Raw genomic sequence first — 72,089 nt, forward strand, 5'->3', positions numbered from 1 at the left:
ATGCCATCAAGATTGCTAATTCAGTTTGCATCAAAAGCCAGGAAAGGTCAGATCCTGGTAACAATAGGATGTTTCAGCCTGTTTCTCTACATTCACTTAAGATAGTCTTGAAATCTCTTTGTATATTTTAATCCTTTTAACTCTGGCTGATTAAGAAGGTGCTCAAAGTTACGTACAGATATAACTGCTCTTGCAGAGAATAGATTTAAGTGTGAGCTTTACAACTTGGCTGAGTTGAGACCTATATTTACTAAAGTTACTTCAGAGGATTCAAGGTGGTGAAAAAATGCAAAATATAAAACTATAAAAGTCTCTATGAATATATGAATATATTTTCATTGTAAATTGTATGTCCTTGAGCAATGGTTTTCAAATGGAAGTTTTTGTTGCTTGCTTACTGTTGTTGGTTTGGGTTAGTTTCGTTTTGGGGGGTTGAGTTGTTGTAAATTTGACTTTGTTCTTCATTTCCAAAATTTCCACAGAAAAAAAGTTGTAAAAATATTCATAGACTTTCTAGTCACCCATATAATTGATAAGCTCACCTCCGTTAAACCGTAAAGATTTTTTGGAAGAAAAAAAAACACCGAAAAATCCCCAGACTTGTTTTATATTTGTATTCAATTTCTTCTTCATTTGCTATTTTTATTGTCAAAATTAAAAAATAGAAATAATCCCCCAACTTCTCTTTATCAACACCCAAAATTTCTATGGATATTTTTTCTCTAAATACCAACATATGGGAATTTAAAAAAAAGAAAAAATCACACAACCAATTGATATTTAAACTTCAGGGAGTGTAACGAATATCTCAACATACATAAACCAATATCGGAGAACTTAGTAACTATTTGCGAATAGAAACCACAACATTTTACTCACTGCCTCATGTAATTAACTGGTAAGGTACAGAATCACTTCTCTTTCTCTCCCCAACCGAACGAGTATTTAATTATTCATACAAAGTGGAACAGTTTCAACAGAACAAATATCGGAAATCCACACTGAATATCTCATAGTCTGGTGCTTAGCACGCAGCCTCACAGGTTCCCGTTTCTCCTCCTCCGCACCACAGAGGCAGAAGACTGTATTTCAGGCCGTCCCCAACGCAGGTGAAGGCCTGGGCTCACAGGGGCTCCCGGGCCCGTCCTGACTCTGGCTTAAAACTGAGCCCTGAAGGTGAGATGGCCGCTCTCTTGCTCCACCAGAAAATCCGACTTTGGTGTAACTCGTGTTCCTAGAAGCTCATGTGTTAAGCAAGGGAGGTTCAATAAATTAAGTACGACTTGATCTTGCATCCCCCGCAGCCTTTAAAGCGCAGCAACTCACGCTGCCGGCCTGTTATGGTGCCACAGGGGCTGGGGGCTCCCTGGGGGCTGCAGGGACTCCCCCAGGGCGGCAGGGCAGGGCCTGGAAGCCAGGGCCTGTCCCACCGCCCCGGCCAGAAGCACGGCAGCCGGGGGCGGCTGGGGCAGCCCCAGGCATCGGGCACCTCCCTGGGGATGGCGACGGGCCGAGGCCAGGCTGGGATGTCGGCCTGCGGGCAGGCCCACCTTGGTGGGGCCCAGGGCTGGGCTGGTTCAGGGCTGTGGGGAGCTGGAGGAAAAAAACATCCTACAGCCTCGGTGGGGCAGGGACTGGCAGCCCCCCATGGGAGGCTGGGCAGGGACGGTGAGGCCTGTGGATGTCTCAGGGCATAAATCTGCAGCGGAAAGCAAGCGTTAGGTATGTTCTAGAAAAGGAAAGTGAAATTAACTCTGTAACTTCAGGCAGGGCTGAGCAGGACACAGAACTCATTCCCCAAATGTTTACGTACATTCACCCTTACTCTTGTAAGCCCTTGTTGCTGTTTTCTCTACAGCTCCCAGGGTTATAAACTGCTCCATAGCCCTGTTTCCCAGGAAGCCCATACTGTCACCCAGTGACATACTCCTGACAGAGGGTCTGACTTGAAACACTCAAAAACCACATGTGCCTTAAGGCCTTAATACATGTGGTGTTTAAAATCATATCTGCTGAAGTGCAGTGCGGTGCAGTATTCTAGATTTTTTTCGTCCTCTCAACAGCTCTTACAAGCATCCATTTGATCACAAATGCATTCCATATGTATCAGCTGAGGCGAGAAAGACTGTAGTAAACTAATTAGAGCAACTAGGTTAATGGGTGTTCTTTCATATACATGCAAGTCTAAACCAGGCATGCCATACTGTCTGGGGACTCAGTGTTTGGTTAAATGAGGCGGTGCTGAACGGGATTTGAGAATCTGGGGATCAGATGTAGAAGCAGGTGGAAATCCAACCTGAAGTGGGATATTGCAACCAGGCTAGGATGCTAGCTGTAAGCTACAGGTACTGGGGAAGTAAGCCAGTGACTGGTGTGGGTGTTCTCCAAGGGCAACAATTACAGAAAGACAGTTAACTAAAACCAGAACTTGTTGGAGTGGTCATGGTAAACATTGTATACTTGTTGTGTGAATAAAATAATTATATAGCAACATTATACCCAATTATTAATTAATCAGGCATAAGAAGTTATTCCTCAAACTGACAAACTAAGAAAGTGCCTGGGTTTCACTTAACCAGTTAGGGCATTCACAATTTTAATTAAGGAACTGGACATGAGAAAGACAAGTAGTGCAGAAATTGCTGAAAGGAATAATTAATGAACTACAAAACATAGGGCATGAAGCTTTTTCGAGTTGGTGCCATTTTATTCCTTTCACTGCCAACCACTCAGATAAAAATTTGCTTAGACGAAGGCATCCTGATTTAGACTCAAGGGACCTCAGTGTCTATTGGAATCAAGACAATCTAAAAACAGCTCTGTTCTGCTTCGAAAAGGTAAATGAACCTTCTGTGGAAAGCAGAAGTGTGAAAGGTTCAGAAGAAACCCATTACAAGCTTCAGCACACACTTGTGACAAGAATTGTGACTCTGTATTTGCAGAACACAGTCTCCCCTAGGGATGCCAACCAACCTGCGAAGTTAAAACATTGCATTCACTTCAACTGTATAACTTCTTCTCTCAGATGGTGGTTTAATTGTTCTGTGTAATTTTATTCTTAAAACAAATTAAGATTTTCTTAAAACCAGAGTTGTTAAAAGTCGCTGGTCAGAATATATTTTATTAAGTTAAATTGTATACCACTGTTACTCTGTTTTGTCAAAACGGAAGTATTATATACAAGTGCATTGGTTGCAATAAAGTTTTCTTCAGGATAAGTTTTATTTTTCATTTAATCTTTTTTTTTTTTTCTTTTTTTCTTTGAAAGGGAAAGATGGATGCCTGAGTTCCTTTGGACATGAATCCAAAAACCAAATTGTTCGTTAGGAACATAGATGTTTCAACACAATGTGGAAAAAGAACAAGTTTCAAAACCCTGAAAGTTGCCTCAAAATGGAAGTGTCATCCTGTCGACAGCTCCAATTCTTTAAATTGTTTTGCCTTACACTTAGTAGAGCTTCCAGTAAATGGACTTCTTTGATCATATCTGAAGAATTATATGTCAAAATCATAAAGCTCCTTGTTCACCTTCACTCTTTCTGTCTTGCTAAATAAATCTTTGTAGCTTAGGTTTTGCATGTTACTTGTATTAGTACAGAGAATCAACATTGCAAAAATCAACATTGCAGATAGTCAAGGTGAAATAACACTTCAATTGCTACCAGAATTTTATGATATATCCATCCACACACATGCGCACACACACATTAACATAAATGCACAATGTTATATGTGCTCATTGCCTGGGTCTATCTACCACCCATCCTCTGCTACTGGGGTTAACCCACAACACCAATTTGTTCAGTTATGGAACATGCTTCTGAAGTGCTGTCTTTGATAAACAGTACCTGCTGCAGATCAAACCCTGGGCTTTTAGTCCTTCAGACTCCACATCTTTCACAGACTTTGGAAACGGTTCCCAGAAAATGAATTCCAGGAGTTGTTTTTAAGAGTTAAGTAAGGGAAGCTGTTTGCAAAAGCCAACTACTTAAGGAAAACTAGGCAGTTACAAGGCTGCAAATTCTTACATAGCGGTAGGAATTATTCCTATTAAGCAGAATCTATACAATTTTATTTCAGAAAGTACTCTCCTCTGACCATCACTAAAGGCCCCGGAGTAGAAGGACAACTAAGGTAAAGCAGTTGGTGAGATCTCAGACTTCTGGAAGAATATCTGGATGAAGCTATTCCTAGTTTTTCCCAGGTGTCAAAGATTTCCCACACTAGGCAGGATAGAAGAGTGTTACTGATTTTTATATACGTAGCATTTCAAGTAAAAAGGGGACACAATTCAGTCTTTTAATGTCAAAAATGCAAACTTGGATTTAAAAACTGTTATGAATGGAAATAACTACAAGCACTGGCATCTCACTGGCTCGTTTTTGTTTCTCCTGTTTTGTTTAGTTCTTCAGTACAAAGTCTGAAATAAGCATTAACAACTGGCTAATTTTGTCATGAAGCTTCATTTTATGCTTTTTCCACATCTCCTAGCCTCTGGATTCCTTATTTAGAGTTTGTCTGGTATAGATTCCTACTCACTTTGCCTGCAGCCTCAGTTAATGAGCAGTGCCTTTATTCCAGAACAAAGTAAAGGAGTCATTATCACACAAATTGTTTTCTGTTAGGGATCCAGGGCCTGGTCAAGGCAGGGGATTTGTTTGTTATGTTTCCAGTGCTTAATTTTCAAGTCCTCTATTAATCATATATGAAGGTAGAAGCAGAGGTAATTTTTGCATTTGACTGCTTCTCATTCACATGTGGACTTACCGTAAGTGAACATGCAAATCCTACAAAACTTTTGTCCCATCCACGTTTTAGATTAATAAGCAGTCATTTGCAGGTATGGAGTAGCATATGTGCTTTAAGTGTTTAGCTTTCATGGCATGTCTGACCTTTCAAAAAATGGAGGTGCATACAGATCCTACTACAAAGCTCAGAATGGAGCTGACAAATGCCATGGGAACCAACCCCCCATTTGTAGTTACTTTTTGTTTTGTTTTTTTTTCCCATGCAATACAAGGTTCAATGTGCGTTTGCAGCCCAGAAAGCCAACCGTATCCTGGGCTGCATCAAATGAAGTGCAACCAGCAGGTCGAGGGAGGTGATTCTCCTCCTCTACACCGCTCTTGTGAGAGCCCACCTGGAGTACTGCATTCAGCTTTGGGTCCCCCAACATAAGAAGGACATGAACTTGTTGGAGCGAGTCCAGAGGAGGGCCACAAAGATGATCAGGGGGCTGGAGCACCTCTCCTATGAAGACAGGCTGAGAGAGTTGGGGCTGTTCAGCCTGAAGAAGAGAAGGCTTCAGGGAGACCTTCTAGCAGCCTTCCAGTACCTACAAGAAAGCTGGAGACGGACTTTTTACAAGGGCGTGTAGTGATAGGACAAGGGGCAATGGCTTTAACCTGAAAGAGGGTAGATTTTGGTTAGATGGAAGGAAAAAGTTCTTTACTGTGAGACACTGGAAGAGGTTGCCCATAGAAGTTGTGGATGTCCCATCCCTGGAAGTGTTCAAGGCCAGGTTGGATGGGGCTTTGAGCAATGTGGTCTAGTGGAAGGTGTTCTTGCCCATGACAGGGAGGTTGGAACTAGATGACCTTTAAGGTCCTTTCCAACCCAAACCTAATGATTCTAAATGAATCCAAACCCAGCACTATGTACTTACAAGGTTCTAGGACCAGAGTTTTGCCTCTCTCCTCTCTACAATATTGTAACCAAGCAACAGAACTCTCAGGCTATTTAACCAGTGATATAAAGTCATCATTTTGTTATATTTGTTATAAACTGATGTCTTTCCCTCCAGCAGAATCTTTTTTCATTATACACTTTCTCTGAGCCAGGATGAGTTTGACTGGTTTCCCTCCAGAAGGTAGCAGGGACTGCAAGATATTCTACATCTTGATGCCAGAAGCATTCAAGCATTATTTATTTTTTACTTTAAAAAAACAAATGGAAACTTGTAAAGTTTCTCACCAGTTCCCATATAGACATAAACAGCCCATCCTTCTCTCAATGTTCTTATCTTAAATCTATGCAGTTGCAGAATTTTAAAAGAACAGTCAAGTTGAAGAGTGTAGCAGCACAGCCAAGGGAGTGATAAAGGAGAAAAAGAGAAAGAGATGTAATAAGACTGGGTTTGAAAATTAAGAGGAAAAAGGAAATGCTTAGTCTAGCAGGTTAAAAAAAGGCTCAGTGAGGACAACTCCACCCAATTTGGCACAGATAATACAGCTGACTGGCTTGCCACCTCATATGTACCAACTTTCAATCTGCGATTCTCTTTGGAGCCATAATGCTTAGCACTGCAAATCATCCACTGAAAGAACCTTCAAATCTTTGGAACTTATTGATACAATTACCTTTGTGCTGCTGAGCTGAATGCAATGTCCATTGTTTGTCTGTAAACTTTGTCTGCAATTGCAAGAAAAAGAAAAGAAAAAAAAGTATTAATCTGTGCAGCATGTGTCGTGTGGGTACTCTTCCTCTTTGGATCAAGCTAAGCTAAGAAATTCATTTAACCTTTTAGTGTCAAGTTTGATGGACCCAAGGTGACACTGTATTTTTTCATTGTGCAGTACAGTTTATGATTGCAATAAACCTGAAGGAAAAATTGATGTTGACAAAGATTATATATATTTTTTTCTTCTCCTCCTGGTAAGACAGAAAAGTGACAAGTGTCACTTTTAAAAAGCAGTAGCCTCACGTACAATCTAAGGACAAGGTTAGTCATCAATCATGTCTTTTCATAAGTCTTCACTGATGAGTTTGACTTTGGACCTGCAATCTTTGAACCTTGTTTCAGCTTTTGTCCCAGAATCATAGATTCATTCATTCATTCATAGATTCATGGATTTTTAAGGCCAAAAAGGACAATTACAATCATCTTGTGTGACCTCTTACATTACACAGACCACAGAATTCAAGCTTTCATTCTCCCTACCCCAACTTCTTTCCCAAATGTTTTCACATTGTTCTTCTCTTGCACCCAGTTGCTTACTAAACTCATTGTGATGCTTAAACCTTGTTCATTACTGCCTCTGCCTCCACTTCTTGTTTAGGATGTATTCCTGCCATGAATCTCTCACAGAATAGCTCTTGCATGAAGCTTGAAACTAATGACCTACAGGAATTGCTTGTTAAACACAGAGAATGTTACCCCAGTCTCTTAAAAAATGCACATCATCTACTAGTGTTCATCAGTAGAGACTGTCTTCCCTGACCCTAAATGTTCATTAACTAATCTCTTGAAACATATGCATTTAACAAGTGTTTTTCCAGAAAACAACTTTGTCTTAGTAATTTTAGTGGAATTAAAGGTACCATTTCGATTTATATCCATATCTGACACTTCTCCAAGGCTCAGTCTCCCATTTCACTTTTTTGCCCCTCCATCTCTTAAGTCTGTCTGAATGTGTCTCTTTCCTTCTCTATCTGCCTCATAACAGTTTAAATGCAAAGGACTTCTCAGTTCACAGGTAAAATAAATTGTCAATGTGTGTCTAGTAACAGTTCATAGCGTTTTATTCCCCCCACCCCTCATACAAAAATTAATGGGATGCACCAATCTGCCATTGTGTCCTTGACATGTAATTTGTTATAAATAATAATACAAATGATTACAGGGAAAGCTACTACTGCTAGGAGTGCATCAGTTTGCCAGCATGGGGATAAATAAGACAGCTCTCTCTGTGGGTGACTCTGTCATCACGTTTTGTACTGGCGCTACCCAGCAGGCTTAACAACGTGAGTCCTGTCATGGCTAGTCTCAAAGTTTCTTCAGAGAGAAGCTGGAGGGCTAAAGCCCTTTTAAAAAAGAAATAACTAAAAGGAGTTAAAAATAAGTGGCTCTCTGATGGGCTGCTGTGTCGAATGTATTTAATTGCCCACAAGTCGCATATCTTCCCTTCTTCATATTATTGCAAAACCTGCTGCATTTCTGTGGTACAGCAGTTACTCAGGTTTTATCTTCTACAGAGACAAGCTGTAATTTCTTTTATAGGGAAAGGGGAAAAAAGACTCATAACAGAGAAGGCAATTACAGGAGAAACAGTCAATGCCAAGGATGGAAGAAAGGGTTGCGTTGTTATTCAGGTGCAAACCTGAGAATCAAAAGTCCTCGAATGTATAGCAGTTCTGCCCCATACCTGTGTGGGTAATTTACTTAGACATAGTAGTAAACTGGAGAGATTTACAGGGAAACTTTTTTTTTAATCCCTTTCCCAACCTTGAAACTGATTTCACCTTCTTACTGATAGTAGTTTGTTGATGTGTCCACATTGTTTATATTGTGGTACCACTTACAAAGCTTTATTTAAATGCAACTATGCAAGCTGCTATACAAATAAATATCATGAACTAATCAGTTACCAGAACAATTTAAGCATTTCAAAGCCTGTATTTGGTTTGTTGTGTTTTTTTCATTTATGTTTGAACACAAAACACATTTTCTACGAAAACATGTATGAATTTGCCACATCTTTCTGATGAACTGCCGTAACAAATATGTTACAGAATCAGAAGAGTTGAGCAGAAGATTTGACGAATCATGCAGGTCACTGGAACATGGAGTGCCAGGCAGTTGAAGGTTATACTTTACACTTTTCCTGCTGATTTGGGTTATTTTTTCCTAAAAGAAGCTTTCTTTTTGTGCTTCACAGTGTACTGGAAAGTATAATTCTGATTATCCCATACTCTCTTATGGGTGGATGAGCTATGCTGTTCATAATGAGCTGAGGCTTTGAGTGATGTGATTTTTCAGCAATCATATATCATTTGGTGCATTATGGAGACGTAGTCTGTTGAAGGAGTACATGCCATTGGAAAGAATGAGTGCCAGCTACCTGAACGGTTCAGACTCCAGTAAGTGAAGGCAAGCAACATGAAACCCTGTATTTCAGATTTAATACAAACAAAACTCAATTGAAAAGTGATTAAACAAATGTTTCATTCTAAAGAAATATTTTTGGAAAATTACATTCCATACAGATTTTCTTGTATTTCAGTTTTTTCATTGTGATTCATGACAAAAATATTAACATTGAGATACTTATATTTCCCCAGAACATTAAATTTCCTCATCTTATTATTTGTCTTTTGTATTGCTAAAAAGCCTCAGAGCATTCATTATGATAGCATTTATATAACTGGGGATAATAGTCTGCTTTTGCCACCAGCAGTTTGCATTTGAAATAGGTGGTATTATCAGGTTATATTATCCGCCCCAAAAGTTCAAAACCCAAACTATTTTCCCTTATAGAAAGGACATAACTGTAATCAATGGCAGGTACTTTCAAGAACAGTGCATCCTCCACTGCTCAAGCAGGTCTCCCATTTCCCACTCACACTCACAGACACGCATCCTATTATATAGTGAGAACATGATATTCTAGGTCCAGCAAATTGTTCTGCAAAAGCAGGGATGTATGGATTTCAGTGAGGTTTGCAAGGCAGGACCAATGTCATGAATTACCTTTAACCATCTCTTAATGGAACATTCCCATTAGACAAATGAAGGAAATATCTCACAAGGAGTGACAGGGTTGGTAAAGTGAGGGCATCAAATCAATTATATTCATTAGTAGACGTAGCTAGAGGAAAATATTTTTTTTAAAAGTAGGATTGCAATAGAAATGGCAAAATATTTTGGAATACCAAGAGATTGTGTTAGCATCTCTCCCTAATGTTCTAAAAATACAAATTCCACAGTCAGAACCCCAAACCCTTATTAAGCACTAACAGAAGGAGAACAGATTTTCTGAGGAACCACTATGCATTCCCAGTTTGGATCAATACAACCAGGAGGCACAAGTGCGTAGCCCTTCAGAAACTTGGTCTTTATTTTAGTTGGTTATGCCATTTTGGTGGCTGCCGTTAAATCCTTACATCAAAAAATCTTGATCTACATTTATATGCAACTGTTGTTTATGCTTTTACTTCCAGTTTGATTTGCAGCATAGATAAGAGTTCTAAAATAAAGCTAGCATGTACTGACAAGCTTTATGACACTGTTTTAAATATTGCTGTGGAAAACAAGACTTTAAGATATAAGGAAAAAGAAACCAAACCAAACCAACTACAACCCAAATCCTAAACAAACAGACAATAGCTGTCAGTATTAGAAAACTGTTTCACTGAATTGCATTCTACATATGAAATTATCAGCTTTCTCTTCAGTCTCTAGGGATACCCTCTAATCATTTATTCATTTCTACTTCCAAACCTGTTTCCTCTCCATTGGTGGGGAATGGCTGCATAAGGTTTTAAAAAACAGAGGCCTTTCCAAATGGACTTAAAAACTGACAGCTTTGAATTGCAGGCTCCAGATTGTTGTGAAATTTAGTTCTAATAACTGGATAGTCTGGCTGGCACCCTTATAGGAGCTCTGAGCTATTGGAAAATATTATGTATAATGCAACCAGACTATAAAGTACAAATGCTCTAAAGTAGCTAAGACACATCTTTGTGTTGCTATATAAAGGTGGGATGCTTTGTTCAAGCTGCCATCAGGGATGTTATGGGGAATAGTGTTGTGGGAGAGAATACAGCATACACAGTGTCCTTCATCTAAGAAGTAGTTGCTGCAAATACTGAGGTGGAATGAAAAAACACATCCTTGAAGCATGTGTTTGCTTCATAACCTGATATTAGAAATAGTGTAAACTTAACTATATGATTAATCTTCCATATTTCCTATTTCCTTATTTTTATATCCACTGGAATTTATTCCTTTAAGTAAACAGCCCTTCTTTTTTTTCTTGTTTTCACCATACTTTTTCATTTGTGTCATCCTTTGAAGCGAAGTACAACCCCCCCCCTCCAGTTTAGTTTAGAAATAAATCAATATCTTTCAAAAGTGGAAGGCATGTGCACTCAATGAAAATAGCAAAAGAGCTTGACTGCGGACAAGTCGAATGTTAAAACTTAATAAAAATAGGATGAAAAGATTAGTGTGAGAAACAAGCTGCTAAAGTTTCTAAAATAAAAGTAATATTAAAAAGTTCTTCATATCAATCAAAAGCAAGAAACTTGCCAGAGAGTTTATGGGATTTACAAATGACCAAAATGTAAAAGAATCATACAAGGAAGATAATGTCATAACAGAAAAGGAAAATGAATTCTTCATGTTCACTGTGAAGAAGGGAAATTCTGTTGCTTCTCTGTGTTTGAATGTCAGTCTCAAAATGAAGTGTCAGCAGAGGAGATTTTAGACATATCGATAAAAAGTAACAAATCATCAGGACCAGATGGTATTTACCTAAGAGTCTGAAAGGAATTCAAGTATATAATTACTGAATTAACCGTGTTTTAAACCTTACTGCTTCAGGATAAGAGGTGGGGGAACGGGGAATGGGAAAAAGGGAAGGGAAGGGAAGGGAAGGGAAGGGAAGGGAAGGGAAGGGAAGGGAAGGGAAGGGAAGGGAAGGGAAGGGAAGGGAAGGGAAGGGAAGGGAAGGGAAGGGAAGGGAAGGGAAGGGAAGGGAAGGGAAGGGAAGGGAAGGGAAGGGAAGGGAAGGGAAGGGAAGGGAAGGGAAGGGAAGGGAAGGGAAGGGAAGGGAAGGGAAGGGAAGGGAAGGGAAGGGAAGGGAAGGGAAGGGAAGGGAAGGGAAGGGAAGGGAAGGGAAGGGAAGGGAAGGGAGTTTCATTGCTTGTAAAGATGTCTTGTTCAAGAACTGAAATCATAAGCCCAATCAGAATTCCTGCTAGCTTCAGTGTCCCTAACTTAACATTGCATTAAGATTGCATGCAGAGCTTCTACTAGTAGATATTTGTTGGTTTTTATTTGGAAAAAAAGGAATTCCATGATCTGGAAGACCACGTTAGCAATTTCGTTAATGTGGAGTCACTTCTTTTTAAGTATTCTGAACATTTAACACATTTTTGAGCTTAAAAGTTTAGATATTCATATTTTCTTCCATTTACTCCACAATGTTGCAGCTATCACATCAGATTTCTTGCTCTACTCATTAAGAAAAGAAATCACAACAACGTTAACAACAAAAGCTCTCCAAAACTGTGTTTAAATCTTGTTCTTTTAAGGGAATGCAAAATTCATTGCTGACGACATGGCAATTTTCCAGTCAAACATTTCTTTTGGTTGCAAAGACAGAAAGCATGTGAAAACAAAAAGACATTTTGGCAATAACAGATTTAACAAAGCTCACTACACAGTGGCTGCTGTCGCTGTGAAATACTGGTCTTTGAAGGATAATACTAATTCAAGTCGCATAGCACTGCATACAAGTAAGGGGTCCGAAGACCTTGAATGTTGAAAAGAGCCACAGATCTTCAAAGTCTCAGATACAAACAGAAAAATGGTGGTACGTAGTGGAGACCTGAAAAATGTAAAAGGTTTTGTTGTGAGGAAGGCAGGTGAAGGGGAGGGAGAAATAGGGGAAGGAATGAAGGAAAACCAGAGAAAAGTGGAGAAGTGAAATACGAGTTTTAAGCATTGTAATCAGATGTGAGTTGTCATGAGGAAAAGGCCGAGGTACTTAATGCCTTCTTTGCCTCAGTCTTTAATAGTGAGTCCAGTCATCCTCAGGGTACTCCACCTCATGAGCTGGAAGGTAAGGATGAAGAGCATAACATACCCCCCTTAATCCAGGAGGAATTAGTTAGGGACCTGTTACGCCATCTGGACACTCACAAATCTATGGGACCTGATGGGATCCATCCAAGAGTACTGAGGGAACTGGCTGAGGTCCTTGCCAAGCCACTCTCCATCATCTATCAGCGTTCCTGGTCAACAGGGGAGGTCCCAGAGGACTGGAGGCTTGCCAATGTGACTCCCATTTATAAGAAGGGTCAGAGGGAGGATCCGGGGAACTACAGGCCTGTCAGCCTGACCTCGGTACCGGGAAAGATTATGGAACAGTTTGTCTTGAGAGCACTCACACGGCAACTCCAGGATAAGAGGGGGATCAGGCCCAGTCAGCATGGGTTTACGAAAGGCAGGTCCTGCTTGACCAACCTGATCTCCTTCTATGACCGGGTGACCCGCCTAGTGGATGAGGGAAAGGCTGTCGATGTTATTTTCCTAGACTTCAGCAAGGCCTTTGATACTGTCTCTCATGGCATACTCCTGGAGAAGCTGGCATCTTGTGGCCTGGATAAGTGCACTCTTCACTGGGTGAAAAACTGGCTGGATGGCCGAGCCCAGAGGGTCGTGGTGAATGGGGTGAAATCCAGCTGGCGGCGGGTCACGAGTGGTGTTCCCCAGGGCTCGGTGTTGGGCCCTGTTCTGTTTAATATCTTTATTGATGATTTGGATGAGGGGATTGAGTGCACCCTCAGCAAGTTTGCAGACGACACCAACTTGGGAGGCAGGGTCGATCTGCTTGAGGGTAGGGAGGCTCTACAAAGAGATCTGGACAGGCTGGATCGATGGGCTGAGGCCAATTGTATGAAGTTCAACAAGGCCAAGTGCCGGGTCCTGCACTTCGGTCACGGCAACCCCATGCAGCGCTACAGGCTTGGGGAAGAGTGGCTGGAAAGCTGCCCGGCAGAGAAAGACCTGGGGGTGCTGGTTGACAGCCGGCTGAATATGAGCCAGCAGTGTGCCCAGGTGGCCAAGAAGGCCAATCGCATCCTGGCCTGTATCAGGAACAGTGTGGCCAGCAGGAACAGGGAGGTGGTTGTTCCCCTGTACTCGGCACTGGTGAGGCCGCACCTCGAGTCCTGTGTTCAGTTTTGGGCCCCTCACTACAGGAAAGACATTGAGCTGCTTGAGCGTGTCCAGAGAAGGGCAACCAAGTTGGTGAGGGGCCTTGACCACAAGCCTTATGAGGAGCGGCTGAGGGATCTGGGGTTGTTCAGTCTAGAAAAGAGGAGGCTGAGGGGAGACCTTATCGCTCTCTACAACTACCTGAAAGGGGGTTGTAGTGAGGTGGGTGTTGGTCTCTTCTGTCAGGTGTCTGGAGATAGGACAAGAGGAAATGGCCTCAAGTTGAGGCAAGGGAGATTTAGGTTAGATATTAGGAAAAATTTTTTTACTGAGAGGGTTGTCAAACATTGGAATGGGCTGCCCAGGGAAGTGGTTGAGTCACCATCCCTGGAGGTATTCAAAAAGCGAGTGGACCGGGTACTCCAGGGCATGGTTTAGGGGGCATGGTTAATGGTTGGACTTGATGATCTTGAAGGTCTTTTCCAACCGAAATGATTCTATGATTCTGTGATTCTATGTCTTGCCTAGATCCCGCAAACAGCAGTGTCCAGACGTAATGAGCAGCTGAATGTCAGTGCTGGCCTGAGAAAGTCAGTAAGGTAATTACACCAAATCAAAGAGCAGGTGAGGTTTTTTGATAGGAAAAGGGATGGGTGGTTTGGATGTTGGTTTCTAATAAAAAGGTACCAAAAAGGAATTATGTCAGAGGTGGAGGAAAGTTGGTCATGACTGTTGGTAAGAATGCCTGGTCAAAATCTGAAATGAAAAAATCTATTGAATTTATGAGACTAGCTGCAGAGATGTCAAATGGCATTAAAAAAAAAAAAATTGGAAAGGCAATGCAATGAAAGATAGAAGAAAGGCCCAAAGGTAAGAGAAGAAACTGAGATGGCAAATTATGCAAATGCATGTACTTGCTCTTCTTTTTTTGTCTTTACAATGATAATATAATTCGACATTCCTCTTCCATAAAGCCAGTGACATTTTTCAATTTCATTTTAATAATTTCTACCCACCAAATAAATTTTTTTAGCCTAGTCCCAAATTCAATTGATCTTTGTTCAAACTTGTTGTCAGCTAAAAGAAAAAAATCAACAATCCCAAACTGACAACTACTACCTAATATTGATAGGCCTGCTGTCTAGGGCCTACTACTCAGGATATTAATGTTTCAAGTTCAAGGGGAATTTAACCCCCATTTAAAGTCCTTAATAAAGCATCTTAAATGATCAGGGAAATAATGCTTATATCAAAACTGTTTCTTTTTTGTAATTAAATAAAAAATAATTCAAGTAAATACTGAAACCCGGAGGTCCAACTGGACTAGAAATTATTGTTATACCCACCTTATGACTCTATTTACCACTTAATATTACTAAAACTGAAAGGGGCCTTCCTCTATGTACTTTGATAGAGTTTAGGAGTAAATAGGTCACTGCTCTGTAAGGCAGTAAGCAAATGTTTTAGATTAAAGTTTTAATTCAGCAGAGTGGTTATTCAGTGGTTGATTCCTGCCTCTCGCCATATGGATGGCAGAGTTTTCAGAGGGCAATTTTCCTCAATCCTTCTTCTTCTTGAAAGTGGCCAACTTCAGCTCTTTTTACATACAAGGTGAGAGAGAGGAATTTTAAAAATTTGTCTTTCTGTGGGATACCTGAATCTTAGTTACCTGTACAAAAAGGAACAAATAGAACAAAAGAGGTAGAGAGATCTTTGTCCAACAATCCAGGAGATAAAAATGTTGAAACATTCTTTTAACAGGTGAGCTATATTGCTCAAATGTTGTCAAAGAGGGAAGTGCATTGAGGCTGTTCTAGTCACTGAGCTTTTGGGTAAAAGGGAAAAGCAGCTCCAAGGAAATTGCTCTTCATGTTCTGAACTCTTCTTCCAACTAACTTGTACTTCAGAATCAAATGGAATATTTCACTTCAAGAAAAAAAGAAGGAAAAAAAAAAAGAAAGAACCTTCACATTTAGTTTTGTCTAGCCCATTTTACTTGTTTATTTATCTTTTGCTTATTTTTCTTGCAACTAAGAAAGTAATTTTCATAAACCTATTTGTAGTGGTTTTATTTGCTGTGATTCCCTTGATTTAAATTTCTTTATCAAGATATGAAGTTTGAAGAGTATTGAGAAGCCTACTTGTATTGGAGAGGATTTAAGATATAATATTCCTGCTCCATAATTAAAAGCAGGGACTTCTCTTGGATATATTTATTCATTTAAATGATAACTCAGGTTTTATTTTCCTTAAAATGATGCTTATTTTATTTCATTTCCTTTCATTTTATTTATCGATAAAAATAGCTGAGGGTAATCTTTCCTACAGGAATCTGAAGACAAATATATTAACTAGAGCCAAGGCACTTAAAAATTAGTCAAATGGCCCCTACTGTTGTCAGCAAACTTTCACTTGGCCCATTTATATTCTTTTTGCTCTATTTTCTTTGGGTTTTTGTTTGTTTGTTAGTTTGCTTGCTTTTTCAAAAAAAAAAGAAAAGAAAAAAGAGCCAATTTAAATGAAAGACACAACGGAATTCAAAGAGTTGAACAGATGAAATAATCATCTTAGAATCCATAATGACAGGTCCATGTTTCATATCATCAAAATACAGTATTTATATTGAGGAAACTGCATTGAATTACGTTGAATTGCAAGACGAGGCTTTAAGTCTATGTTTGCAGAAATCAGGCCAAGTTGCAAGGTATATTCCTTTCTAAGCCACAGTGCCATTAGTTCAAACCTTTGCAGGAGGGACAAGAGCAAAGAGCAGTGCAAGGACCCAACACACATAGAAGTGACCGTCTGCAGATAAGCAAGACATACCTGTGGGTTTCAGTATATCAGGGACTTGGGCTCTGGGCAAGTGAAATCATATGCACAGCAATACGAGGCCTTGATCTCAGTTAAGACCTCAGGTTCCAGCTCAGTTCAAATGCTGTTACTGGTATTAAATTTCAGTACAGAAGTCATCTTAAAAGGAAATCGCAATTCCTAGAAGGCAATGCTTTCTCTTGATGCAGTCTATATCTGCTTGGGTCGGGTTGTAATTCTGCTGCTAGGATCTGTCATTGGTGGGGGACATGCTTCCAAGCTCAGAATGACAACTGATGAAACTTGTCCCTTTTTTATGCACTGGTAGCTAAGATCTCCTGGCTACCAGGAAATATCCAGACTGAAAGTTATTGAATTTTTAAAGTGTTGATGACAACATCGATATATTTCAGTGAAATTCTGATAAAACAGAGGTAGATAGACAGATAGAAGACACAGTGTACCTATATGTTTTCTGTTTAAACAGCATACATACATAGAATGCCACACCAGATCATAACTCAGATTTACAGATACTCATCTGAACAAAGTTTAGTACTGCTCTCTACAGATCAAGAATTTGGGCACTTAAACTGTAAAAGTTTAAGAGAAGACTGATACCTTAAAATACTTGCAATTCCTCCATGGTGGGTGTCTAAAATTTCAGTCGCCCTGGGAGGCTGATTCTGTTCTCATCTATTTTAATTTTATAACAGTGTACCTCTGTTGGCTTTATCAAAGGTCCTAATTTATAACAGTAGAACTGATGACAGATGTCATTATACATTTCACAGAATATCTATAACCTATCTTTAGAGACTTCCACAGATCCTACCCCCTCCCACCTCCAAATGCATCACACTTTAGAGTACACTTCTTTCAGGTCTGCTGCTATCAACTAGTTAAAACATGTCTTGGCAATTTGTTATTCCTGGTAACTTGGAGATGTCATCTAATACCAGTAATTTAAGCTCAAATTATTTTGACAAACAACTTCCTTTAAAATTGATTGTTTGATTAAGTATGAGAGAAAGCATTAGGCCAACAAAACCCATGAACAATTTAAGACCTTAAGGTGACTTTGTAAAGTTGATAAGGAATCAAAATGTAGATATATTTTAAATCAATAAATCAGAGAAAAATATCTTAATATATTTTGAAACTGCTCATCATAGATCTGCAAATCATTGCAAGAAGATAAACCTTTGATGAGATGGATGTATGAGTCCATAAACACAGAGACATAGTTCTATATTGGTAGGACTTCCAAATTTAACTTCTATTAAACTCTTCTATTCAGGATCCTCCCTGAAGATGACAACAGGCCCTTTTTTTTCAGAGTGGAATCAATAAATAAAGGCAAGTAAGAAATTAATCTAGTAAAGATATTTTAATATCAATATTAAAGATGTCTTCAGCGTGTCATCAGTGGAATGATATTGGGTACATGTAATTAATATAGATTGTTTGCTAATAAATCCTTTACGAGGAACATTCTGGAAGCACAGTAATTCAGTGTTATCACTAATTCTAAGCAAAAGCATAGCGTTAAACAAATGGTGAGATTTATTTTTCCTGTTTACTCCACATCCTATTTAACACAGCTATCAAAGTGACTGGCTAGCACCTTTTTGTCATATATTCAACACTGATGGTGACTATTATGATAACTATAATGATAACAATAGCAATTGTAGTGCTTTTTCTTGCTACTTCCACCAAAACATCTCAGATAAATTAAGAGTCTGCATGTCCCACGCAGAGAAAGTAAGAGTGATTTTCATTCTTTTTTACAACTATGTAAAGAGAGGCAAAAGAAAGTTACACTGAAATATATTTAGGTTCTTCCTTTTTACTTTTCATTTTATTCTTTGTTGCAGGGATGAACATTATTCAAAATAATCGTGTAAATTATCATCCAAAATAAGGCATTCCAGTCATATGGTAGTTTCTCATTAGATTGATCAAGTATGTATGTACAAGATACTGCCTTTCACTGGAGTTTCTTAATCTCTTGGTTACCAAGACATATCAATCTCACTTTTCTTATTTCACTCTCACTCTTTTCCTTTTTTCTTTTTTTTTTTTTCCCTGGCTCTGTTACTGCAACATGCTTGTCCACACTGTGAGCTCATTGTGAATTTAGCACGGGGAGATCTTTTCTCCTTTTCTTGACACCTGTAAGACTCTAGTCCTGTATTCTAAGCCAGCTCCTGAGGAGCACAAGAGGAAGTTTGAAGTCTCATCTGCGGAATAAAAAAGGAGTTGAAGTTTTCCAGTATCTTCTGTCATTTAAAAAAAAAAAAAAAAAGCCAATTCTCAGCTAGATACGTAACATTTATATAACAAATCTGTAAGATGGCTGTGTAGGTTAAAGTACGGTAGCTCAGCTCCTGAGTCCTGCTATAGTAAGAATGGCAAACTTAAGAAAAGCAACTTATCTCAAGGAAGGGAAGAGATTTCAGTGACAACCTTCTCTTTTGTAGCTGGTATTCCCATCTGCCCTAGATGTCACCACTCTTAAAGTTCTGATACTTGTGAACGAAACATCATGGGCAGAAATGTCCCCACTCAATCCAGGGAACATAGGCATCTATCTCAGCATTGACATTTCAGCTGCTGGAGCCAGTTGCCTCACTTATAGACATTTTAGTACTGAGAAACAACATGCCTCGGGTCCTTCTTATACCCTTCACTCTTTGCCTAAAGGTCCTTGAAACAGGTAGGTCTGATCCTGATAATGGGAGTGTGACAGATGTTCTCTGAAAAAGATGCCATTGAAACCAGTGAGATTCACTGCTTTATAATGCTAATTATTGCATGATCTGGCCTTATCTTTGACAGAGTGAAAAGAAAGGCTGGTAGACTGTGAAAAAAATGAGGGTTCCTGTTAACTTTTTTCAGATGCAAAATGAATTGAAATGCTGTCATTGCTGTGACTCCCCACTGTGATTCAATTAGAATAGCATAGCATAGCATAGCATACAATAGAATAGACTGATTCAGTTGGAAGGGACCTACAACGATCATCTAGTCCAACTGCCTGACCAATTTAGGACTGACCAAAAGTTAAAGCATATTATTAAGGGCATTGTCCAAATACCTCTTAAACACTGACAGACTTGGGGGCATCGACCACCCCTCTAGGAAGCCTGTTCCAGTGTTTGACCACCCTCTCCATGAAGAAATGCTTCCTAATGTCCAGTCTGAAACTCCCCTGGCTCAGCTTTGAACCATTCCAATGCCTCCTCTCACTGGATCCCAGGGAGAAGAGCTCAGCACCTCTGTCTCCACGTCCCCTCCTCAGAAAGGTGTAGAGAGCAATGAGGTTGCCCCTCAGCCTCCTTTTCTCCAAACTAGACAAGCCCAAAGTCCTCAGCCGCTCCTCATAGGACATTCCTTCCAGCCCTGTCACCAGCTTTGTTGTCCTCCTCTGGACGTATTCAAGGACCTTCACATCCTTCTTAAATTGTGGGACCCAGAACTGCACACAGTTTTCAAGGTGAGGCCGCACCAACGCTGAATACAGCAGGAAAATTCCCCCTAAGCCTTCAGACTGCAATGTGTTAAGAACCTGTGCAAGGTTAAAAGGTAAGAGTTACTCCTGAAAGACATTCACCTGAGTATCATTCTGATGACATTATTTCACCTTATCCCCATCAGAGGTTTCTCAAGGCAATCTGCTCCTCCTGTGAATGCAGAATTGGGATGTTTGAACCTGTTTGAATCCCTGAGTGACCCCAAGCTGCAATGTTGCAGCCCAGTTCCAGATGTCTCCCGCCTGGACACCTCTTCCACGCAGGGAATCAGCTGCATGGCTGATCGCCTCCAGGATGCGCGTGCTTCTCCCTTGATTTAAATGAGCATCACTCCATTAGGAAGCAGCAATTACGAGGCCTTGGCCACAGCACACTTGTCCCATTAGGCCCATTCCTCTCATCTGCTTTCTCAGTGGAGTGTACTGAAAAAGGTTCGGAGGATAGAGCCTAAGGAGATCAAGCAAGAAAACAACATCCAAAAGGTACAAAATACATTCAAAAAGGAAGGAAAATAGGCTCCCCAGCTAAAAGGGAAGAAAAGCCAGCTTATATTAAACCGCTCTTCAACTAGCAGCTCTCACAAAGCTACTAGTTAGTATTCCATTTCCAGGCTCTGGCAAGCACCCCATCCCATTATGAAGGAATATAATCTTCTTTTTGCTACATCTTTTGTTTTTAATAAATCACATGCAGAGCTTTTATATCATAAGCCTCCAAAATAAAACTAGTGTGCACACATCTCACATAAATAAATAAAATAATAAACACACATGCATACACACACAAGCAGAAGCCAAATAATTACTGAGTTGCCAGGGTCCCAAATGCTGGACTGTAAATTATAGATTGGTTTGGGAATTTTGCCCTGTTTGACTCAGTTGTGATAAATATGCTTTAAAATGTAAACTGTGTGATGCTGATATACTGTGGGTATATTCACAGGGGGTCTGGGTTGTTCTGATATATTATTCTGGCTACTACAGAAAGGTCAGCATTTTACCTGCTCCTGGAGCAAAGACAAACTCTTCCAGGTCTGGACAATGCCATGAGTTTTCTTTGGCAACTTACTCTGTTTCCATATGTTAAAAGTGGGAGCACTAATTTCATACTTAGCCATAATGAGGACTATCATGTAATTTTCTAAATAGGCACAGTTATGAACTCCAGATATGCACAATAAAATACATAAAATTATTCAAAATTATGAATTTTATTATAATAAAAATGTGACTTTTTGTTTTGCCTCTAGTTTTATGTGGGGCGGTACTTTTAGTGCACATTTTTCCAGCCTCTTCTTGTAATGATAATGAGTACAAATTTGTACAAACAAAGAGACAAGGTTTTACTGTGAGAATATCATGCAAATCTGAGAAGTATGGATTTAAGAAATGAAATAAATTTTGTGGGACAGGACAAATTCATAAGACTAAGTAGAGGTTGTCTAATGCAGAAATATAAGAAACTAAACTTGAACTTAAAGCAAAATTAACCTACTTTCATTCAAGCCTACATTTCAATTTATTGCCATCCCAAGCTGCAACTAGGTGACAATTCCATGAAGGGCAGCTCTTCCAATGTACCAGTGTAGATTCATTAGTAGTGAACCATGAAGATTCAACATTGTGTGCTACTCCACACAAATAAGAATGATGTGTTAAAAAGAAATAAAATCTTTAATAGAAAGAAATAAAATAATTAAAAATCAACGCAGAGAGATAATGACTTACAGGTTGATTTTCTTTGTTTTGAGTTAGTTTTTGGTAAAGTGTTTATGGCAGGCTGTTTTGCATTCACAGTGACAGGAATTATCTGGAGCATCCTTGTCCCCATGTACTATAGGATGATAGGTGAAAATTTTCTCTCAGCAAGTTTCTGGCTGACATAAAATTGGAGAGAGGGGTAGCACTGTGACTGAGAGATCTCTACAGGTTGCAGAAATGCTCTTTCATAAACCCCATGAAGTTCAAAGAAGGCAAATACTAAGTCCTGTATCTGGAACAGAATAGCACCATGCAACAGTACAGACTGGGAACCAACTGGCAAGAATAAAGCTTTGCTTTGTACTTTCTAATTCTAACTTCTGTTTTTTACAATGTATTTCTATAGGCTGGGGAGGGCAGCGACATGGATGGAGTTGTGGCAGGTTTTGTGCGTCTGTATGAAAGGTTGTTCTACCAGTGATTTTGCCATGGGCAACTGCCCCGGAAAACAAGAAAAAGAAGAAATAGATAAGTTCACAAGAACAAATGCCAAAATGGATAATCCCTTTATGCTTCTAAATACTTTTTCATCATTTGAAGATCACTCATATTCTAGTTTGTGAGCCCAGACCACTGAGTCTAATAGCCTTTAAGAAAAGTTTTCAATGTCCCTGTATAGTAATTCAAAGGTTGAAATGCAACAGATGCAATCAAAAATACTCTGTGTGGTTCCCAGGGGAGGGGGACGGGGAAGGGGGAAGGGAAGGGGAAAGGGGAAGGGGAGAAAGAAAGGGAGAGGGGAGAGGAGGGAAGAGGGAAGGGAAGGGAACACAAACCTGAGCATAATTGATAGTCTAAAAGAATTACCTTGCAGCTGTGGTATTTCATAAGAAAGGATTTAAAATCTTAAGTGGCATAAATTCTTTGTCTCTGCAAAGGTGTGTAGGCATTTGCTATATATTACAGATGCATTAGACACGTAGATAAGATTGTAAAAGGCATGGAACAATCATTGGACACAGAACTGCTTCAGGCACACCAATCTACAGGTGCTAACGTACTACAATTACAACAACTAGGTTGAATTACAGCTATCCAGCAGAGATGTAATAAAGGTATGAATTATTGACTTGGCATCATCCTGAGACAGCTTTGGTCACAGCCTTGCTATGTTTTGGAGATGGTAGAATGAGATTTGTGTGATGTAAAATTATAATCAAAGACAGTTCAGGATGAAAGATGACCGCCAAGGTTATGAACCTTAGTGGGAGACTGCACACTCTGATAAAAAAGGAACTGCAAGGGAGAAAGTATTGATCATTTGGTTACACAGAGCCAACCCAAAACACCAGGCTCCATTCAGAATTTAAATTCAGGATTTATTCGCTTGTCCAAACAGCACATGTAGCTCAGGGAGTTAATTGTATCAGAGTGGGCAAGGATGGGAACAAACATGCCAAATGACAGCTTCAAACCCAGGGTCATGCAGGTTGCCACTGGAGAGAAAAGAAGGTGGGAGGAAAGCAGCTGTGATTCTTGGTCCAAGATGCAGGGAACACAGGTGTAAGAATTAAGATCTACAAATTCACTTTGTAAAGCAGAAATAAGGCCCTATTTCTATATCTTATGGCTTTTGTTTGTTTTATGTTTTGGGGTTTTTTTTTAAATATTGGCCCTATGTGGCTGCTATTTTGTCTCTGAAATAATTATTAATATCTCATGCCATTCAAAAAGGGGAACTTGAGAGAAGTTAGGATGAAACTGTGCTGCACGTCAGGACAGGAACAGGCAGAAAACCCTCTCTTTTTCTCTGACACAAACACCCATAACGACAAACGTTGTGTGCTTTCTGAAATAGGGTTTGAAACCACCTTGAGTCTCTCATTCTCCAGCATAGCTGCTGAAGCAAGGCTCTGTGGGTCACTCCTGTTGAATACAACAGGTGAATAAAATGTGACATGGGGTAACGAGCATTACTATGGTTGCAAAATCTTGTGCACACTGATAGTAGACTGAGATGGGGTGGTTGGATTTGTGTGTCCTGAGAGAATGGATATGAGGATGTAGTTAGCCAAAGCAACCACATAATGTCAGCAAGAGTAGTAATGTACTGAAAGAAGCTGAGGTTGAGAGCAAAGTCAGTACAACACTACCCACAATTTCTTTCTTCCTCTCCTCTCTCTCAACTCCAGTTTACTTTTTTCACTGGACAACTGTAGACTAAGTTTGCCTTGAATTTTAAGAATCACCAAAACCCAGAAGTCCTGAAAACAAAGCACAAGGAATTGCAGAAATTTAAAAAAAAAAAAAAAAAAGTGGTAAAATGAACATAGAGACTTTGCCAGTTCTGAACAGAAAATCTTTATAAGTAATTTGAAGTATCTCTCCTCCTTTCTTGTCTGTCCTTTCCCCAGCATTTTACCAATTATAATCAACTCCTGCTTTCTGCATCGGTTCCAAAATTTTTGTCTGGAACACGTCTTTTACTCAGATTTCTTACTGATGACTCTTTATTTCAGCCCCTTTCTGATAACTGATCTTTTTTTTTCTTTGTTATTATACATTTTTATTAAACATTTTTTGAAAATGTCAAGCTCCTACTGAAAAATAACTCATACTTTCATGTAATAAAAAACAAATATTAGAACATATTGACATTAATCAGAGAGGGACCATCTAACCTATCACAGTGTGTCGTATGTGCTTTAGCACACCTGTCTTAATGATCATATGAAAGACCTAATATAAAATAAGAGCCAAGACTGAAAATGTTAATTACAAGCTGATGACTACAAGCATTCCATGAGGTAATGAATCAATTAATTAAAAAAAAAATAATTAAAGAAAGGTTTATAGCGAAAGTCTCAAAGTCATTTTGATTTCTCAAGTTTCTCAAAGCACAACATTAGCTGAGTGAAGAATTCCCGTGCAGAATTTGGAGCATAAAATAACAGAGAATAAAAGGGGAGTGAGAGGCTCAGATAATAGATTTAACCTGAGTTTTATTTTTCCAAATTTCTCTTTTCTTTTTCTTCATTTTGCTACTAAAAAGTTATTGCGAGAAAAGAAAGTGAGAATAAAGGGGGGAAAAGAGAAAGTGAATAAACAAATGGGAAATTTTAATATTTGGAGGTCATCAAGAAAGTGGAAAACTTATCAAACTACAAAAACAAAAATAAAAACTGTTAAATGTTTTTTACTTATTTTTAGTTTTATTAAAGTATATATTTTCTATAAAAATATTTTATTTGCAAAATTTCACTTACAATATAGTTGTTGTTATAGTTCATCTATATCTCCATCTGGTACTTTAACAGCTCACCTAGTTATTTCACACATTCTGTATCTTTCCCTTGTTATTTGTCTTCCATATTTGTGCAGAGGGAGATGAAACAAAAGTCAGTTTCTCTCTTGGAAATAACACTTCCTTTTAAGGGGTCATTAAACGTCTGTCTCTCACTTGATTATTCTGTCCTCAGCAAAGTCCTTTATTTTTTACTGCTAAATGACCATTTTTATGGACTACATTTTTTGCCTTTCTTCTTTTCTTTTCTTTTATTCTTTTTTCTTATCTTAAATCCTGCCAATGCTTAGAGAAATAAAGGTCAATAGCTGTAATCCAGTATCTCACATCAGTGAAGTCTGAGATGATCTCATGCAGCATTGTCTACTTAGTCAAGTTTAGTTCATAGTCAAGCTTTTCCAGATGTTTAAGACATTTGCGCCAAAGTCTTCTTTTCAGCCCTATTAAATCATACACATGTTTAATATAAAATGATGAAACTCTAATTCACAGATTTACACTGTGCCATAGGACAGTTTTATATCTTTACGTAGTTTCAAATTACATACGAAAAATACAGTAACTCATATTAATGCATTTCCACAACATGATCAATTACGTTGTATTTCCCAGCCATTGAAGTACAGTTTTATAGCATCAATAACAAATGTAATAAAACTGTATTTCCTTATTAGGTCTGTTTTAAAGGAAAAAAAAAAACAATAACTGAGAATTGTTTTCTTCAAAGTTACTTTCTTTTAAAAAATGGTTTAATTGTTCTTATATTGCATAATAAAAGAACAGACGGTATTGACAAAATTAATTCTGGAAAAAATGTTTGCTGTTTGTTTTTTATCTTCCAATAAAACACAATGCTTGACTGGAATTTGAAAAATGGCCTAATAAAAAGAAATCACTTACTTACAAAAATGTGAGAATTAGTAAAAGAATTGTTTACTTTTTGTCATTCAGTAGCTGATTTGAAGAACTGTAAATTACTGTAAACATTTTGATCTGATTTTGATTTGGAATAACCTTATTTGCAATTATTCTAATTGAAGAATATAAAATGTTCTAGAGTGGGGGGGGGGTATGTATACTTAATACATATTGCTTTTCACTAGACATTTCTCGTCTTTCCTCTCCACTTGCTGCACAAAGGCTTTTATCTTCAAAACTTTTTTCTTCCCTGCTGATACACAGGCTGGGAGAGAAGGGAAACTTACTTACTCAGGAAGGGGGTAAATTAGCCTGTAGAACTTCTTTTACGAGGTCTGAGAGATTTTCACTGACCTTTGACTGACTGAGGAAGTTGATGTTTGTGTGGATCACAGACATCAATAATTCTGTGATTCTTTTGTCCTAGGTCTTTGAAATCACACTCAGGCTAGTCCCAGAACTTGTCTGGGTCAGTACATCACCTAACAAGGAGACTGTGGAAGCAGATCGACATAACCGGCTGCCTGGCAATCCTGTCATGTGTGGAGTTTGGGGAAATGGTTGGGGGGGAGTGCCTCTTACTTTTGAACAATTTAATTTCCTAATCTCAAACAGGCATACAGACCATAGGGAGTCATTAATATTTCTTATGCGTTTCTGGAATTCCTTGTTTAGTTTTATTTTCAAAATTCTTCCTGAGAAGAATTGATTGTGACCAGCCCATATAACCTTGTGTTTTCGCAAGTGCCACTGTTGGTCTCTTTGAGACTGGACACCTCCTGCCTCTTCTGTACCTATCCTTAACATAGGATCAAATCTAGTAGATGTTTATGAATACGTTAAAGAATGCTGCATAGAAAGCAGACAGATGGTACGGTCTATTGCTTCACATTGCCATGTACTACTTTTCTACTATCACTGTGATATATAGTGAGGTTTAGTAAAAATATATCAGACGGTTAAAGTTGGGATATTATCCTCAAAATGTCCAATATCAGAAAGACCTGATTTTAATTGGGGCATTTGATTATCTCTGCAATGCAAGTACTGAAGTGAAGCAATTTACAGTTCCCTGATGTTCTTCCATACCAGAAAATTTCAAAAGTGGACTCCTGTAACTCCTTCAGAATAGGGAAATGACTTTCAAGTTCTTGCCCTGTTCTTGACAAGATTTTCCATTGGAAATTAAGATCTCCCCAAAGAAGTGCAAACTTCTTTTAGTTAGCAACTTTCACAGTGTCCATACAGTTACTTCACAGAATGTTGGGATCTCCACACTGAAGCCTGAAAACCTCTTTTGTAGGGATAATACCTTAGTATTTAGATGGTGCCTACAACTGGGGCTTGTTGTAATACTTGTAGCAAAAGCAATCTTAACAACCTTGGCATTCTTAAAAAAACCAAAGAGTTCAACATGTTCCTATGATGCTCAGGCTGAGTTGTAGCACAAGCATTTGTGAAAACTAGGTCTTCAGAGGTCAAAATGAGTACGTCTCAGAAGTCAGGGATAGGCATTCATACTTCTTTCATATATTTTCACTGATGTTTCAGTGTACAGATCACTGAAACTCCAATACCAGATTTACATTCCTATTTAAAATAAAAATCAAAAAAATTATATGAACAGCATTATTTCTACATAAGTGATTTTTACCTTGAACCATAAGCCTGTCTTAGCTTCACAGCAGTGATTTATTTTGTTCCCTGCTGCTGTTATCCCAAACAATATCCAACAAGACAACAATGTTTTAGAATGATTTTGCTTCATCCAATCTCTTTGTCAGAAAACACAACCAGAGTTATCTTTGTAGATTGCTTTTTTGTTTGTATTTTGAAGCCAGCGGGACATCAGATTAATTAAAAAAAAAAAAAAAGCACAGTTATTCTGCTGAATTCATTGATAATAAAGTTTTTGATTGTGCAGAACACATCATAGTTCATTTCAAGAAATGGATATCTTTGCAATAAACTTACCTCTGTATTATATTTATGTTACAGGTTTTGAAAATCCCATCCTTTGTGGAGGGGCTTGCTACATAACATGTAAGAGTAATTTTATTATTGTCATATACCAATGTATTTCTTATTTTCAAGTATGTTAAAGCACTTCATCCTGGTCTTATAATTTTCTGTGTCCTAGAAAAAGGAGTGTGCCCTCTATTGTGTCATTAAAACTTGTCTATTGATAAGTTCTTTCTTCCCAAGTCTCCAAATAGGGAGAATTTGAGAGAGGAGTTTTGATCTGTGATCTGTGTTTAGATAATGATAGTGATGATTATCTAGACATGTACAGAACATTTTATCAGACTGACAGAAAGTCTCATCAGAGACTGTCTTCAAAGACATTTTTCTGCATGCTCCTATGTGATTTCCTATCCCAGTTCAACATACTGCACCAATTGTTATAATAATGTTCATATGTCAAAATTATGAGCTTTTCTTTTTCCCATTGTAGCTTAGAGTAGATTTATAAAAATGAATTGAACAAATTGGAGTCCTTACTACCAAAATTTTCCCCTGAAAAGTGTATTTGGACACTTGTAAGAAGGTACCCAGATGACTGATCAATAGATGTTATAACCCCATAACAGTTTCATAGAACTGGAGCAGCTTATGTTTTTAATTCTGAAAGACAGCTCTTCAGTCCCTGGTAGTTTGGCCATTGGTATTTGTTATTAAAATCCTGAAGTTTTGTTCTTGCCCTCTCTTGATAGATTTTCAAGTCTGCCTCTGTAAATCAGTCATGTTTTGTATATTAAAAAACTATGCACTTGTGGAAATGTTGTATGATGGTTCTCCTACCCAGTTCCTATAGTTATCTAGTTTTGAAATATGAATGAAAACAAGTCCCTAGAAATGGAAAAGTTCAAATATTGAAAACAGCTAAATACCATGTTTTATGCACAGGTTTATGAGGTGCAGCTCTTGGATATTTTAACTTGCAGTAATTGTTGTTTTTTATTATTTGAGCAGTTTTTCATCATCTGTTTTATTCAATTGTTATTTTATGACACATTATTTATGCAAATTTTAAACATTAAACTGAACTGTTCAGGGCATTTTCTGTGGGAACCTTCACACTGATAACTTTTATCCCTCTAAAATTTAGAGTGTTAAAAACCCACTGTGTTATATTTCAGCTCCTGGTAGACATGCTTCCATAGATACCACCAATTATACTACTCTTTAAGGTATCAAAATGCCTGCAAGGCATCAGAATCTAGTGAAAGAATGACTACTTTAAATGCAACTTGGGCATGGTTGAAGTGAAGCATGTCTGAAGGAGAACATTTCTGGAGAATAGACATATTCCTTCTCCATCTCCATCAAAGAAGTACACAATATCAGAAGTTTATTTAATTTTATTTTATTTTATTTTTGTTTAGTTTGGTTTGGTTTGGTTGACATATGATTGAGACTAATTGGACAGGCAACATTAGCAAATCAGATTGTCTCAGTCCCTGGAGGAAGTAGGATGGGATTCATCTGACTAAATTCTACATCTGAGTTGGCCACTCCAGGACACCTTTGCAATCAACATGAAAATTCAAGTATGTGAAAGAGAAATACACATCTAAAACACAACTGATGACTTGTGCCTTATGTAAGTACTATCATAGTTGTAAACATCTGTGCACTATGGATGTCTAAAATTAGACGTATCCTGCCCAGTGTCTCTTTATGTTCCAGATGAGGTTAGGGGACTGAATGTATGAAAAGATGATCAGCTTCCTAGGACATGCACTGTCAGGAGGCTGACATGAGAAGGACACCAAATGTTTTTCTCAGAACAGTTGTGTGGAGTTTCACATAGTACTAAGACAGTTTTGTGCAGGACAGTTGACTCTTGGGGTTCTCACGACTCCAGGAGCTGGTTGCAAAGGGATTTTTTAATTGAACATTGGAAGCAGCAAAATCTCTTGTGATTAGGGGAGAAAAAGAGTGATCAGATCAAACACGCAGTATTAATGTAACTGGTTTAATAAACGTTGTGGCAAACAAATGTCTCATAGGTATAAGGTCTATGTCTGTTTCTTTTCTAAAAAATAGAGCCTCTGGGGAAAGAAGTGAGTTAGTCAAGTATTTGCCTTCCTTTTTTTCCTGCAAAGCAATGTATTAGTCTAAATCATGCTGGAAGAATTAATCATTTATACTTTTTATTGCCCATAAGAACTAAGTGAGGGAAGGTACAAAGTCAAAAGCCTCTGTGGGCAAAGGTTCCAGAAGCCATCAGAAGGAGTATTAAGAAGAGCTTTTTTCTAGGGAAAAAAAAACCCCAAACCCTTTTAGCTCAAAGCCTGTGTAGAACAGAGCTACTTTAAACAGTGCTCTGTGTGTGCTTACATTCTGTGTATGAAACCCTAACCCTATTAAATCACTTGCTTCAAGCGTGAAATTTTGTTGCCTATTTCTCTATACTTTTCAGATTAGAAAGTTCTTATTAAGGACAATGGGAAAAAAAACCAAAACAACAACAACAACAAAACCAAATTAGTATGATTTCATTTTTATTTTCATTATTCATTTCATTATTAAAGCAGGCACTATTTAGAGATGGGAAGTCTAGATTGAAATTACCAGATTTATAGGTGCATTTTATTTTCCTGAAGGCGTCATCGCTGTGATTTAAGTTAAACTTTGTAAGTATGCTGAATGTCTTGTTTAAGAAGTCTGGTCTACCTTGCAGTTCCTGTGGCTCAAAATACTAACTGTTGTTTGTCCTTCCTTCCTTCCTTCCTTCCTTCCTTCCTTCCTTCTTTCCTTCCTTCTTTTCTTTCTTTCTTTCTTTCTTTCTTCCTTTCTCTCTTTCTCTCTTCCTTTCTTTCTTTCTCTCTTTCTCCCTTCCTTTCTTTTTCTTCCTCTTTTTCTTTCTCTCTTTCTTTCTTTCTTTTTCTTCCTTTCTTTCTCTCTTCCTTTCTTCCTTTTTCTTCCTTTCTTTCTCTCTTCCTTTCTTCCTTTCTTTTCCCTCTTCTAATTTTTTATTTCAGGATCACTGGAGTCTACTATTTTGGGGAAAAAAAAAAGGAACTATAAACCTAAATTATAGCCAATCAGATTGTACTCACAGTTGAACTACTAGACAAATTGCAGCTCATGAAATTTGCCATGGGTCAGGAGACTGAGTAATTTCATTTTAATCAGTCTTATTTGAAGCAGAGATGCCACTGCAGCAAAAGATTCGTAGCAAGTGAAACCTGGCAGAGAGAACGCATCAAGGGATATAAAGTTGTAGTCTTTTTTTTATTATACACTGAGTAGTTTCCATACCTAAGCTAAGAGTCTGAAATATTAGCAGCGATCTTGGAATTATCATCTAGCCTGAAATGTATCATCATTTGAAGCTTGCAATTTACCAATGTCTTTATTACTGGTACAGTTAAACTGTCCCTAATTATATCCCAAGAATGTGTTTACCTGATGTTGACTCTGGCTGAATCAGTACATTTTTACACAGAAGGTCTTCACCCATCCAGTTTTCTCTTTTACTCTCTGCAATTTGCAGTGTTGTTGCAGGCTCTACAAGCAGAATAAAAGTACACCTAAGCTGCACAGCAGAGAAAAATAGGTTGTGGCTGTTTTTTTTTCAAGGACCATCTTAGAATCTTTAGCCAGTAACTAGAATTACTAATGTAAATTACATTAAGATTTCCTACAAATTGCTTGTATTTCATAATCAGAACTCTGCATGCCGATTAGGTTATAGCTGTAGGGAAGAGCCGATCTTAACACGAGGAATTACTGTGCGTAAAAGAAGAAAATTTATTATAAAAGTTCATGTCTAATTTCTTGGGGAAACTGGAAGTAATAATGAGGCTTTGCACGTATTTAATTTTAAAATACAGATCTTTAAGTGTTCGAGGCAAACAATAAAGATGCCAAAATACTATTTCCCCCCAGCTAGAATTTAGAAACAAGGTCAGGTATATATAGTTTCTGAAACAGTACTTAGCAAAGAAAAAAACATTAACAGTAAAGTCATTCCTTCCTTGTCTTATACAGCTGATCAAAGCCTAGAATATGTGCAAATGGGCTGAATGGCTCTTATCTACTTTTTATTAAAAATAAAATAATAATGGTTTTAGAATCATTATTTTAACAAAGCTAATTCAAAGGTCCTTTCAGGGCTTGCCTTTGGTGAGTTATGGGACTTTGTACAATTTGGTTAAAGTCCTGTATGACTCTTTTTATCAATATAGTTGTATCAGTACCAGTCATCATGTAAATATATTTATGTATGTGATGAATGACACCTTCTACTGCCACCACATCTTCCCTTCCCAGTTTAATAGTATCAAGGTTCTCAGATACTATGTAAGAACAGAAAAAAAAAAGGAGGGGGGAACAACAACAACAACAACAACAGCAACAAAAACCCAGACAAGCCCCCAAAACCTCAGACCCTACTAATTTGGGAATCTAAGGGCAAAGAGGAACTTAAGGTGAGAAGTGTAGGATTTACCTTGAAAAACTACATGGAGGTAAACTATCACGTAGTCTCTGCAGGGGGGATTATTCAAGCTACCTGTGCAAAACTTTTTTTTTTTTTTAACCTTTTTTTTTTTCCCCAGCAAATCATATTATTTTTCCATAGAATCATGTGCAGACTGTTATCACTGACTATATGAGATACTTCAGAAATATACCTCAGTTATCTCCGATATAACACTAATGGAATCGATCACATTGTAGGAAGCCCCTGAATACAAATAAATAATAATTGACTTTAACACTGAGTTTAAGAGATCTGATGTATTTCATGGAGACATTTCATGTGCATAAAGATTTCATGATCCACATCTCACATATTTCTTGCAAATGCAGTATTCTTCCTTTTCATTAAAAAAAAGCAAGAATTTGATTTTACAAGAATATACTTGCTTAAAGTTGGGGGGGGTGAAAAAAAAAAAGGCAGAAGAAAGAAGGAAGGAAAACTATTCCATTCATCTGTTCCGACAAAAAAAAAAAAAAATCTCTTTGTACACCCATTTTGCTGAGTACTTCGCTGGGTCTCATTGGGAAACTGCATTTGTCAGAAAAATGTGTGGTTGATATGAACTCATCAGCTGGATGAATGGGGCTGACAGTACAGAGAGCTTGTCAGCTGAACGATGAGTTCTCAACATGATCGGTGTTATGATGTCCAGATACCAGATTGCATAACAACTAGTCTAGCAAATGTATTGATTTCTTTCTTCTTTGAGTGTAGAAGCAGGACACTTTAACACATGTAGGAGCCCTGAAGCTTGTTGCCAGAAGGAGCTTTCTTCTGTGAAGTGTAGTGCTGTCATTCTTTCCATGCTAGCCCAGAAGTAGATTTGGTATGACCAGAATGATCAATTGTGAACCATAAGTTCCAAGACCATATATGTCAACAAGTGTACATTTTTAAGAGAAAAAGGTATGTCTACAGAGAAAGAAAAGAAGTACCTCAAATATGGATCATGATAAATATGTGTATCATAAAATATTTGATTGTATGATCAATACGTTATGGATAAAATCAAAGCAAAAACATATTTACATATAATTTTTATGTTGTCTCTTCTCATTAGGTTTTTTACTTACATGGTGACTTTACAAACAGAGAACATGTTATTAATTTCTTTTTATCTCTGTATTTATTGAAGCACTCTTCAAATCATTCTTTTAGCACCTAAAAGATCCCTTTGAATTTAGACCTGTTTTGTGCCATCATGTACCACTTAGTTCTACCGCGGTGTCCTCATAAAGCTGAATTCGTCTCACTTTACATTAGCCAACTAAAATACAGGTATCCAAATATAAGTGTAATTGCAACCTGATTATCTTTTCTTCACAGTAGAAATAATAAAAAAATCTGTTCTTAATTATGGCCTTTTACCAAGCCAAGAGCACTCCACGTAAGCTTGGGAGCAATACGAAGATATAATTCGCTCCTTTATTGCAGGTTAGAATTGCTAACTATAAAACAAGTAGCGGGTACTGTGTTGATCTTCACCTGTGGCTAGGCTCCCATTGTACTCAGAGGAGATACAGTCAAATCAGCCACTAGAGTGAAGCAATTCAGAACCCAAAATAGAATCTCTATTTGGCCAGGTCTTCAGATTACATTGGATTTAGAGGTCAGTCCAGTCACTTAAACTAGACCAGCAGGTATGAGACAGAGCTAAAGGGAGACCCACATCCTTTGAGGAAGGGTAGCTGGAGGGGAGACAACACTGAACAATGTCTGAAAGGACACTAGACACCTGTGTTAACAACTACGTAATTCTTCCCAAAGTGCCCACGGAATATAGTGAGAATTTTGACACAAATGCATATACAGACAACTATACATTAGGCATGCACATTTTCATGTTTGATTCTGGAGCTGACTCCCAGTAAAAGAGTATTTCCAAATTATTACTTTCAACCAAAGAAAAGAAAAATATGTCAGAAGCAGATGTTCAAGCAAAATTCCTAGTAAGGAAGTCAACATGAATAAGAGTTGACAAGTTAATGTTTAAACACAAAATAAATAGGTTGCAGAAAAGGAAATAGATCTTTTCAAATGGTAGAATTTTGGGCAAGAAAAATGAGCAAACAAATGGAAGAAGGAAGGAAGGGAGGGAGGAGAAAGAAAAAAGAAAAAAGAAAAAAGGAAAAAGGGAAAGAGAAGCAACAAGCTATGTTCAAATTTGCAAAAATAAACTGAGTTTAAATGTGCAAGCTTAGCAAAGTTGTTTCTTCTTTTCTCATAGTAGGAAAAAGATGGAAACTTATTATTCTAAAAAATGCTGCCCAAGTCAACATCTATCAGCAGCTGGAAAGGAGATTGGAATTTTGTAAATCTAGTGTCTCCACTTAAAATGAGACAAAAGACCTGTATGTGTGTTGCCATGTGTTAATCCAAAATAAAATGCAGAGATTTCATTTGGATGTCCACAGAAAGATTCCTTTCATTAGAACAGGATTATTTGAAGACAGCTTACTTTTTAGGAAATATTGTTGGGAAGAAATAGATCAAACCCTGGAAAATGTGTAATCTTATGAACAATGGCAAGTTATCTACCCAGAGAAAGAACCAAGACTGCCACTATGTCAGTAAAAGTTCACAGCTAAGACAGGTGGGAACCAGACCAACTGAAAAGAAGGACCTCTTGATCCACTGTATAACCTGTAGAAAGCAGTGCTAAACATGGAAAATAAAACAAAACAGAAAAGAAGTCAAGCCTAGACAGAGATAAAAGCGTGAGCTATGAAAAACAGAACCACTTTATGATCCGTAACTGCAGCTCAACCAGCCAGCAGGACGTATAATAATTGAAACTTAGGAGATCAGGATCTTTGTGCTGTGACTGTAACATATCCAAAGAGCCTCACCATCCTCATGTTTTTCTATTCATTTGTCATATTACAGTTACTTTTTTAAATCAATGACCAATTTGATTCTTGCTGTGTTTTGTAGTCAGTGGCAATATAATTCCAGAAAAACTGATAGGCAAAATTTGAAGACAAAGGCAATATAACCAAGGATGTACTAAAAAAGTAATTTTGAAACTAGGGAAAAATTCAGACATTTGATTTCTAAAAGAAAAAAGAAGAAAAAGAAAGAAAAAGGTTAAGAATTAAAAGCAAAGAGATAATATTACTTGGTATTCAAAGCAGTTTACTTGGAGCAGTACCACATACTGCTAGGTAATAGTGCTGGTATGTTGTAGTTTAAACCTAGCTAGCAACTAAGCACACACCATACTAGCAACTATGAAGAAAATTAACTCTATCCCAGCCAAAACCAGGACATTCTCCACCCCTTATTCCCTACCATTTACATCATGCTTAGGTCCCACACTATCCAATACATTCTCATTACCCACCACCCCCTTCCCCACCCTTTGATATAAAACACAGTTATTATCCCTTTAGTCCATGGAACAGCCTTGTAAAATGTCTGTAAAATGTCCATAAAATGTCCAGAAATGTCCACTGAGTTCATTTAGTCCATGACTTTGGGCTCCATGTGTTATGGTGGTCATTCAGGACAGGAGAGGTGGTCGGTTGTGTGGAGTTGTTGGGCACCAAAGCCAGCTCAGGTCAGGTCAGTGCTGCACTTACATTGCTTCTTGTGAGGCTTGTCCTTCATTGGTTCAGGTGATTCCTGCTATAGTAATTCCTACAACATACAAATCAAATCGTGGGTTACACCAATTTAAAGGTATTTCCATTGCAATCTCCACCCCTGGTCCCTTTGGACCAGACCATTGGGTTTAACATTGCAATGAACTCCTGCCCTTCCTCCTAGCTTGGCTAACAACACGGGGTTGTACCTGCTCCAAGCGGAGCCTTATCTATGAGCCACAGTCTCTTCAGGGGTGTACCTGCTGCGGCGTAAACTTATCCACAGCCACTGTCGCTTTGAGGTGCACCTGTTTCAGTGTGACCTTCTCCATGGGCCACAATGCCTTCAGAGATGGACCAGCTCCAGCGTGGCCTTACCCACAGCCACAGCCCCTTCAGAAGTAAACCTGCTCCAACACGGCCTTACCCACTGCTGCAGTCCCTCCAGGGGCATACCTGCTCTGCTGTGGGCTTAGCCATGGTCACAGGCTTTGAGGTGCTCCACCATGACCTCATGCACAGCCACAGAAGCTTCTAGATGTACCTTCTCCAGTGTGGACTTATCCTTGGGCCACAATGCCTTTGGAGGTATACCTGCTGTGGCACAGACATACCCACGGCCACAAACGCTTCAAGATGTACCTGCTCTGGTGTGGACTTATCATGGCCACAGATGCTTTGGGGTGTCCTGCTCCCACGTGGACTCATCCACGGGTCACAGTCCCTTTGACTTGAGTTCACACTGGAGTTCCAGCCTGTCCAGTACAGCTGCACAGGAACAGCAGCGATGCCCTGGCCATCTGCCAGCCCAGGCACATGGCCATTGGTGTTATCAAAATGTTCCCAGGCACAGCAGAGTAAGATGATAAGCAGTACAGCATGCAGCGAAAGCAAAAAGCAGCCACTAATGAGCACTAGACTCATACACAGTAAGGCAAGCAAGCCCCATGGCAAGCACAGCCGCCTGCCAATTAATAGCTAAACAGCAATAACAGCTATAAATTTGATCTAGCACGTTCCAATCAAACCTGTCGTTATCTCGAACACTTCGAGCCCCACGTCGGGCGCCAAAAAGGACTGCCGTGGTTTAATCCCAGCTGGCAACTAAGCAACACACAGCTGCTCCCTCACTCCCCCACAGTGGGATGGGGGAGAGAATCAGAAGGGTAAAAGTGGGAAAATTTGTGGGTTGAGATAAAGACAGCTTAATAACTGCAAAAGTAAAGTAAAAGCCGTGCACAGAAGCAAAGCAAACCAAGGAACTCATTCCCCACTTCCCATGGGCAGGCAGGTGTCCAGCCATCTCCAGGAAAGCAGGGCTCCAGCACGTGTAACGGGTACTTGGGAATACAAACGCCATCACTCTGAACATTCCCCTCTTCCTTCTTCCCCCAGCTTTATATGCTGAGCATGACATCCTATGGTCTGGAATATCCCTTGGGTCAGTTGGGGTCAGCTGTCCCAGCTGTGTCCCCTCCCAACTCCTTGTGCCCCCCAGCCTCCTCGCTGGTGGGGTGGGGTGAGGAGCAGAAAAGACCTTGACTCTCTGTAAGCACTGCTCAGCAATAACGAAAACATCCCTGCATTATCAACACTGTTTGCAGCATAAATACAAATCATAGCCTCATACCAGCTACTATGAAGAAAATTAACTCTGTCCCAGCCAAAACCAGCACAATGCCAAATCAGCAATTCAGTCATGATAGGGCACCAGAATAGCGTAAAAGTGTTAGCTTCAGTCCTGCCCAGCTCTCCAGGAGGCTGTAAGGACAAATTTCAAAGAGATGGACACTTGGAAGGCAAGCTAAATTTGGAAATATATCCCCCTCAAACAAGCTCATGAAACTACCTAAGTTTCCGTTACAGATCAATATAGATGCACACAGGCATATAATCCATCACTTGTCTATTTAGATTACAAACTTCTCCATAACAGAGATCACTTTTGACTCTGTGCTTCACAGTGCCTGGTGTAATGGTGTTTCAGTCCTGGTAGGAGCTTCACACTAAATTAATCAGTTAGTAAAGAATCTGGGCATTCTTTGCTCCTGTATGCAGTTTCTGCTGCATTTTCTGTGGGTTTACACATGCAAGGGCACCTGTATGTACAAGAACAAAAGAGAAGATCCCTATCATATAAATAGAGGTGTCTGTAGTATACAAGTCTATATCTACTCATTCCTCATAGTCAAATTAGAAAAACAGATGCTTTCAGGGTAGGACTCATATGATGCATTTGCAATGTCTGTTTTCGGATGAGATTAGCCTTACTCTAGAAGTGCTTGTTTCTCTCTGTTGGCAATACAGAGAGTCTAGATGACTAGCCCAGATATGCATGGTTACATGTTAGATTTCTACTCTTGGACAGATTAGACCCAACACAAATCAGTTGAAAACCATAACAAAACAAAAAAAGAAAAAAAAAACCAAAACACACACACAAAAAAAGCTGTGACTGATAGTGTCCTTGAAATTCTTGATGGTTGATAGAATTCTTTTTTTTGTTTTTTTTCCCCCCTAGACATTTCTTTTTTTCCCTATAGGATAGCAATATTAATTCTCAACTCTGAGGGTTAAAAAAAGATGATTGAACATTTACAAACTACTTAAAGTAGCCGCAGTGCTAGGTAAGCAAATAGTGGAATTAAACAAATCTTGTTTGTGCCTAGAAAAACATTACTGTTTCACAGGTGCAATGCATACCATTAAAACAAAATATTAGCCTTTGAGGAGGGTTAAATTCAAGGGAGAGGTCCAGGATGCTTGTTTTGCCAAAGCTGATTTCTGTGCTGATGGCAATAACATAGGAATTGCGCTGTGTCTGACTATTTAATCACACGTCTACCCTACATACTTAGCACTTTCCATAACTAATATGCCTATGATGGAAGAGAGCTGATGTCCTAAAATTTCCCACAAGATATAATCCTGGAATTACCTGTACTCAAGTGTTCTACACAGAAGTTAAAAATAAGCCTGAAGGTAACACACACTGAAAATGAGTCATTGGTGTCAACGCTTATATATTGTTTTGAAGAGTTTCTTGGCTATAATTCTTCCTTCAAGACTGTTTCTTACCAGCACTTCCTAACCTGTTCCAGGGTGGCTTTTCCTTTCACAAAATTCTTGATTCATGGCACCTTCCTTCCCTCTGTTATTGGCTTTCACATCACAGTTTGCTCAGTTAGGTCTCTTATTTCAGTGGAGAAGTTAGACAGTAACTTTTAGAGAAGTCATTGAAATACTCTTTTCCACTCCCAAAACTGGAAAAGAACACTATTGAAACACAAGTTTGAAATTGGCATATTATTCAGTATAGTTAGTATCCATAAAAGGCAAATAAAAAGTAAGATCAGAAACTTAGATGATGCTAAATAATTTTTAAAAAAATCAAAAAGAATATATACATATATGGCAAATATTTATACACCATTTTAAAGAGGGAATCATACTGATTCAGGAACTAAGATTGTAAGTGGAAAATCAGGGAGCTGTTCTAATTTTGTGTCTGTTATTAAGGTCTTGATCTTGTTAACCAGTTATACCCTGATTCCTGTTTTGCCAACTGTAGAACAACAATACAGTAAGTGAATAAACACCATATTCTCCTGTTGTCTTCTAGCACCTTCAAAGTTGTTAAAAATCATGGGGTTTGGCTCAGTAACTGTAGCTGATATGCCAACCAGGAGCATGATGTGCTAGAACACAGTCAATACATATACATGTATATATGCATGCATATATTTCCATTAGAAGACACATTGTGACCTAAAAGAAAAGCACCATATGGAAAAAAAAAGATGTTAAACTTTCTGTACTAGAATACATATAGAAATAGATTCTGCTGTTTTCACAAAATTGGTCTGAAAACTGTAAAAACACAATATAAAAGTTTTAGCAAAGTGTTTTAAGGACAGTCAAAAAATTGCGCTTTCATTAAAACGTAAACCTATAAACCAAACTAAATTTCAAAAATAATCCCCCCAAAAGATGTATTGGAAATACACAATTCAATTTTCCAGTCTTAAATGTTGAAAAGTAAGAATTGGTTCTAAACAAAATTTTATCAAAACAGATATAACTTCAAATAAAAAAGTTTTTTTAGAAACTTTTTCCTGAAATGACAATTTTCTGATGGAGAACTTTTTATGGGTTTTCTGGTTTGTTTTGTTCTATTTTTTTATGAACAGCTATAGAAGGTATAGATATTAACCCCTCCATTTCTGGCATCTTTCCTGTCAGTTTATGACAATATGTGGTATTTTCAAAGACATTGTGGGTTGCTTGAGAGTAGAGGAAATCTGCAGAGAATGTGTACCATTTTCCCCTTGAAAATGGTCTGAATCATATCAGGTTTCTATCACTCATGTCATTTTCCATGATGTTCCATGACACACACTGAAAACACACAGAGAAAAAGCCACTTTAACTGTTTCTGTTTTTTTTTAAGTCCCAGCCACCTGCCAGAATGTATTATCCTCAAGAGCACTGACAGAACAGGTTTCTTTAAAAACATGATTAAAAGAGTCACAAAATGTCAAGGAGTAAAAGAATGGAGGGAAGCAAAAGACACAGGCTGCTAATTACCATTTTACATCAGAAGTATTAGATTTAATAGTTGATTAATTTTTCTTCAGATATTCTTATCCACTGATACAACGTAATTTAAATGTAACCTCAGTTTATATTTCCAAGATATTGATTACTGACTATATGCTTATATGTCTGATAAAAAGAAAATATAATAGTTAAAATACATCCTCTCTGTTGTGACATTTACAGTTATTTACTTTGTACATTTAACACATTTTTGTTTTGCCTATGAGATACAGACAAATATAATTATTTCTTCAACATCTACTCCAGAAAAAAGTTATGAGAAAAAATCTTTATTGCCTCTAGAGAGTTTTTTGTAGCATTTCGAAATAGCTGTGACAATGTAGAATCACATTGGAACAAGTTATAGATGTTTCTTACATTACTTTGACCAGGCGAGGTCAACATTAAACTCCTTTCCTAGGGTTGACTTTGAGTGCCTACATCAAGGTTAGAACAATGTCCAAACTTCACACAGTGTGACATCCATGCTGAGACAGTTACTTACTGTAAAAAGCTAATCTTTTTTCATTGAAGACCTACTTTTGAGAAATTTTGTATAAAAGTTATGTCTATCAAGGAAACCATCTGTACTCTGTCTACAGGCAGAGGACAGAAATTGTGTTTTCCCTGGGGGAATTTTATCCCATCCTGAAGTGAGATGTCTCACAGACATCTTCAGATATTTAATATTAGGTGATATGAATCCTACCTTGAGTTATTAACTTTGGAGCAAATAGGTGGGACACTAATGAATTAATTTTCCCTTTCTGTTCTTTACCTAAACAACATAGTATTTTAAATCCTCATATATTTAAAAAATACTAAAACTACAGGTGAAACTTGAGAGATTCAGTCTGATTCAGCAATGGAATCTCAGATACTTGGAAAAGACTCAGTAGCCAAATGTTTTTGGCAAAAAAAAAAACCCAAAACCAAACAAAAAAAAAAAACAAACCAAAGAATGAAGGTCCATGGATAAATAGTTTTAGTATTTTTATAAAACAAGAAATGGGAATTGCCTTCTCCCACCTTTTGTTATTTAGTGATTAAATCACAGAGTTGGGACTTCCTTTTTAGCACAAACACAATTAAGATTTTTAGAGTCAGATGAAATAGTAGTGAAGGCCACACAAATATCAACAATGAAGTCTATTTCTTTTCATAATGTCAGACTTGAGGTTAAAAAAGGACATGTAAAGCAACACTACCTAGTCAAAACCTTTTTTTTTTTCTTTTTTGGTAAAAGGTAGGAGTAGAAGAAAAATACAGAATGATACAGCATTCATTTCTACAGCTATATGCTGCATCCAGAACAAACAGACCCATGTGGGGCCCACTGCATGAAGGTTTGCTAGAGGTTGTTCAACTGGTGGATACAAAAGATACACCAGCACTCATAAAACAACAGCTGAATGAGCAGACAATAAAAACCTAAATGCAAGAGGCAGTTAAATGATAAAGAGATGCTGCAGCAGTGAACTTGCTTAGGTAAGAACTTTCTGCCCAGTGCCACTCCATTATGATTAATGTGTGCACATGCGAACTTTATGAAAAAGATAATGAATTGATTGTGTTCCTAAACGATGCCATTTTAGACCTGTTTGGATTCCTGCCTTCCCCGGGGAGCAGATGACCACAGTCTGTTAGCTTAAACAAATGAACGTTTAATGGTCGTCTTTCTGCCAGCCAAGTGGAAAAGGGGAAACATTTATCAAGAGAAGGGAGGAAAAAACTGATCAAGCTGGCTATTCATCTGGGATATAGGTGCTGCAAAGTGGCTATTGAGAAGGGAAAACTGCAGCAGTTACCATGCCAAACTCACTTCAGGCATTGTTCAAAATGTGGAGGTCACAGAATCCACAACTGAGAGAATTTCACATCCTGGGGTTCTCAGAATACAAAAGCCAAGAAAGGTTAGTTTAATTACTTAACCACAGAAAAATGCAAGCACAAGAAGATCTTGCAGTTGATGCGGTTATTCTGCAATGTTTTTATTTTTTTACATTTAGTGTTCTGTTCAATGAGACTGGGAACACTGACAAAAGCTTTTGGCTTTGTAAAGGGTTTTGTTTTCCTTTGTTTTGGTTTGGTTTGGGTTTTTTACATCTGGTTTGCTTTAAATATTCTTGAAACCACACTTAAATTCATCTCCTTCAGTCAATTGCTTTTATTCTTAATAGATGGGTTCCTTAAGCAAAGCAGATAATCTAACAATTCAGTGTTTTTCTATGTATTGTCTTTATTTCACTTGTTTTCAGAGGTCTATTTTCATTGAGAAAAACTATCCCAGTAAATAGTTTAAACTGAACTGCCTAACTTAGGATGATTAAAGCAATACAAATCCTTTGTCCAGAGACATGTCTTCACCTTTCCTGTTGGTAAGTCATCATCCGTGTTTTTGTATTTCGTTATGGAGGTTACACATTGAAAAAAAAAGACCATAAGAAATGAAACAATTCTATGATATGGTAACTATGGATAGATGGTGTTGGGGCAGAAATTATTATTTATCTTTATGACAGTAATATTTCAATGCCCATTGGAACAACACAATATTAAGTCTGTAATAGTATGGGCCGGGTGCCAACTCAGTAGAAAACAGCTTTACCAAAAAAACTTGTTATCCTGGTGGATAGATAAGTTGAACATGTCAGCAGTGTGCCCTTGCAGAGAAAGCTAACTGCATATGGGCCTGTATTTGCAGTAGTATAGTCAAAAGATTGAGAAATTTGATTATTTTCCTCTAACCTGCACTTAGTAAAGTGTATCTGGAGGACTGTGTCCACTTTTAGACTCCCAGTACAAGAAAGAGGTTGGCAGACTAGAGCAAGTCAAGGTAAGGGCCACCAAGATGCTTAGGGAGCTGGAGCATGTGGTATATGAAAGGACACTGAGACATTCAGGTTTGTTCAGCCTGGAGAAGAGAAGGTCAGAGAGTGGGAAGGCTAATGGCTGTTTACAAGTTGCAACAGAGAAAATTCCAGCTGGGTATTAAGAATTTTTTTTCTTTTTTTTTGTTTTTTTTTTTTTCCCCCACCTTGAAGATGATCAAACAATGCAATAGGACCCCAGAGAAGCTGTGGACTATCCATCCTCTGAAATACTAAAAACATGACTGGACCAAACCCTAAGCTATTTGATCTAACCTTGAATTTAGCTCTAAATTTGAAGTTGAATCAGGTGACTTACAGACATCCCTTCCAGGCTAAATTATTCCATGACTGTATGATTCTGTGATCCTAAAGCAATGATATACAAGCACTCATTTACACTTAAAGATAATATTCAGACAGGGAAAGACTGTACAAGAAAGATGCATGAGTGAATTACAGGGCACACACTAGCACTGTGGTACCTTATTAACTGCATATGAAAAATAGATAAAATTCTTATATAAGCTTTTTTTTTAATGAGTTGTTATGTAATGAAAACAACAAATCAAAGCTTCTCAATCTTTTAAACCAAAGAGTTACTATTTTAAAAAACTAAATTCAACTCCATCTCTGTCCACAAATAATGGTTTATTTCTTATGAAATCTTTATCTCTGCCTCCTTGAGACACAACGACAGAAGCAACTACTGTGATTGTGCAGAACTAATCTTCTTTTCAGCCTCACTCACCTATGTGTAGTGGTATCTCCAGTTTATAGCTCTCCCATTTTGAAAACTTGCTTATTCTAGAGATAGCTTTCCAGTACATCTATGTACCATAACAAGAAAAATTTTTCATGCAAATAGCAAATTTCATTCCATGTGTTGTAAGCATGGTTTAGAAATATTAGACATTCATACACAGAACTCCAGTCAATGCTGAACAGGAGGCTTACAAGCATAAAGAGTAACAGCTAGACAGCACCCTAATTTTAAATGACTCAGGCAATTTCCTGGGGTCTTTATTCAGCACAGGCAATCAGGTGTTTAGTTTTATGTCTCATCCAAAAAATACTACTTCCCATAGCAGAGCACTGTTCTAATACAGGATTGAGATATTGCCTGAAAAATGCTTTAAAGAGAAGAGCATTGCATATTGAAGAAGTCACTCACTTCTGTTAATGAATAGTCTTGAATTTCCCAAAAGTGCTGAGCTAGTCTTGAAATAAGTATAGTCCCTTTGCTAGAACTTTTCATGAATGTTGGATGTCCAGCTGAAAGCATTTATGGCTTCATTTGCAGGAGATTTTAATCATCAAGGCGTATTCCATGATTTTAACATCTCCAGAGCTAAGTGTAAGTGATCACTGAAATTTTAATTAAGACTTTCTCTGAAGTTGCCTTACAGTTTCCCACAAAATGAGCTGGATTGTAAATGCAAGTAGTCATGAACTTAAGGCTGAGCTGTATGCTTTAAGCTCTCGTCTGTCAGAGATGTTCTGTCAATAAATGTTCTCAAGAAGATCTTTATTAAACAATGGGGTTTTGTTCTTCTGTCAGGTTCCTTTTTTCAGACTACCTGAAGAAACACAACTCCAGTTAGCGATGTAAACCAGATGCTTAGCTTGTTCGTTCTGCTAACTATATTTTTTCTTTGTAAATTATAGACATGCTAACCTATTTAAAACATAACTCAGGTGGCTGGTGAACCACAGCGCCTGCCAGCTCCTCAAATAAAGAGGATCCACTTACTCATCTGCTCTGTCTCCATCTGCCTGCTAAATTTGGATTGACTGCTCACTGTCCAAACTGATAGCATAAGGATCTGTTTGAGGAGAAGAATTCCTCTGAATACTTTTTTTTCTTTTTCCTCTACATTACCCTCTCCTTTTGTAAAACAGGTTTGTTGCTCTGTGTTAATGTGACATGATGTAAGATGAACTGTCACCACATGTCAGAAATTAGAAAGAAAATATTTTTTCAGACCAGAATTCCTTATGTGATTTTTATTTCCTTTGGCTTTTAGCAGATTGAGTATTGAATTGTTCAACTACAGCCTCTGGATAATTTAATACCTGGAACATTCCTCCTAGTGTGAATTACAGACACATTTGACTTGTTCGACAAGGCCCTGAACATATTGTGTCAGGCCTTATCTATTTCATGGGAATCTTGTAAATATCGATTGATGAAATCCCAGAGAAATCTCTTTTAACAAACCTGCTTTTTTAAAAAAATATACTAAAAAAAGAGACTAGTCATTATCCTTTCCATCCACTCCCATGTACAGACACCAGATGATTGTCAGGTGATGTAAATCAGCATACAGCCACTGCCTTCAATAAAGCAATGTTCATTTTCACTACCACATAATCTTACTCCTCTTAAAATTGTTTTACCTTTGGAAATTTTGAGAGGTTGCAAGCTTATAAGAATAACTTGAACAATATTTTCCTCTTAGTTTTATCAGTGTGTATCTGCAGTGAACAGCACTCAAATCCATTAAATTACTTCAGTGAAAATTATGAGAATCAGAGGAGAATCAAGATCACTATATTTACACAGGTATTTACTTCAGGTGGATGAAAGGCTGCCATTTTCAGTGTGGAAAACTGAAGCTGTGCAAAATTATAGCAAGACTGAGAATCATATTAATTTTACCCAACTTTAGCCATCTACAGGGAAGGGCAATTCATCTCAATAATCATCTCAGATATCTGTCTACATGCAGATAAATCACTCTTTGGAGGTGCTTTCTCTTTCTATAGGCTACCAAGGCAGTCTATACTCCAAACATAGATTAAGTATGTAATGTTATGTGGCTAATGTTAGGTAAGATGTATCCAACCTTGGGATGACCATCAAAACACACAAACAAACAAACCAACAAAAAAGTAAAATTCGCTTTTACAATGTAAAAATACAATTAGGAAGTATTTTGTATTTTCTCTTGCATGAGAAGCTCTTCTTTTAAGAAAAAGATTAAGATAATTCACTGAAATAACTACGGTATTCAGAACTTGGAGACAATTTTTAAAGGACTTGAACAGAAAATGGGTTGAGAGATCATAAGTAGGTAACAGTTACTCAGAATAGTGAAATATATAAACAGTGTAGAATATAAACTATTCCTCATTCAGTAAAGAAGTTGTTATTGGGGTTTTTTTGTTGTTTGTTTGTCTGTTTCATGAAGTATACACATTCTAAACCAAAAATGGTCAAATGAAAAATTCTCATATCAATTTCACAGGGTGTAACATTCTTCCTGAAGTATCATAGAGAGAAAATATGCCTTAACATAATGTGTAATAAAGGGGGGGGGGGGGAATTATTTTCAGTATAATATGGTCGTCAAGCAGTTTGAATGATATAGCTAAATACTGGCATTTAGTTTGAGCAGGTTAAATAGTTCCCAACACTGCATTGACTATAGCAATTAGTTATCCACTAACTACAGTACAAACTAGTGAATTGTTTTCGGCCAGCTAATTGAGTCATATCCAGGGATGGAATTACTTTGACCAAAAGTAGTGCTTCTAAATCTACAGTTTGTCTCATCTTAGAGTAGGTCCAAATAAGTGAGAAGAATTGTGTCTTTGGAGTGCCTGCTTTGCTTTGCTGACTGCAAGGGGAGCATAAGCTGTCTAGCTCAGAAGTATCATCTGCTCAATGCACATACTTAAAATTAAGTGAAATTAATCACATGCCCAATTTCTTCGGAAACTCATTTTGGGATCCTAACTATCGAAGCTATAAAAGGTCAGAGAGAAATCATTAGGAAAGGAGAAGGAGGAAGTGAACAACGGAAAAGTTGTGGGAGGACATTCCTTGTGACTGCTTGGAACTACAGTCCCCTTTTAGGACACCTTAAAAAACCCAAATTTTAAGTGTTACTGACTTGGGGAGAGACAGAAAACCTTTAAGGATGAGAAAGGCAGAGCATGAATGTTGGAGTAAGAAACCTTCTGTTCCCCAAGAAAAAAATATTTGCCCTGGAGATTATGGATTCTGTGGGGTAACTTTGAAAGTCATTCTTTTATATTATTTATGTGTATTTTTATTTATCTATTATAGTGAAAAATTGAAAATGGATCTTAAAAGGTCTTCCTTCATACATTTTTTTTTTAGTGTTGAACGTATTCATCCAAAAGCATACAAGTATTTAAAAATGCAGTTTCTTTTCCCTGCAGCTGGGGTAAATTAAAAAGTGGAAGACTGAAAAAATGCCAAGAAAATGTAAATTTAATGATTTATGTGTTTATTTATATGTGTTTGATGGAAATCACTTTTTCCTTCTTTTTCTTTTTCCCTTTTAATAACCTTTTTTTTGGCATTTTAAGGCTAATCTAGTAAAGTAAGCAAGCAATTGGTTCTGGAAAAAAAATGAAGTAAAGGGAACATGTAGTTTATGTTGTAATTACAAAGTTTCAACTTTGATTAATTTATAGTCATGAGCAAGCAAACAAAATGGGAGGATGAAAACCTTAAGAAAAAATAAACTAGAAATTGTGCTTTGCAATCATGGCTCAAACATCTTGAATATTAGCAACACTTGCTATATAAAAAAGCTGTTGCAAAACTTGTGTGAGTGCAAATGTCAGTGATAGATTTGTATTTCCTGAAAAAGAAACAACAGCAAGAAAGGCTGAGTTTATACTGTGAATATGAAAAGACGAAAATCAGTGTGATATTCAGTTTTATATTTTTTATTCATGAAAATATTGTGTATGGAAAAATAGCAGAAGTCTATGTGGAAGGACAAAAATGCGAGGGGTAAGTTCCTAGAACCAAATGCTAGAGAAGTTGGTTGGAAAAAAAGTGGAAGTTTTTTTATTGTTTGTTTGTTTGTTTTTCTCTTAGAAGGGGATCTTATTTAAACACTGTAGAAATGTAAAGAGGTTCATCTGAAAAACTGCAGAAAAAAAATCAAAAACTCCACCATCAGTCTTAAATGACATTCTTAAAATAACTAATGCAGGATGAAAAAGCTACCAGACAAGAATTTCCAGCAAAAATCAAAGAATACTGTCATTTGTGTCCAAGTCAATGAAAAAATCTCATCATGAAAGGCAGAATCTGTAGGTGAATTCTGTAGGCCAAAAATTTCTTTAATTTCAAGGAGTGAGTTTACACCATGTAAAATAGCAGCAAATCAAACCTGAGTAGGTCCACTATAGAACTGTTAAGCAAATTAATTTAAAAAATAAGGTGCTAATTTTTCACAGTCTCAAGCCCCTTGGTATGGTCTTAACTACAAGCATTTAGACATGGTCTTCTGACAAAATGTGGTATTTCTAGAAACCTGAAACTGGAAAACACCTGCTGCCTCACTCCCTGAGCTATTAGAGATGGGTAACAAGATTATGTTATAGGTCTGTATCACAGAGAACGCATCATGCTCCATCTTAAAAATATTTCAGTTGGTGGGTTTGTTTTTTTTTTTTGCCATGACTACTTTACAGCTTTCAAAGAAAATATAGACATTATGCAGAAATGTGTCAATTTTGCACAGAAAATTTTACAGAAAGAGTTAAAATATGTACAGAATCAAGGCTCAGAAATGTAAGCAAGTCAGCTAGTCTATCTAGCTTGTGTCCTAAGGTTCAACTCCACCAATGTCATTCCTAAGAAATATGCTGTTCAAGTCCTCCAATTCTGGCTGCTCCAGAACTTTTCCAGCCAAACTATTCCGTGTTGCTTCAAGATGTGGAAATTCTGGTAAGATTTTCCTTGAATCCAGCCTGACTCTTTCTTCATGCCATTTAAATCTATTAATTTGCCCTAATAACTATGGACTTGGAAAATAAACTTCTCCCATTTTATTAGCGGGCATTTACGTATTGGAAGGATATTATCAGTTACTCTGGCAGTCTTCTCTACGTTAGCAAAATGACCCCAATTATTTTGATCTTTCCTCAGAGCTTGTTTCTGGACCTCTGATCACTGTTTGCTTTCCTGTATGCACTTTCTACTTCTATCTCTGCAGTGCAGCACTCAGAATTGGATACCATGCTTTAGCTAAGGCCTTATCATGAAAACCAGAGGATTAATTCATGTATCTCACAGCCTACATTTATGTTTATATATCCCAGTATGGTGTTTGCCATTTCATCTTTCTTCTTTTGTTTCAATTTTGTGTCAAAACATCTCAAATAATGGAAAAATCAGTTTAGTCTTATTTTTATATATATTTTTTTTTTCCTGCTTCCAGCAGTGCTCTGATAGTTGTCCTGGAGCAAGTTACTTTATTTTTTTGTGACTAATTTTTCTTATTTTTAAAGTGTGAATACTGACACTACCATCTTTGTAGTTCTTTGAAATCTAGGGTTAACTGTTACAATATGCATGGTAAAGATTAGTATTTTAGATTATAGACAACATTTTAATACAATGATTTACTGTTGTCAACTCACTGTGTTCCCACACTAAACTGTTTATACATTTTAGGGAAGTATGAAAATTTTAAATCTTTTTGGCATATATATAGAGCTTCTGAAAATTCTGCTTTATAATGATCAGTGCCCTTTACTGATTACCCCAAACCACTAAATGACTACTTGCTTAGACTCCAGTCCTACCCTCTGAGACTGGATTTATCAAAAACATAACTTTGATTTTGTTGTGCTGTTGCAATTCTTATCCTAACTGCCCCCATTTTTACAATAGTAAATTTTTGCCACTCTCTACGAGTAAAATCCAATGATTAAAAAGTCTATGAGACTGAACAAAATGTGTGTATGAAGGTCTCTTAGGCACCAGTATGGACTCCAGACTATTGGGATTCATTGGTAGAATGCATTAAGCAGAAGAATAGCAATTTAATGACAATAAAAACGTTATTTACATGTCCACTACACACTGAATTCAGTTGGAAAAGAATTTCCTAAATTCTTATTTCATTATTCTTGCGTGTTACCAAGAGGAAAAATGAAAGGCTACATACAAGTATTTCAGGGTCCCTTTTGAAAACTTAACAGATAATTGGAGAATGAATATTCATTTGCAAAGTTATGCCTAGGAAGCTGCCTGGACATCTCCTGGAGGCAATGCTTGTTCCTTAAAAGCAATGTTCTGCTTCTGAAAAAAGCTTTTTCTGAAAAAACCCAAAACCAAAACCAAAACCAACCAAACAAAAAAACAACTAAAACCCCAAAACAACCGAAAAAGAGCATTTAGTATTACAAGGGGATATCAAGCAAACTTAAGAAAGTCAGTAATAATAAATCAACACTGTTAATGTGTAAAGATATCATATTTTAGAACCTATCTTGAATTGTCTACTGGTTCTGCCAGCCACCCTAAAAGCATTGTGGCAGAAGTCCTAACATCAGTCTTTTACTGCCTGTTTCCAGTAACATTCTGCAGTCAACCAATGGCCATGTCTACTGGTGCACCACTAACTGTGCTCACTGTCCTGAGTTTTGGTAAGTCCAGCATACGTGCCTGAATATTATGTGAAATACGGAACTAAAGGGAGCCTGTGGACTCCTCATCATGGGTACCACATCATACTTCCCCCAGTTTGATCATAATATTTGTATTCCATTTCCATATCTCCTTAACTAAGCTGATATATCTGGTAACTTCAAAAAGCTATGTCTAATCCTCAGTCATATTCAAAAGCAGTACCTATTCACATAAGGTTTCCACACACCACATCAGTGAAATATTCAAAAGCAAATTAATGATGAATGACAGCAAATGACAACTGACAGCATTTAAAATGCTAAGCCTAGAACTTGTATCCCAGTCACCATGATGGCCTTTCCCTTACCTTATCCCAGCTCCCCTACTCAGCTTTCCCACATGAGCACAAGAGGAGCATCCCCTTTCCTCCTTACTGGCTAGCGTAAGTTCCTTTTTGTCTCTTGTTGGAGAGACTTACCCACCTCTGAACTCATCCTTAAGCTTTCAAAATGCTATAGATCAACACATATGTAGATAAAAGCCTTCCTTCTTAGGGTATTCTGTTATGTTCACATGGTGGTCCCTCTTCCCTGGGGTCTCTCTCTCTCCCTCTTGCTACAGCTCAGAGCTGTTCTTTCCCCACTTCAGCAAGTGTTTAACAGCAAGCTCCCAGCTCTGCAGAGCTTCAGGCCACAGTACGTATATCTGTTTGAACTGCTAACAACTATTTTTCCTATACGTTAGCATGGAAGAAAACTCACTATTTATGCACCAAGATCTTAAGCACCAGCTGAGCAAAATTATGCACAGATTGAGCAAAAGGCTCTAGCTATCATTTTCAGTGTGCAGAGATGTTGATAATATCTCTCTGGCAGGAAACTGCCCATAATCACTGATCACCAAACCTCTTACTCTGATTTTAAGAGTGGGAAAGGGAAAGCAATTTTAGTTTTAGCTGTTCTGACAATTCAGAGCAGGAAGCACACTGGATGATGGTTTAGAAATGGTGTGCTGAACACCGATCTTCAGCACAACAGTTTCTGATACTGATGGACTTCACTTCAAGGTTGTAAAATGATTCTACTGTGGATATAAGATGCTGCAAGCTAGAATACTGTCCAAATCAACCAATTACTTGAGATGGTGAAGCAAATCTTCCATGCCAAAGAGATAACTTTTCATCTGAAATTTTAAGCCTTGTATCAAAAAAGTGAACAAACAATTTAAAAAAAAAAACACAAACTCTTGAGATATTATTTCTATAGGAAGGATATGATCTCCTGTGGTTTATAAGACTCATTGATGTGGAAAAGTACTGTCATGAGGTTTGAAAAGACTTTTATGAAGACTCTCTGAGTATGGTCCATAATGGTTCTTAGGTGACCAGTGATAAATGAAGATGCTGGCCTGTATTAAATAAGTCCATGTGTAAGGGTTTATTCTTTTCAATCAAATATCTGGATAGATCTAAATCAGATGGAGGCTGTGTAATCCACAGGTGCTCTCTAATGATACTGCGATCTGATTACAGTCAATGTCTGAAACCATTTCTCCGATTCTCAGTTAATGTGAGTAGACTGAATATTTTTGTTTCAGTTTTGTTATATACATTATCTGGTAATAAATTTTACCATATGTCTGCATTTCAATCACACAATTTCAAGAAATGTTTTATTCTGTTTTCTTTCTTTCTTTTTTTAGGATAACACAAACATTTCCTATGCGTTTCTTCTTTTTGTTGTCATCTGTGATGGACAAGATTGACTCCAATAATTTCTTAAACCAATAAAAATGTTAAGGAAAAAAAATATCACAAAGCAGAAAGGATATTTATTCCCTTAAATCCTGTCACATATACATCTGTACATTCTCTACTAAAGTTGTACGGATTTAAAAAAGGATATGCACAAGGATCATGTGTAAGAGTGGAATCTGTGAAACCTCCAGCGAGGAAATGTATTTATATTTATTAAGTAAACAACTGAGTAGACAGAAGTTAAAATGTAGTTTGAGGTCTATATATAAAATTGAAAACTCAGTTTAAAAATAGGCAGTGAAATTCTACTCCCTCAGAAGTGTGTTGTATCAGGTATAAAATAGGAAATGTGATTTTAGTCACACTTTTCTGTTTTCCCCCCAAGTGCTAGGAATCCATAGATAAAGGTTTTTGCAACATGCAAAATTGTACCATCCCTGAGCTCCGTCATGATCTGGAAGGCAACCGCAAAGTCACTGAATTTCTCGCTTTTGTCACCATCTACCTAGAAGTTCTGTTAGCCAGGACTGGAGCTTGTTATTTGTGGGATTTCACCAATACAAGAAGACCTTTAGAGGAAATACCAGCTATTGTTGCAAAATATGCAGTGACATGATGTTCATATTTACATTAAATCTTTCTCTACATGTATACATACGTACTTGCATACAGCAATAAAGCATATTGATTTTTGTTGTCACTAGCATGTTTTCTGTGCGCTGCTGTTTCTTTTTACCTCTCTAAAAAAATTTTCTGAAGTATGTCTTCATGAAGTGAGTAGTCTGGACTTGCATCGTTGTATGGGAAATGGTGCGGGCAATTCATCCTCAGTCTCCGTCTTCACACTTCACCAAGATTTATTAATTAATAGGGATGTATTTTCCACAGAGGGCCAAGAGGACTCTAGCTCCCCATTAGCAATAGCTTGTAGAGGCTCACGTTCCCTGTTACATTACAAGGGTGATGCTGTACGCCTGCTTTGTCCTCTCATCAGATTGCGGCTGTGTCCAATCCTGACTGCTATTTCTGCTGTAATTGCAAACAGTTTGATTTCTCAAACAATCTCAGCTCTTGCTATGCTCCCCTGGTCCTCTTATAGAAAAATAATTTGTTTTTCTTTCTCTGCCTGCAGATTCTGTAAACATCAGATCACATTTTGAAGTGTCCCCTCCACTCCCTACCCGCTATTTATGAAGCCTGCGGTGACTGATAGGATCATGAGGTGTGTGTTATTGGCAGGATGTTTTAATAGGCAGGGAGTTTTAGGGCTCAGACACAAACTCCCTGAGCAACCTCAACCCATTTGCTTAGTCTTCCCTATGCTCCAGTTGAATAAAAGAGTAATCATATCTTCCTTTAAAATATTATGAGATGTTTGCTTAGTACTGTGCTATCTAAGCACCTATGTGACCTTTGGGTAGGTTTATATTCTCCCCATTGTCTATTTGCTTTATTTATGTTTTTAAATAAATATCTAAATCATAAGAAAGCTTCTTAGATTCCTAGATTCTGTTTCCATTACAGCTCTATATACAACATAGCTCTAATATTAAGGGTTATGCATTTCTATATAATGCCAAGGAAGTGTCTTGAAAATTATGAATGATTAGATAAGCTTAGCCACTTAATTTTTATGCTGTTGATAATGTTTATGTTGTGTCTTTTTAATTAAAATGAGGGAGGGGATAGTAAAAAAGATGTATTTTCTTACAGGGAATGCCTATTTTAGCATGTGTTTTCCTGTCAGCCTTTTGCAAGAGTTGTCCTTGACGCCAAATGCCAAAACATCTTTTTTATATAAATTATTAAGAAAGAGCATTGCATATGTTTTGCACCAGATAAATTATGCACCCATTTTAATCTAGATGAGAAATAAGGAATTCCTATTCTACCGCACATCTGAATTTTGTATGGAATTTTGCACATACTGTGATGTTGGGCCCAATATTTTATGCATCAGCATATCTCATGTTTTCTTTATAAACTGCAGAGAATCTGCACACAGAGTTATATGTTTTATAAAAGGGAAGAAAGAATCCAAAATTAAAATAATGTAATCAAATAAGGTGTGGGGGGGTGTTGTTTGGGTTTTTCCCCCCTTTTCCTGCTTCTTCCTTGCCCTTGCACCTTTTCCCATTCTATTTTGGATCATTTTGAATCTCTTCAGTCACATGCAATTTCACAAATTAATTTCTCAGTAAGAGGCTGAAGAAATAAAAAATCCAGTGTACCAAATCTGATAATTTAAATGCTGCTCTGCTCTCCAGCCACAAACTTTTGCTCATTTGAAGTAAACTCAAACAAATTTTTTTTTTTTTTGGGGGGGGGGGGGGGGGATGTGTTGAATAATGCGGTTACCTTATTAATTTTCACCATGTTTTTAGTGCTGCCAAGATTGCCTCCAGCAAGGGATATTGATAGGGAAAGATGAGAAACATAAAAGGTTAACACAGAAGGGCAGATAAACAAAAAGGGTTTGATCCAAAGCCTGTTTGAGTCAATGAGAGATTTTTCCATTGACTTCAGGAGACTTTGGATCTGACCCATTGGGCATTTATGTATCGATACAGTGAAATGCTGAGCAGCTCCTATGAAATGTCAGTTGTCCTCAGCTCCCATCTGTGTCAGAAAGAGTTAAGGGGGTTCAGTGCCCTGGAGATTTGGAGTATTTAAAAGTTAATAAGAAAGTACATGGCTGAAAGAGGAACAAGGGGACAGAGACCACATACTTTACTTACAGCTTCTGAGAAATCCTGTTAAAGTCAATCAGATCAAGCAGGCACAACTGCTTTGGTGAATTAAGCAGGGAGTGAAGAAAGAGGCACAGGAAGATAGCAGCTGAAGTAGAGGAGGAAAAAGACAGCAAAAACCAAACTGAATTTAACAGGAGAGTGGAGAATGGAGGAAAACTTAGAGGAGAGCTAAGATTAAACATGAAGCAAGAGGATGAATACTTGGTTTTGTCTGATTTTTGCCTCCCGAACACTTAATATATGATGGGGGTTAAAACATTTTTATTTTATTTTTTTTTCACTCTCTTTTTAGCACAATTTAGTTTTCACTTCTGATTTTGAACAAGCCCTAAAATTGCATAAGGTCTCAGGGACATTTACAACCTTCTATTTCACACACCACTCCTGGGATCTTCCCTAGGGGCTATATTTGAGAGGCAAATGAATTTTGCTCACAGCTGGTGGCATGACATGAAGACTCTTTTTTCCTTTGCAAATTTAACCCTTTACTATATTTTTTTCTATTCTCTTTGCTACTGTGCCAGAAATGTTTTCCATTTCTGAGATGTGGGGTTTATAGAGATACAGCTTCACAAAACTGATGTATTATTAATAGACCACTAGCAAAATGGGAAATGCTGGGAAAGGTAGAAGACCTGATTTGTGCTAAGTTACATCTTGTAGGTCACTAATCCTAAAAAGAGTCAAGAATAGCATTCATTGAGCCTCATATATCACACTAGAAGGGACCTCCAGAGGTCATATAGTCCATCTGCCTGACTAAAGGGAGGGTCAAAAATTTCTAACCTATGTTGTAATCCTGCTCATATAGACAAAAAACAGAGACACTTTTTGCATTTTATAAAGAGCTACAGCTAATTAAATAAGCTCATCAGGCCAGCATCTTTTTTTTTTTTTTTAAATAATTAAAAAACAGTTCAATGTGACTGCATAAGTACTTAAAGGAATAGCAATAAGAAAATCATCACAAATACTGAAATTTTACTGAATAAATTACTTTACTATGGTGCCATCTCTCCTACCAACATCCTGACATATGCTACATGTGATATTTTAACCTTTTATGCATAAGCTTTGATAATGTGGAAAATAGTATTGCTTTTGTGTTCTTCAAGTCTAAGAGTCATTCTTTTTCCCTGGGCCAAAATAAGGTCTATGTGCCTGTTATGCTACATGGAAATCATGAGAATAATATCAACACTTTGAAATTTACCTTAAATTGTGCATTGTTTTTGTTTATATTATACTGCCAATGTCTAAGTATAAAAGTCAAAAGGAGCATGAGAATAAAAGAGAGACTGTTGAGCTGATATTTCTTTTGGGAACTGAGAAAGGAAAATAATCCTAAGAATCTGATGTGAATGACATTTCCAGCCTTAAAGAAGGAAAGAAATATGAAAATCATTTCACAATGTTTCTCTGCATTTTTCAAGTCTTCTCAAAAAGAGATTTAGAAAAATAATGGGAAAAAAAAATAAAATAAGCAAAAGAACTTTCTTATTCTGATTTTAAAATATTGCAGTGAACAAGGACATAAAATACAGTTCACTAAGACTTCAGAGATTACATTCTTCATTGTAAATGCTTGAAGATCAAATTGATTTCAAGGAAGTTTTATTTTACAAAATGTAATTCATTATTAGTGATGCTTCTTCCAAAATTCATATTAACTATTAAGTTATTTTAGGGACAGGGTAAAATTTTCACAGGCAGTCATGTCTGAGACCATTTGATGATTGATGAATTCAACAGTAAGTCACTAAAGACAGGGTTTATTTCAACTGATTTCATAATGTGACTACTTTAAAGTAGTTATGGATGTTCCCTCTATAGCTATTGATGAGAGAACCATTTGGAAAGGACAATTCAATGACTGATATATGAAATAAACCAAATCATACTCTGGACTTGTCTTTCTTCTTTCTTTCTCTTTCTGCCTCTTTCCCTTTCTCTTCCTCTTTCTCTTCCTTTCTCAAGATCTTTCTCCTCATCCTCTTCCTCTGTCTCTATTCCTTTCTCTCTCCCTCTTTTCACTACAGAGGGAACATACAAGACTACTTAGATTACTTGTCTGGCATTCAAACTAATGAAGATCTGTTAAAGGCCCCTTGGGTTCTTCTTAAGTAGTATCATAAGGTTAACAGAGAAAATACAAATCTTTTTGCTCTGCCGTGATGTAAACTGGCAATATGCTTATTCATCAACATTTAATGTTGATGTCATATATATATAAAAATATATAAAATCTACTCAAGACTCAACACTGGGGATCATAAGACACTGGTCATTTTATTAATATCTAGTGGGATTTCTTTTCCATTAAAAGAAATCAGTCTGAAATTTATTTATTCCAATTATTTAGCAAATGATTATATTAAAGAAACATTCACAATTAATTCAAGGAGCAAAATCTTTAGGAAAAACATATTACAAATAAGCTCAGGAGACTATTTGAAAACTTATTTCAATGAGATTTGGGTTTATCTTTAGCAGATACAGTGTTTTAGCACATAGGGATGTGTTACTTGTAGCATGTAGATATATCATCAAAGGGTGCGCTTGTGCTGTTTTTACTCAGGAGGTTAACACTATTGCTGGAAAGGGAATTGAACTCTTTGATTTTCCTTTAAAAAGCTCATATTTTCTCGTCCTTACTCAACAAGTTGGAACAACAAACTTTTCCTGGCTTTTCCTTTTTTTTTCTAAAATGAAAGCAAAAGCCATCCAGAGACTGTCTTTCTGAAGCATGTTCCCACACTTGTGCTTCTGGTTGCTTTGAAGCAGAACTCAGCTGAGCGCTGGTCTGTTACTGTTGTACTTGCTGCTCCCTGTGCATCCACTTTATGTGCTATCTGTGTTGTCTAAGGAGGTCTGATACGGAGGTCATTATGACATCTCTGCTTGAGAGGCATTAAGAAATCCATTTTAAGTCAGTAAAGAACCTTTGTTATCATTGTTCTGCAGTATGATTAATAATTTTGAGGTTTCTTCTCCCCCCACACTCCTTCCCATACGTTATGTTACTATGAAACTTTGACCTTGCAGTGAAAGATAATAACAGAACGTATCTGTGGTATTCAAGTGATTAATACAGCAGTCCGGGAGTCACAAGGAGACTTATGGAATACAACTAAGATGCTTGAATACACCAATGATCTCTTCACGTTGTTCACCTTCTTACTAAATAATTTATCAGCTTAATGATAATGACATTCAAATATCATAATTACAGCCAACTCTTTAAAAAACATCAATTCAAAAGCTGAAAATGTAGCAGTTCTTTCTTTCTCCCTCCCTCTGCACTTTCCACCATTAGCTATTAATGCCAAAATATGGTCTTTATTCATTCTACTGACATAATATAAAACCAACGTAGATTTCCTATTTTTCATAAAATTTCCATCCGCACTATTAGTTTCACTGATAGCAGGCTGGGAAATGTTGTTAGGCTACAAGATGGACGACACTGCAAAACCTCAGCATGTTAAGAAGCCATAAAATTTTATTCAGTTCATTTACTGCTACAGTCCAGTAACCCTATAGTAACAGTGTGCTATTTTTATTGTGTATTTATTTAAAGGTTGAATATTCCCTCTACCGGGCCTTCTAAACAAATTACTCCGGTTTCCTAACGAACTCTATTGTAGGAAGTCAAGGGTGTGCATCTGAGCCATGGGTCCTCTTTCTTTCAGATATTCTTGGGAGAGTAGTCTGTTGTTTCATAAAAGATGAGTTAAAAAGAAAAGAAAAAAAAAAATACAAAGCAACAAGCCATAAATAAAGTTTGCTTTGAGGAGGAATGTAGACATAGGATCATTGGGTCTGTAAAAGAAAAATTAAGACTTTTACTGACATGTGTTCACAGGCAAAGTTTCTCCACCTTTTTATAGTGGTATCTTGAACCCATTTTAGCAAGTATGAAGACCTCATTCATCTCACTAGATGCAGGCTTCTGTTCTACAAATTAGCTCAAATCCTGTAATTTCAGGTAGCTACTGAAAAATAAGTATTAATAACAAAATATGTTTATATTTAGTAGCTCAGGAAAATGGCCCAAATAGGAAATAATAATAATAATAATAATAATAATAATAATAATAGACCTAAGTGCTATTATTTTCAAACCAGCCTGTGTGCAAATCACTCCTTTTTGTTTGTTTGTTTGTTTTAGTGTGTTTATTTATTTATTTTTGTTAGATTCCCTGTAAAGCCTTTTGTCAATAAATAATGTTGAATAACATTTCAACATTTGGTTAGAAATTAAAGGACACCCCCCCCAAAAAAAAACCAACAAAAAACCCCCCTGTTCTTTAAATCTTGCAAAATAGATATGAAGTTTAAGGCATGTGACAACAGGTAAATGTGGTAAACAGCTGGAAGGAGCACAAGGCAAGAGTGCAATGATTAGAAACAGCATGGTCTCACCATGGTCACAGGATGGTGGTCACAAGATGAAAGCTACCTAGCGTTGCTGACTTTCTTGTAAAGATCACAGCAGACAGGAGCTTCAAAGCTTTCTCTAGTACGCTAATGAATTCCAAAAACATTGTGTAATTTGGCACAAAAGGTTAGTCATCCAACAGGCCCATGTCAGAGAGACCTGCACTATTGGGTACATGTGATACCAGTTGACTAATCAGGCCAAGGCACAGGCCAAAAAAAATGTTCTGCAGTCACCCATGCTATTAAATTGTCAGGTGAGGTTGAGCCTAGTCTATTTATTGTTCTGTCAGACTTCATTCTGACACAGTCTGGAGTTAGTATAGTTTTGGGCTAGTGGGTAGTCTGGATGCAGCTGGTTTGTTTTCACAGGTAAATTAATGTCTGTGAGTGCAAGCTAGGCTGGACCAGAAAGTGGTTCACTTCCAGTTTCATTTACTAGCATAGCTGTAGTCTCTATTTGCTAACATATTAAAAAAAAGGCAGGGTACCTGCTGACTTTGGTCACTAACATCGCATTAATGAAGGGAGGATAGAAGAGAGTTGCACAACAGAAGCTGCTCTTGTCAATGAAGGTGAGATTCTTCTTAAAGATAGCCATGTGAAAACAAGGCATCCAGTTTATTATGTTTATCTGGGCTCCCTATTCAGCCAACAAGAGGCATATCTAGAGAGAAATTCATTCCAACGATCAGTCATTTATCTTGCAACTGGCTAAATTGTCCTCTGAAGTGCCTCATGTCTCTTTCTGCTGACTGTAGAAAGAACCTAGATGACTATTTGAAACTGGATGCCTAGCTTCCAGATGGCTATATTTACATGAGATGATCTTAATGCACGACTAGAAGTTACCAACTATACCTAAGTAATGAGGAAGAATCTGTTTAGCATAGAATAAAGTAGATGTTCATAAATTAATTATGAGAGACTCATAAGGACCAGGCACATCTGTGCCTACCAAGGCAAATCCTTAGCTGAAGAAGGTGGCAAGTTGCCTTTTAAAAATTCCTGCCCATATGAGCAAGCAGGACCTGACCTAAGATGTTGTTAATAACATGCTGTATAAAATCTGTGGTTCAGAAGTCCCAATACCACTGACTACTGGAAACCAAAAATATAGCAGGGGACAAACAGCTTCATACTTTCAATATATCTCAAATTCTTTCCATAGGCACCTACAACCTAAGTCAGAAGCTAGATGAAGGGTCAGATGGTTTGTATGGACATTTTTATATGTACACACCAATATAGCAAGAAAACCCCACAAAACAACTCCCAAAACACCCCAAAGAACCTCTTCACAATTCTCCAGTTTGAGAATTTTCTCTTCCATGTCTCACAAGCCATAAATTTCTCCCAGGAGCTGCAATGAAGCATATTTTTTATAAAGATACCTGATTTTGTTCTAATAATTTCCAGCAACAGTGAGTCCACTACCTTTCCTTGTAAACTGTTCTACCTTTTGAGTTGTTCAGAAAATAATGACTGTTTTACAGGAAGTTGTGGCATTTCAACATAGATTTTGATTTCAAAACAAGACACAAAGAACAAAGAGAAGTTGACATTTGAAATTTTGTCTTTGAACACTATCAATTCTTTTTAAGAAATAAAGGATTGAACTGTTGAGATTTCACACTGATTAACTGCTTGAATTTTATACCGAAGCATTATAGTTACATAATCAAAAATAGTTACAAAATGTTAGATTGTGTTATTAGATTGAGTTGATTTTAATTAACATTAATATAACAGAAAAGTCTAAACAAACATACTTTAAAAGGTTATATTAAAAGGAATATTTTTACTTTTTCAAAATGAGGCAGTTTAAGATTACGAAAACAAGTTAATCTCAAAATTACGTGATGAGAGATTTTCTCCCTGGCAAAAATTTGTTGGAATGACATATTCCTGCAAAACATTTCAGTTTGACTGTTTCAACATTTTCTCATGTAGAACTATTATGCCTTTTTTATTAGTCCTGCTGATTTTCCTCTGATTTTGAACAGTTATGAACATTTTTAATGGCATACTGTACACTGAAAACCCTCTCAACACTTTCTTCTCATATGAGATTTTGTAGTGAGCATAAGTTTCTTTTTGGGTTGAAGGGCAAGGCTGTACAAAGAAGAGGAAACACAAAATACAGAAGCAAAATAATGGTAATAATTAGAAATAAAATATAAAACCAACAGCAACATTTCATTCTCTTAAGCCCTAATGGTATTAGAAACAAAATGTGAGACTCACTTCTGCTACAGCTGGAAAGATGATGGTTACAGCTAGTATTATGAAGATACTGCTTTCTGCTAGAAATTGAATGAATTGGACTGATAAAAGCATATAGAGCATGTTTCCCCCTACCTCCAGGCCAAAATAGAAAGCGAGCAAGATGTGTCCATTTACATTAGGTTAAAAGATTTTGAATGTATTTATTCCAAAGACCGGTGTTAAAGACTAAGAGGTCATGAGGGATATGCTAGAGACATTTCCCAAGGGACAGGGAACATACATTAAAATGAAAAGAGAACCATGTACAACTTAATCAAACAGTGACTATGGGTGCTTTTAGCATCTTTAACACTGGTTGGGGAACATTTAAGAATCAATATGTGTAGTAAACAATAGCCTCTTATAGCAAAATGTCACACATGCTTCCCAGAATGGCTAATATCAAGATCCAAACTACTCTACTGACCAAAGAAAAATGAAGCAAATTCAAATAAGAAACCAAACTGTGTGATTAGCTGTGATTGAATACAGCATTTTTGAAAGGGACCATTTCCCCAGTCAAGAAGCAGGGCCCTGCTTTTCACAAGAAAGGAACATCAGACACCTCTTAGTGCAGCCCTTTCTGATACAAAGACCTTCATGGGATTGTGAGAAATAAATACGTTGCTCGTGAAGACTGAAATGTTATACTACAGTGAAATGGCAGTACCAGTGTGAAATGAGAAAACCCCAGATTTCCCTTTTGACTGGTAATTTAAGAGATAAATAAGGAAAACAAGGATTAGAACGCAGACCTTCTTTCTCTCAGTGGAGTATCAGAGGCATTAGGCTTCTAAATTATGTTTTCTTTTTCATGCTTTCTCCCTATGAATATTGATGAGCCAGTGTGTAGCCAGGAATGCCTCAACAGGAGTCATGACTTCACGTATATTTGGGGGATAGGGCTTGTCCTTGGGTATCAAAAGATGCAGAATTAAACGCATTCAGGCTCAGGAAGGCTGATTCTTAAGTAAGTGCTTTAAGCACTAGGTTATACAGAAGGAAACATGAAAACTAGGAATAAATCAAAAACATTGCAGAAAATTTTACCTCTTGTCTCTTAACAAAATTCCCAGACCTACATGGTATTCATCTTTCTAAGTGCTGGTTTAAACAATGAAATGTGGCATGTAATGTCCCAGTAAAAATCCTTTATGTATGAAAACCGAATGCACATGATATTCAATACTCGTTCTCACTAAATATCTAGGAAGCCAGGTGGCAAATGTTTACTCTGATCTTACATCAGTTTAAGAAAAGTAAAACACAGAATGGAAATATTTATCTATCAAAGCCACCATAATAGAAAAAACATTATGGGGATTCTGGAAAAAAAAAAGTATAAACATTCTGTAAACTTATAACACAGTAAGGGAAAAATAAAAAAGTCAGAAAACTATAAAGAAAAGAGGACGAGTGCAAACCTCAGAAGAGCCTTTTACGAATCAACATATCCAAGATACATTTCAGGGAAAAATAAAATAAAACAAAACCATAGGACTATTATTCAAAAAGAAGATTCTTTGCCCCAAGGCTGTAGCTAAGGCTGGGGCTCATCAACCCTTGCTCCCCGCTGACTTAAAGAGGAGAATTTCAAATAAGAGAGTTCGAAGAACAAAAGATGTGAATCTCAAAGCAACTAATGAAAGAAAAGGAAGAGCAAGCTCCACCTCCCACCCTGAGCTAACTCAAGAAATAGCAAAAATGTATGAGCACAGCAGAGCTTTTTTTTTTCTTTTCTTTTGGAAACTCTTGAAGAAAAAAAAAAAAGAAGAGCCAGAACATTCCTGGATGGAAACTTCAAACATGTAAAGTCAAAAATAAAGCTTCAATAGGCAGAGAAAGTCTCCTTGAATATATCCTTCTATGCATGCATGTGTGCGAGCTCTCCTCTTTTTTTGTCTCTAGAGATATTTCAGGAAATATTTTCTGAAAAAAAAAATTAAACAAACTTAACTCATGCTTCTGCTTCTGTACCTCTTTCTTTCACCAAATGTTCCTTATACAAAGTCATCATTACTTAATTTTTTCAGACAGTGTCCCAGTGAACTCAGAAGTCTTTTTAGGTTACATGCCATTCCCACAGCTCTTCTTCTTCAATATCAGGCTGTTTGGATATTTTTTCCAACTGCTAACTTTTACTTTAAGAGATATTGCTTTCATGAGTAGACTTTTATCTGAGTTAGCCAGGAATATATGGTCCAGTGTTCAGTGTGATGATGAATTACAGTGTGGAGTGATGAGGAAAATCAAATGTTTTCAGCCACTATCAAAGCTGGGTTTTTGATCCAAGTGAACATTAACGACAGTGTTTCATGAGAAAATCTATTGTTCAGAAAGTTACTGGGGAAAACCAGAAAAATTTTTGCTTTGAAAAACAGAACAACATTGTCATGATAAACCAGAAATGTCACTTTGGTTTACATACATTTTTATATTTTCCTCTTTATTTCACAAGTTTCTTTTTTAAATGCACTTTTCTTATTATTTCAGTTTGAAAACAGTATTTTGTCCAGCATACAAAATCTTTAATTAGTACCAAAATGAGAATAAAACTTTGGAGAGCTAACACTTGAACAAGTGAAGTCTAATAGTTTTGAGAGGTTGCAGAGACGTGACCCTCACACCATGCCCAGCGATATAATGGATCTGTGACAGCTCAGACAGTAGTAATGAACAAACAGAACCATTGCTAACTCTGGTCTCACTTTAAATCAGCTGAGGAGCTGGCAGGAAGATATTTCACAAAGGGCTTTAGTACTTTGACACTCTTAGATATGTCTGTGCTGTACAACCTAATGCCAAGTCAAGATGCCAGGTCATTTTTCCTTATGTTGATGTGCGGAAAACAGACTCCACAATCAGTGAGATTGTAAAGTAGGTATGTTCATTCAGCGCTGGGCAGCACGGGGGGTAGTCCCACCAAAGTCGTGTGCGCCTGATTTTGGCAGTTCACTTTAAATTTATACAGTCAAGTGTTACATATACATAGAGTTTCGCAATACGCCTATACATAGGCATTACCTATCCCCGCTTCATATTATAATTAGCTCTAGGAAGTCATTTCCATAGTTTCCTTTCAACTGCGCTTGCGCAGTGCCTCCTTATGGTGGTCGTCTGGTGGTCGTGAAGATGAAGGCTGTATGTCTTCTTCACAGTGAACTCTTAACCTTCTGTCCCTGCGCAGACTCAGTTGTCCCTTGGCATTTGTCCAAATCACAAGGTCGGTCTTGGCTGGTTCTTGGAGTCACTGCTGATTCTTATCAGGGACTATCTCCTGTCTCAGTCAGCCTCAACAATGGAAACGTTAAACATCACTTCTCATCCCCTTGGGCCATGTCTACCTCTATTGAAACTTCTTTAATTTCATTATAAGCTAGATAATTATTAAACAATTCCTATCTACATTCATATATCTACTATATCTACTAAGGTTCCTTTGGTTCCCCGTCTCAATGTCTTCAGCAATATCCTGTTGGCATGCTGGGATGAAGGATGCTCTCCTACCTTTGCTACACCACTCTTCCCCCTAAATGCCTTCATCTCTCTTGGATGAAAAGTTGTCTGCACAACTAGTAAGGTGTAAAACATTTGTTTTCTTCATAATAATCAGAGGACGAAGACTTCAGAGAACATTTCCCTTACAACGCAGAGTCACATAACGTAACAGAAAGTCAACTAAACCTTTGATGTCTCCAGGAAACAGTTACCGCTCATTCTTCAATTCCTGATGGATTCCTCTGTTCCACAGGGACTCAAGCCCATCTCTTTATTCCAACCCTTCAGCTGATTAAGAGGGTCAGGTGAAAGGTAGGCCTTACACAATACCAAAAATTGGAAGAAAAGGGGCTTTTGCCTTGTATCAGGTTAGCAGTTTAATTCACAAAACATTCTTGTTGAGTTGTGCTGAAAGTTGGGAGGGGAAGGCAGACCAAACAGCTGTGAGATAAGTGGAGAGACAAAAATTCATCACTGTGGAATTACCACATGCAATTATGTGTTCCCAGGCTGTACCTCATTTCTTAACAAACCCAGAAACTAATGCATTGTTTGCTGAGAAATCTTGTACAAGATTCTTTGTGTTGCCCTTCTTTATTACTTAGTTTCTGCCCCAGAGCAAACTGCATTTGCAGAGTATCATGTCTTCATTTACCCATGCATAATCAATGAATCTTAGAAAGAGCTCTAAGTGTTCAGATTCTATGGCAATGGTATGGCAATTCTGTGCATGCAATTATCAAGGCAATTACAGCCTTAAAGAATGCAAACGCAACAAACGTTGATCTGAAATGCTTCTCCAGCCAAACCACAGAGACAAGTACACGCAAAACTTTAAAGAGAATAAGGGTCAAATCAACCCTTGTCAGTATTGTGCCTACTTTTGTCAAACAATAGCACTTGACAACATGATAACCCCATCACTTTGATTTCAGAAGGAGAACATGGAAAGTGAAAAAAGCTTTTCTGAATTCCCTGTAGCTCATATTTGATCAAAGAACTCCAGATAAAAGACTGAAAAATTGTTTAAAATATATAATAAAAATCCTCTGTATTTCAACTATCATAAAAGTTACTACTAAGAAGACGACAGCAATCTTCTTCAATATGATATAAGTTTTCTGAAACTACAAAGAGTTTCTTATCTGACTGTTACCTCTTTAAGAGAAGGCTAGGTATATTTTGTTTTGTTTTGTTTTAAATTTTATTGTCAGCAAAAGTATCACAGGAAATCTGTGAATGCATGACAAAACCTGAGATGTATTCAGTGATTCAACCAATGAATTATTTAAGTCTAGGGAAGAAACTATTTTTTTTCCAATCCCACTCTTACTGAAGATAGTTGTAGGCAGCATAGTATTATCTATACCTTTCCTATACAATATGCAGAAACCTGGGGATGTAACTTATTTTCACATCACTTTTGTCAATGATCAAAAAAGATCCTTTCTTCCTCATGACTCTTGGCATGGCTGCTGGGAAATGAAAGTTGAAAATGCTTGAATAAATAGAATATAGAAGATTTATTCAACAATTGAATTATTTAAATCTACATAAGGAATGAGACCTGTAAGGCAAAACTTCTGTTTGCAATTCTCCAGGCTTTTTGGAACTTATTTGATATATAATTTCCTTAACTGCTTACTGTGGTGTTTGAATCTTACTATTTATTTTTCTTGAAATTACTACAGCAAGATGACTGCTGGAGAAAAATCTACACTGAGACAGGTTTCACTGATCAATTAAAGCCCCATTTTCTCTCAGCTTCATAAGTGTAAATCAGGAATAACTATTGACTACAGCAGTTGCAGTGAAGTTATTCTAGATTTACTGACATAAGTGAAAGCAGAATGGAGTCCCTGAGGTTCTTTTTGCTCAGGTAGTAATATTAGATCTATTGAAGTGCCAAATGGATATTCGCCAGTGTTTGAATTCTGTTGTTTCATTTCATCCTTCACAGTAGTTTTAAAATTTAAAAAGAGATGGTAAAAGAACTTTAAATAAAAATGCATTGGCTGCTTCTATGCCTCAATTATTCCTCCTTAATTTGTTGCATGATTTTATATCTGCAAATGAAAGTTTCAAGAGTAGAGGAGAAATCATGACTCAGATGACTTGAAGTTAAAAGGTTTATAACTGTGGGATAGCTCTGGCTGTGACTTACCATGTTTCACCTAATTTCACATTCTTTACCTCTGCCTTGGTTTCTCCACCTACAAAACTCGTATAACAATAATGATGAAAAGAGAAACAATTTCTAGAATTTACTTTGATGATACTTTACAGCTGCATTGTGCAGACACTGGCTTTGCAAGATGCTCAAAATATACAGCCTTTTGGGAGGTATAGTTTTCTGTACTTTTTCAGAGGACTATATGAGTTACAATGAGTTGGTTTGTTATTGTTGTTCTTTTAAGAAGAAACGATGGATTAACATTTGTTATGAGTCAAATAATAAGTCAGTCTGCAAATAAGGAGGATTCAGAAGAAGATATATGGATCTGGGAGTTATTTCATAGTAATTCCACGGGCAATTTTTTTATTTCCTTCTGAGATAGTGAATGCTGGCTGTTCCCTAAAGCAGGATGTCCGGTCTCCTGTAGACATCCTTATTCAAGGGGTTTAGGAATTTGGCAGTATCCTTGTAAGGAAGAGTTGAGGAATTTTAGATAGCTCACTTCTTTTTTTTTCCCTTTTTTTTTTTTTATATTGGAACCCATAATACAGTAACAAGCTCATATACTTACCTATGTAATTATGAAGGAAGGTATTTGGAAGCTAGCTATGTGGGTTGTAGGAGAGATACCTTGATACAAGACTTCGGTTCAGCTGTGTGATAAATTTGAATGCCTAGGTTAATATTAGCATATACTTATTTCTAACGTAATGTGCAGACAAAATGCCACAACATTACATTTGATGTTACCATTTAACTATACACACAGTGTAAAGTCAGCTAAAACTAATAGGGAAGATGGAGAACAGTACAAAGACTTAAAACAAGATACTTGATGGCAGACGAAAGTAGTTAGCTTGTACAGAACAGGCTTGCTCAGTTTGTTTTGTATAATGCCTCACAGCAATGCTAATGAAGACAACAGGCCTCATTAGAGGAATATACAATTGCTTTAATTTGTTTTCTTTTTTTAGAAGAACTGATGCAGTATTCTGTAGCTTGAATAGCGTTATGAATGTGGTAACCAGCCCGGAAAACTGATCCCACTCGGTGCTTATAATGAAAGCTAACCTATACCAAATCTATTCAGAAGTATTTGAATAATTTCCGGCTCATCTGATCATTATTATTTTTTGTTATTTTGTTATTCTGTTTTTTTGTGGGGAAGATAGATTACAATGCTACTTCTGTCTTGATTGGAAAGAAAGAATGTCAACCGACTTTTAAGAGAAATCTGAAGATATACCTAGTTGTCTTCTTGTCAGTGTACACCATGCAACTTTAAATCTAAGTAAAAACATTTACAGGAACATAAGCCTTAGGTAACCTTTTTGACCACGGCTTCAGAGTCTGCCATGACTGACACAAATTAGCCATTTCTGTCTTATCTTCAGCAAAGAAACCATACAGACACAGACCCTAAGTTCAAAGTAGGAGCAAATGCATCCTGCTAAGATTCATCCTGCTGCATCCTCTATAGGCTTGCTTATTATAGAGCTCCACAGATTGAGCTAAATAGCTAGGCAGAAGTTTAAGAGATATCCATGCATATTTATCAAAACTGGGCTTTTGTGTGTGTGTGAAAACAGTCTTGACAAAAGTGATGAAGTTTTCCCGAGTCCAGGATTAAATTCTGGTCTCAGAGAGTCACTCTGACCTAGATAATAGCTGAGATGTCAGGATATGCACAAGGAAGATAGAAAACCAGTTATAGGTCATTGATCTCAATGGTTTTTTTCCACCTAGATACTAAGAAATCAAACAGATCAAATTTTGATTCTGCATCAGAACAAAAACTAATTTTGAAACAATCTTTTTTTCATAAAATGGAAATGTTTTCCAGACAGCCCTAATGAGCTGTCATAATAAGAAGTCATATGCTCATGAGATTTCCTGCACAACATTGTAACATAAAGAGGTTTATATCAGATTCAAAAAAGCATCTTAAGTTTGGACTTATATCCAAATGGCCTGACTTCACACTTAATTTTTTCACAATATGCATGACATAAATGAAGGTAGGGTAAGACAGGGGTTTTCCTATGCTCATCCATCCAAAGCAGGCTTAGAATAAATGATCTGTTTCAGTATATTCTGTAACAGAAGGATTGCAGTAGAAGTAGTCTGGACAATTTGTTGTCTGTAATAGGGATGGTTCTAATGGATGCAACACTAGATTAAACAGTTGATACCAAAAATGAGTTTACATATCTAGAGCTGTTTACTAAAAATAAACAGACATAACATTGTGTTAAGTGAAATGGCAAAAATATGGGGTTTTTTTAAGAATATATTCTGCTCAACTACTTTTCACCCTCCACTCAGCAAGTGTGACTTTAGTCTACTTTTGATTTCAACAAACTGGTTAGTGGTACTTGCTTTCATTGCATTGATGGCATAATGTGAGAAGACTCAGATAGTCTTTCTAACCACATCACAACTTTCTATCACTCAAAATAAAGAATCTTTTAAAAGCCAAGAGGAGAGGAACTTAGAATGAAAGATCTAACTGGTACAAGGAAAAATGAATTGTATGTCAGTGGAACTACAACAAAAGGCAATAGAAGAAGAATCTGGGCTTAAATAAATAGCAATCAATAGGAAGAAAAAAAACCACTCTCAAAATATACATAAGTAGGGGAAAATAATTTGTGACAGACTGAAACCTTCAAAAATTCTGATTTTTTTTTTATTTTTTTACTTCAGTTCTGAAAAACTCAGATAAAAATAGTTTTGTAATTAAGTTACTGAGGTAGCACTTAGGAAACTGCAGTTTATTTATTGCCTCTGTCAGATTTTCTATCCAATTAGAGAAAATCCCTTAGATATTGGGATTTAAAGGCCCTGATGGCAAAACAAAGACAGCAATATTTCTCTTTCCATCCCTTATTTCCAATCCTGCTCCTTTAGATTATGTCCATTAGGTACAGCAAGCAAGTGTGAAAAGATGATTCAGTACCTCTATGATCTAACATGGGAATATGGGCAAGTCAAGTTCTGGCTCCTGCATTAATTAATATTATTTATACAAAAGGGCACAATTTTACTGGAGAAAATTAAAACTATCTCATGCACATGTGAAGACTGTCATCCTTATCTTAAAAAATGGCAAGACCTACAGCTTGCCAGCCTAGTTTTTCTCCCTGGTCCAGCCCAGTATATACGATTTCTGCTGTGACTACCAAGAGGCAATAGGCTTTGTGCTGACCTGGTTGTGTAGACTCTCAGGGCTATTCCAGGCTTGTCCTGACCCGGCATGATCTCAGCTTGCTTTGGCTGTTAACAGAGGTCTTTTGGTCAAGTGGCTATTGCTTAAACTGTTTCAGCTTAGCTCTTATAATACTATATATGGTGAAGATCTGACAACCTCTGTAATCACTGAGCAAACATTAATCCTTTATGTTAATTAGGGCTGAGGAAAGTTAATGAATAACTTAAGCTAATAGTTAATTTAAGGTGATTTAAGTTTGGTAGGAATCAGTGAAGAAAGAGCGAGAAGGAAACTATTGGAAAGCTTATGAAAACCTCCCAAAGAAAACCCAAAATGAAGAGGGTTGAAATCAAAGCCATCGTTATATTCCTCTGTGTTACTATTTTATCAGGAACTTGATTATTTGGCAACCCTTTAAACTCCCGTTATTCAGGAAAACTAAACTGGTTGACTTTACAAGAATATCTGAGGGTAAACTAAGGAAACGGTTAGAAACTGTAAAATTTGTGTGTGTCAGTCTTAACTGCATTATTAAATGGAAATGTTACTGTCAGTCTCATTGGAATAATAATAACTGTTGTATTTTGATAAGACTGGGCTTGATTTAAACTAACAATAAATTCTTAGCTGCACTTAGTAGGTGTGTTCCATTTTGGCCATGACAAGATTTTTAATGTAACACTAAAACTGCGAAGCAAATCTTCCTTGAGCCATGTCCAGGTATGGAAAGGATAAGAATGTGAAGTAGCCAGCCTGGATTTACCATGGGAAAATTGTACCTAATGAACTAGATTAGCTTTATGATGAGATGACTGGCTTGGTAGATAGCGTAGCCCAGTGGAAATTGTTTACCTTATCTTTAGCAAGGCTTTTGGGATGGTTTCCTACAGTGTCCTGGCAGTAAAATTAGAGTAAAAATATGAACCAATATTCAAAACCTGCCTAAGCTCTAACTTTGAAGTTGAGTCCCACACACACCTCTGAGCCACTGTCACAGCAGATGACCTCCAGAGGTCACTTTCAGCTTAAATTATTGCACAAATTTATGAGTATGCCATCCTCAGTACATTCAGTAGAATGGTTGTTTAAGCACTC

The sequence above is a fragment of the Harpia harpyja genome, chromosome Z (genome assembly GCF_026419915.1).
Source record: "Harpia harpyja isolate bHarHar1 chromosome Z, bHarHar1 primary haplotype, whole genome shotgun sequence".
Taxonomy (NCBI): domain Eukaryota; kingdom Metazoa; phylum Chordata; class Aves; order Accipitriformes; family Accipitridae; genus Harpia; species Harpia harpyja.